Source organism: Miscanthus floridulus, chromosome 16 (assembly GCF_019320115.1).
Source record: "Miscanthus floridulus cultivar M001 chromosome 16, ASM1932011v1, whole genome shotgun sequence".
NCBI classification, from domain to species: Eukaryota; Viridiplantae; Streptophyta; class Magnoliopsida; order Poales; family Poaceae; genus Miscanthus; species Miscanthus floridulus.
In genome coordinates, this window is record NC_089595.1 from 102,600,180 (window position 1) to 102,672,268 (window position 72,089).

The 72,089-nt window shown below is 47.6% G+C and overlaps 3 protein-coding genes across 3 annotated transcripts; 1 reads left to right on the forward strand and 2 right to left on the reverse strand.

Annotated features, from left to right (window-relative positions):
* Positions 1-15,235: 15,235 nt before the first annotated feature.
* LOC136513375 (universal stress protein PHOS32-like) lies at positions 15,236-18,966 on the forward strand. Its single transcript, XM_066507380.1, has 2 exons — positions 15,236-16,193; positions 18,750-18,966. The coding sequence occupies exons 1-2, from the start codon at positions 15,419-15,421 to the stop codon at positions 18,755-18,757; spliced, it is 783 nt and encodes a 260-aa protein (XP_066363477.1). The 5' UTR covers positions 15,236-15,418; the 3' UTR covers positions 18,758-18,966.
* Positions 18,967-23,558: 4,592 nt separating this feature from the next.
* On the reverse strand, positions 23,559-24,143 carry LOC136511156 (secreted RxLR effector protein 161-like). The gene has a single exon (XM_066505340.1). The coding sequence runs from the start codon at positions 24,141-24,143 to the stop codon at positions 23,559-23,561; it is 585 nt and encodes a 194-aa protein (XP_066361437.1).
* Positions 24,144-31,324: 7,181 nt separating this feature from the next.
* Positions 31,325-32,709, reverse strand: LOC136511862 (uncharacterized). The gene is made up of 3 exons (XM_066505889.1): positions 31,916-32,709; positions 31,697-31,796; positions 31,325-31,564 (listed from the first exon to the last, which is right to left on the reverse strand). Exons 1-3 carry the CDS (start codon positions 32,707-32,709, stop codon positions 31,325-31,327), a joined length of 1,134 nt encoding a protein of 377 aa, XP_066361986.1.
* Positions 32,710-72,089: the final 39,380 nt, after the last annotated feature.

Consider the following 72,089-nt stretch of genomic DNA (forward strand, 5'->3'; position numbering starts at 1 on the left):
TCCTCGGCAATACCTATATTCCTAAGCGCGCACAGGAGCTAAGCTCTTAACGCCATGGGGTGTGGAATAGCTGGGGCAGATGACAAGATAAAGGACTAACAATGCATTGTTAATATTAAATATTAACATTTTGTACATCTTAAACATAATGTTTCATACATAGCAGTTTGGCATAACATAGATAAATTTGTTGCATGTCATCATGGTTGAGGATCAGTATCGCCGAACAGATTCAAGTCGTCCGCCAGCTTGATTGCCGAATCAGACACCTCCTCCTCCAGCGCGGTGATTTGCTCGTCGCTTAGATTTTGGGTAAAGACACCATCGATTCGTTCAAGCTTCACCGAGGGGTAGAATGACCGGACAACCACTAGTGCATGGCCCGCGGCAGAACAAGCGACGCCATGAGCGTAATGCTTAAAGTTCTCCAGCGCTGACCTGCACCTCTCCATGATGACATCTGACTGCGGTCGCCTGTCGGGCTCCGGCAACTCTGGGTCAATGAGGTCCAGCATGGGCTTTATCCCGTTGGTCATGGCCTTCATCGTCTCTTTACTGGCCTCCAGCCGGAGCGCGAAGTCGTAGAACTACGCCTGACTATTGGTTCAGATCACTGCAGACAAGGAGGGCAATCGTCTTAAAAAGCTTCTCATAGCAAGATGAGTATTAACATGAAGAATAACTCACGTTGCAGTTCGTCGGCGAGTCATTTTTCTACTGTCTGAGCTTCATCCCTTTGTTTCTCCACTAGCGTTGTGGCTTCTCGCGCTAGCAGAGCTTGGGTTTCTGCCTCCGCCTTGGCGTCACACGCCAAGCGCGTTTCGGTTTCTGCCTCCACCTTGGCAGCACGCGCCAAACCCGCTTTGGCCTCCGCTTGCCTCAGAGCTTCAACAAGCCCTACACCAATAAAAGATTTCGATTAGCATGGGCAAACTAAAGATATGAAAGCAATACATCGAAGGGCCTAAGGCCTTACTTTTTTCTCGACTTACGCCATCGCCTAGCTGATTCTTTAGCTCCCAATTCTCCGCTTCAAGTTGTGACTTTTCTGCTCGCAGCTTATCCTATTTGGTGTGTGCCCCAGCCAGCATCTTCTCTAGAGTCTTCACAGACTCACTTAACCTCTTGTTTTTGGCAACCAATGAAGCCACCCATTCTAGCTAGTGTCTATGGCTCTCGGAGATCTTTATTACCTCCTGCGGTGACCAGTAGTTAATAGGCATAATCTATAATCTCAATTGGTTGCGTAGACTGACTTACTTCAATTTGGCCAGACACCGACGCTAGTCTAGCCCTGAGCTTCTTCACCTGCTCGCTCGCCTTCTTGTCCTCCACCACCTCCATCGTATCTCCACGGCATATGAAGGTCCGCAAAAGCTGAGGAGGAGGATCCTAGGTATTTGGCGCTTCACGCTCAATTTCTTCAATCGCCTCGAGGGACTCCCTCGCCTACCTCAACGCTTGGCCGGCTCATGGTCAGACGGAGGGGATAAGTTCCATCCCTGGCGTCTGAGCCTAGGGACTAGCCCTTGGCTCTGGGTGACTGCTTGGCTCAGCAGCAACATCTTCGTTCATTCGCTCTGGGTGCTTGGGGACTCCGTCTTGGAGACCAGTCTAATCTATAGGTGCCTCTCGTGTTTCTTCTGGCTATCCTACCTCAGCACCCTGAGCAGCGGATGTCGTGGCACTTGGCTCAGCCACCCACTGAGCAGTGTTGATGTCGATTGAGTGAAGCTCCTCGGCCAATGTTTCCCTACAACATGATGTCTTATCATCGATACTTTCACACTAGTTTTGCTTGGACTAAGTCTAGAGCATAAACACTTACTCGTTGGACCGCCTGCATGTGGCTCTGAATGGCCAGGGCTTTTTGGAGCTCCCCTACCCTTCAGTTGCCTGTACAAATCTTGAGAACACCGGAGGCGGCTGGTTCACCTCCGGTGCTTCTGTCCTCGCCGTGGTGGCCCTCTCAGCCGAAGCCTCTCGTCTAGGCTTGGGGACTTCGCCCTGAGTAGATCTCTGGCCATCGGTGCCTTGGGCTATGTAAGGAAAATGGACCCTTGGCCTATTTACTTTGGATTTTGGTGTTTGATGACCAACACAACCAAATTGGACTAATGAATTTGTAAGTGTTTGTTTTGTAGTCCAATAGGGTGCAAGACGTGACTTGGACGAAGGCGACGTGATGATCCGATGATCAACACCTTAAGCAAGACCTTAGGAGCACAAGAAAAGACCCAAGAGATCAAGCAAAGTCCAAGCATGAAGATAGGAACCAAGCCGTACGCAAGATCATGAAGAAACGAGCTCGCAGACGCGACCGGACGCAAGGACCGGACGCTGGAAGCGCTACCGGACGCTGGACCGGTGGCTCGACAAACAGGCGACCGGATGCAAGGACCGGACATTGGCGGCAACCGATCAGACGCAGGGCATCAGCGTCCGATCGAGTACAGAGAGGTTCCAGGCGTGCAAAACTGCGACCGGACACGTCCGGTGGCAGGCGACCGGACGCTGGCAGCGTCCGATCGGTGGTTCGCGGTTGCAACGGTCGGGACGACCGGACGCGTCCGGTCAGGACGATTCAGCGTCCGGTCAGTAGCAGAATTGTGGGAGTTTGACCCCAACGGCTACTTTCTTAGTAGGGCTTATAAATACAACCCCCAACCGGCCATTTGAGATGTGTGGAGCTGAGGAAACATACCAAGGGTGTTGATACACCATTTTAGTGATCTCCACTTGCTAAGTGCTTAGTGTTTCATCAGGTGATTAGTGTAGGTGCTTTGCGAAGTGCTTAGGTTGATTAGACCACCGCTTATGCGCTCGCTCTAGGTGTATACCTAGTGTTTAGTGAGGTTTGCATACCTCTTGCCACCCCGTGCTTGCGAGCACAAGAGTTGTACATCAGAGGGGCTTGAAGTCTTGCGAGATCGCACCAACCGCGTTTGTGGTGCGGCCGCCACCGTGTACCGAAGGGAACAAGGCCCGTGGCGTTTCGGCCGAAAGCTTGATAGTGAAGACGGCGGGGAGCATCCAAGAGAGGCTTGCTGGAAGGCACGTCGGAGACCCACTTACGCGTGAGGAAGGCCCGAGGCTATCCACGGAGTTACCCGACTGGGAGCTTGGCCCTTGCGAGGGATTCCTTGCGAGGGACTCCAACGAGGACTAGGGGGAAGCTTGCGCGCTTCTCGATACCTCGGTAAAAATACCGGAGTCATCGACGGGAGTTTGCATATCTCTACCTTGCTCATTAAGCTTCCGCATTTACTTTGTTCATATTATTTCTTTTGCGGTAGAGATAGCAACACACTAGCAAAATCTTAGTTGCACATTTAGATAGTTTATTTTTTGCATAGGTTTTGCTAGAGTAAAAAGGAGAGGCCATAGTTTGGAGTTAGATTTTTAAGTTGGCTAATTCACCCCCTCTTAGGCGTCACGGTCCCTTCAATTGGTATCAGAGCCGGTTGGCTCATATTTGGACCTTTGGCTTAACCGCCGTTGAGCCGACGCTATTGTAGAGTGGTTGGGATGGATACCGCTAGGCCTCCACAATTTGATGGCACTAACTTCCTTTACTATAAAGCAAGAATGGCTTGCCACCTTGAGGCGGTTGATTTAGGTGTATGGAGAGTCATTCGTGACGGGATGAAACCCATAAAGAATCCCGAAAAGCCCACAAAGAGTGATGAAAAAGAAATGAATTTCAATGCTAGAGCTAAGAATTGCTTGTTTGAATCTTTTAGCATGGATGTGTTTAACCAAGTGTTCACCTTAAATACGGCACATGAAATTTGGTTAAAACTCCAAGAGCTCCATGATGGCACAAGTAATGTTCGTGAGCAAAAACATTGTCTAGCTAAGCAAAATTATGATTCCTTTGCTATGAATGATGATGAGCTTGTTCGTGATATGTATTCTTGATTGAATCTAATTATCAATGAGCTCCATTCAATAGGATTATTAAAGCTAGATGATGCGGACATCGTGAGGAAGATCATCTCCGTTCTACCACAAAAGAAATATGCAAGCATCATCACCATCCTTCACAACATGGAGAACTTGAGCACCATAACCCCAGGGATTGTCATTGGGAAGCTAGTGGCATTTGAAATGTCACGTAAGATGGGTCAAGGAGAAGCATCTTCATTAAGCAAAAACAAAGCTCTCGTTTGTAGCGAGAAGAAAAAGATGAAGGGCAAGAAAGTTGAGTCAAGCTCAAGCTCAAGCTCCTCAAGTGAAGAAGAAGAAGTTGAGGATGATGATGATGAACAAGAATCAAGTGATAATGATCAATCTTCCTCCTCCACCTCCGACCTTGATGAAGAATCAATTAAACTTATCAAAAAGGTGGAGAAGATGATCGTAAGGCTCAATGTCAAGGGTGTGCCCATCCAAATTCAAGACCTCATTTTCACTAATCAAAGAAACGAGCAAAGAAAGAAAGGATGCTATGGATGCGGCGAGTTGGGGCACTTTGTGGAAGTTTGTCCAAACAAGCCCACACCCAAGGCAAAGAAGAAGGCGTGCAAGAACAAAGCTCTCACATCAATAAGGTCATGGGATGATTCCTCAAGTGAAGAAGATCATCACAAGAGGCGAGGGCGTAAGCACTCATCATCAAGCTCTTCTTGTGTGTGCCTTATGGCACGAGGTAATGAAAGCTCATCCTCTAGTGAGAGCGATAGTGATGATGATTTGCCTTCTTACAATACAATTGTGCAACAAAATCTTAAATATGCTAAAGTTTGCACTAGTCAACAAAAGAAGCTCAAAAATTTAAAAGAAGAGCTAGGTAGTTCACAAGAAGCATACAAGAATTTGCTTGAACAATATGAAAACTTTGCAAATCTCAATGTTGAACTATCTACTAAAATTGAGCAACTTGAGGCTAGTGCAACAACAAGTGCATGCACAATTAATGATAAGCAACTTGAAAAGAAAAATGAAAAATTAAAAGAAAAGTTAGCTAGCTCACAAAATGATTATCAAAGTTTGCTTGCTAAAATGGAAATCATGTGCAAACATTGTGATGAGCTAACAACTAAAGTTGCTAATCTTGAGGCCGTTAAAAATACCCCCACCAAGGCATCTAAAAGAAATGACATAATTAAAAAGGATGCAACTACCTCTTGCAATGATTTATGTTTAGACTCACCTTTGTGCAACCAAGCTTGTGTTGAGAAAGTGATTGTAGATACATGCACACAAGAGGTTGCAAAAGAGAATGAGCAACTCAAGCAAGAAGTAGCTCGCCTCACCAAGGACTTGATTCAAGTGAAAGGCAAGGCGAAGCAAACCCAACTTCATCAAGATAACACCGTTAAGGAAGTGAAGAAGCTTGATGAAGGACAAACCGTGGTTTGCTACGTGTGCCACAAAGAAGGCCACAAGTCCTATGAGTGCAACGTGAAGAATGGGGGAGGAGCAAAGAAGAAGGAGAAAAAGCAAACAAGCAAGCTCTCCAACACCTACACCAACAAGGTGGACAAGAAGGCCTTCACACCTTATCTCTTAAAGAAGAAGAAAAATGACAAGGTGGTGGCCATCAAGGTGAACAAGCAAGCCAACAATGGGGTCAAACGCTTTTGGGTGCCAAAGGAAATCATTTCTAACATAAAGAGCACCAAGAAGGTTTGGATTCCGAAAGGGAAGTGAGAAGTCCGTCGGACAAACGGGGAATTTGGAGACTTGGCAAAGTATGGGTCCATTTCATGGGGTGCATCATGATGGACAAAGTCATTGCCAAGTAGGTTAGTGGATACTATGGACCCAAATTCCCCTTCCCATGTTAGGTAACTAGATGTCATTACTTCCAATTAGTATTCATTTCAATTGGCTTTATCTTTCAATTGGTATACTCTTAAAGCATCTAGTTATCTTTCATGCCTAATGTTTGCATTTACATGCTTACATCTTTTGTTATGCATTCAATAGGTATATTATATGGTAGGCTTGCTCGGTTTCATTATCAACCCTTGGAGCAAACCTACATGGTTTAAAATTGCTTAGAAGCACGGCACATAGCTTGGTTTACAATTATTTATCTAATATGTGTCAAAGTCCAAATTGTAGATAATCTCTCCCAAATATCATCTATCAAGTGGTATTTTGATACTTAAATCAATGTGCACAAATGTCACAAGTATTCAACACTTGTGTGCACAAATTTAGGGGAGCTTAATCTATAAGTGGGATGCCTTGAGACTAACACTTGTTCAAATGATATCAATTTTTTTTAAAACTATCATTTTTGTAGTAGTCTCATTGTAAGGAAATTGGAGTCCCCGGAGTTAAGCATCATTCTTCAATTGGCTTCATCATGTTGATTTCATTTCATATTTATATGCTTTCTCCATGCATTATATAGATTAAACTCTCTTGAACAATAAATTGCTAACTATGCATATGCTTTGTTTTCTATCATATGTATGCATATATTTAGGGGGAGCTTATTCTATATAATATGAGAGTCAAATTTTGTGATCCATTTCACTCTATATACAAAGGATCATGAAATTTGACCCTCCCTTGTGCTACTAATGTCTTCCTTTTCGGTGTTTGATGCCAAAGGGGGAGAATTTGAAGGACCAAAGGCAAGCATCAAGTTGATGTCTACAAGTGGTAATGGTCCGAGAAAGGGAGGAACGTAAATTATGGATTAGTCTAAGTAGTGGGAGAATTTTTTTTTAGAAAGCTAGGCTTTAAATCTATAATATCATATGGGGACATTTACAAGGGCAAGACAAGCTTTTAAGTAAAGTTTCAATTGGTATCTATCAATTAGTATCATATAACCTTGCCCTTTGCATTGTATCCTAGCAAGTAGGTAGTTTTTAACTTCCAAATTCTTATTATTTGCTTGCTTTGGTCGTGTTGGCATCAATCACCAAAAAGGGGGAGATTGTAAGGAAAATGGACCCTTGGCCCATTTACTTTGGATTTTGGTGTTTGATGACCAACACAACCAAATTGGACTAATGAATTTGCAAGTGTTTGTTTTGTAGTCCAACAGGGTGCAAGACGTGACTCGGACGAAGGCGACGTGATGATCCGATGATCAATACCTTAAGCAAGACCTTAGGAGCACAAGAAAAGACCCAAGAGATCAAGCAAAGTCCAAGCATGAAGATAGGAACCAAGCCATACGCAAGATCATGAAGAAACGAGCTCGCAGACGCGACCGGACGCAAGGACCGGACGCTGGAAGCGCGACCGGACGCTGGATCGGTGGCTCGACAAACAGGCGACCGGATGTAAGGACCGAACGCTGGCAGCAACCGACCGAACACAGGGCATCAGCGTCCGATCGAGTACAGAGAGGTTTTAGGCGCGTGAAACTGCAACCGGACGCTGGCAGCGTCCGATCGGTGGTTCGCGGCTGCAACGGTCGGGACGACCGGACGCGTCCGGTCAGGACGATTCAGCGTCCGGTCAGTAGCAGAATTGCGGGAGTTCGACCCCAACGGCTACTTTCTCAGTGGGGCTTATAAATACAACCCCCAACCGGCCATTTGAGATGTGTGGAGCTGAGGAAACATACCAAGGGTGTTGATACACCATTTTAGTGATCTCCACTTGCTAAGTGCTTAGTGTTTCATCAGGTGATTAGCGTAGGTGCTTTGCGAAGTGCTTAGGTTGATTAGACCACCGCTTATGCGCTCGCTCTAGGTGTATACCTAGTGTTTAGTGAGGTTTGCATACCTCTTGCCACCCCGTGCTTGAGAGCACAAGAGTTGTACATTGGAGGGGCTTGAAGTCTTGCGAGATCGCACCAACCGCGTTTGTGGTGCGGTCGCCACCGTGTACCGAAGGGAACAAGGCCTGCGGCGTTTCGGCTGAAAGCTTGATAGTGAAGATGGCGGGGAGCATCCGGGAGAGGCTTGCCGGAAGGCACGTCGGAGACCCACTTGCGTGTGGGGAAGGCCCGAGGCTATCCACAGAGTTACCCGACCGGGAGCTTGGCCCTTGCGAGGGATTCCTTGCGAGGAGCTCCAACGAGGACTAGGGGAAGCTTGCGCGCTTCTCGATACCTCGGTAAAAATACTAGAGTCATCGATGGGAGTTTGCATATCTCTACCTTGCTCATTAAGCTTCCGCATTTACTTTGTTCATATTATTTCTTTTGCGGTAGAGATAGCAACACACTAGCAAAATCTTAGTTGCACATTTAGATAGTTTATTTTTTTGCATAGGTTTTGCTAGAGTAAAAAGGAGAGGCCATAGTTTAGAGTTAGATTTTTAAGTTGCCTAATTCACCCCCCCCCCTCTTAGGCATCACGGTCCCTTCAGGCTAGCCGGTCAGAGGCTCTAGCGGTTGGTGCCAGAGCGGCCATCCGCGTAGCTTGCCGCTACAGCGTCTCGCATGCGTCTTCATCATCGTCCGACCAGTCCACGAAGACTCATCGGCTGGCCGGAGGCTCCCTTGGGTGCTAGCGGATTATTCATTTTCTTCTTCTTCTTCGCTGGCTCTTTTAGGGCTAGCTCTTTCCCACGTGGTGGCTGCCAATGCCTAGGAGGTTTCTCCACCATGTCCTCGGATGAGGACGATGAACTGCTCTCTGATGGAGGAACAGTAGGAGCCTAGGTCGAACGGTCATCTATGCCCTTCGGCCAGGTGCCATCCGGCACATCGGAGACATACACAGCACGATCCTACCCACAAGTTTTCAAGAAGACATTTTAACATCATCAAGATTTGACATTATAAGGACTTCAACTAGTACACTCTTACCCGTGGTGGTGGATTCATGTTGTATGCCCTCTGCTGCCCCCACATTGTTTAGTTGGGTGTTAGTTGAAAAAAGCTCCAGGAGCTGAGCATAGGCAACGTTCGAACTTATCCTCTCAGGGGCTTCCTATGCAGTATCTTCATCACCTGTGTATTCATATACAGGGTGGACTCTCTCCTTGCTCGACTAAATCCAACGGCGGACAAAGTTGATGGCTACACCAACTCTGTTAAGACTGTTTTGCATCTGACCCAGAATCTGCAGAAGCTCAGTGGCCTAGGTCATCTCCTCACCATTTGGTCTTATCGACTAGTTTGCGCTTAGCACTGCTAAGTGGTCTATGCCAGCAGACAGGCTCGGTTCAGCATTTCTAATATAAAACCACTTGGCATTCCATCCTTTCAATGATGTGTTGAGAGGCACTTATATGTATTATCTAACCATTCCATCCCTCAGCTGCAGATAAACACTGCCGACCACTTTGGGGGACCTAGATCTAGAAAAGGGTTTGAGGCAGAAGAAATAGCGAAAAAGATTGAAGTGCGGAGCGATTCTGATGAACGCTTTGCACAAATTAATGAAGAGGGAGATATGAAGGATACTGTTGGGATAGAGATGGCATAGGCTAATGCCGTAGTGACCAAGAAGTTTCCGTAGGAAAGGATGCACAGGAATCCCAAATCCGCAAACAAAATAAGCCATGAATACAACTTCACTGGTATCGAGGGTCGGGAACGGTTCACCTGCAGCAGGGCGCCATCCAGCGGTTGCTTGATCGTGCAAGACGCCTTTGAACACAATTCCTTCCAGGATCTTCTGGGTGGTCATAGATTTGACCCACTCCTAGTCATGGTGGACCTCATCGGTACTCTCCGCCACCTCCCTCCCTGGCTTCTTTGGGCTCAAGCGGCTACGTTTCTTCCCGCCCTTCACCATGGATCGGATTTGATTCAATTTGGCTGTGATTTCGATTGCGGAGATGCTGCGGTTGTGGCTATAGCAGTGTGCGAGAAGATGAAGCACCGAGTACTCTGCGGTTGTGAGAAACAAGGTGTGCTAATGCAGAATGAGGAGAGTGCGCCCCCGCGGGTGGATTGAAATAGTTCGACCCCAACCCTTTATCTTCAGGGTTTTTGGGAAACTGCGCTGACCCCACCATATTGTTCGCCCCCCTCTGCAATATTTGTGCCACCTCCTTCGCGCCCCTCCAACTTCTCCGTCAATTGTTATTTGGGTCGGTATAATGGGCCCCTGGGCATACTGAACGTTTGAGCCTGCTTCGTCGGTTTATGTCTCCAAATTTCACTACGGTCTCCATATTTCGCCACGGTCTCTAAATTTCTCCACGGTGTCCATATTTCGCTACGGTCTCCATATTTCTCCACGGTCTCCAAATTTCTCCACGGTCTCCATATTTCGCCATGGTCTCCATATTTCTCCACAGTCTCCATATTTCGCCACGGTCTCCAAATTTCTCCACGGTCTCTAATTTTTGCCATGAGTCTCCAATTTTCGCCAGATCTCCAATTCTCGCCGCGGTTCTCTATTTTGCCATGTTTTTCCAATGCTCTCTGTGCTCTCCAATTTTTCTCCATCTTTAAGTGCTCAGCACTCTCCAAATTTTACGAATTTTATTCTTTTAACAAATATGAACAAACTCCAAATAAACATAAACTGCTCTGCAGGATATAAAATTTACTGATACATTACTCCTGATAAACTCTGCTCTGTTTTCTTCATTACCGAGTTCATATATTTTATTTTTAAATCATGTACTATCCGCCCTACATATTTGTATTGTAGGATCATCGTCTGGGTGCTCGCACCATATAGCCTTCGATTTCTCCGACGATCAACTGGTTGGATCACTAGGTTCATGACTTCGTCACCGACCAGTTGGTCGGACTGTTCGACATTTACTTCTACTCGGTGCTCACTTCGCCTCCGACCAGTTGGTTGGGCTACTCGGTACTTGATTCTTCTCCAATCAACTGGTCGGATTGTCTGTCACTTCATCGTTAGTTATGCTGGAGGCTCGCCAACTAAGCTGGAGACTTCGTCTGCTGATTCCCCTATTGGCTTACTACGTTTTGCCAACACTGCATGTCATGTGTGATATCAAGGTTTTCCATGCTGTCTAGATCAGGGTGCCGATCTTAGGTGGCACGTCAGGGGCTTTGATAAGTATATCTATCATTGCAATCCAGTGCTAAGCACTTTCCATTTTCTTCATGTTTTATTGCTTGATATTATCAAGTTTTACTCAACATGTCCAGTGTTAAGCATGGGGACTTCGTCCTCTATACTTAATTCTTTGATCCTGCTACAAGATGCAACTTTATCTTACAGCAAGCTCAGAGGCTAAGTGTGTACACTTCACCTAGCGCTGAGTGTAATTTTCACAGCTAAGCTGAGAATATATTATTTGATCTCAATATTAATAATGTTCTTTGATCCTGCTACAAGATGTTTCTCTATCTTACAGCAGGCTCGGGGACTAAGTGTGTACACTTCACCTTGCAGTGAGTGTACTGTTTTTTCTCCTTACTGATTTTCAGCTAAGCTGGGGACTAGTTATGTGCTCAGCTAAGCTGAAAGTTGGTTATTCTAACTAAGTGATCATTGATATTCTTTGATCCTGACACCAGGTGTCTTCTTAACCTACTGTCAGGCTTGGGGAATACAATGTATACATTGTACCTAGCGGCGCATGTATCGATACTAACATCCTCTTTGACTAAGTCAAGAATGATGATCATCTAACTTCGCCAACGAAGCTTAAGAGTGTACACTTCACCTAAGGTAGAGAATTTTTAAATTTTAAACTTGAGCTCCTTATATCCTTCTGGCAATTTTACTTGGTTAGGTCCGAGATCAGGACACCTGATAAATTGGCTAGCTTCAATTTTCACCGGTTGAATTACTAGTTAAACTGGTTGGCACTTCATTTTGTTGATTGGATTACAAGTTAAACTGGTCAGATTGCCAGATTTGCTAGCTGACTCCAAGTTAAACTGCTCGAACTTGCTCAAGATGGTGTTGCTCAGCGGATACAAGGCGCTCGAGGACTAGCTGTGGGGGGTATAACCCCAGGTACCCATGGCAATGGACATGGGTCACACCACTAGGGGAGGTCCAGCCCATAAGATCAAGTCCTACGGTGTTTGGCTCTGGTTGGCGTGCATCGCAAGGCAATCAGAAGACATCTTGGCGATGAAGGAAGATCTTTTCGGATACGATAGATATCGTATTCCTTATAAATACTTACCATATAACCGAATAGATCTAGGCCTAGACCGACTGGTAACCCCATCCCCCAAACTATATAAGGCGGGTAGGGACCCCCCTCGAATTCATCTCATATTCAATACAATCCAACAAAGACACATGACGTAGGGTATTACGTCGATCAGATGGCCCAAACCTGTCTAAATCGCTGTCCCTGCGCCTTATGTCACCATCCAGTTCCTATTACGCGTACCTCCACCAATCATCTACTACTGTGGGTATACCTCTCGATAGACTGCCAACCAGATTTTATCGGCATAAGCTGGTCTAGAGCAGCTTATATAAGCCGAATGGACTGAAACTTTTAGATCTCTTTTGGAATGGAAGTTTTTTCCCTATCTTCTATATTTTTTGTGTGAAAATAAACTATAAAATACCTACATAATTCTGGTGAAATTTCTACGTTCTAAAGAGGCTCGTATAATTGTATAAATTGAATTATAAAGTTGGGCCACCGGTATACGTCTTGTTCGCTTGAACTTATTAGCCCAACTTATCAGTTATGGTACAGTGTTTTTCTCTCACAATAAAACAACATCAGTCGTCTTATCAGCCACCGAGCCGGCTAGACCGTAGTACTTGTATTGTATATCGGAAGCTGTTAAAATCCACTTCACTCTGCTGCAACGAGAGCATTTGTGATGATAAAAAATTGGATCGTTTGTTTCTACAATAGTATTTTTATTACAATATAGTATGGTAGAGATGCATCTCGTATTAATTAACTTTCAGAGTTTCCATTTATTTTGATAGGGTTAGTGTTAGCCATATTAGCTAAGTGTACTGATGATGCTCCTCCTAAACTTAATAGTCATCCACATAGTGGTAAATTTTACCATGGTTTCCAAGGTGCATTAATGGTTGACAATGAGTAGTATCTTATTGAAATGCAATACTCTGAAAGTATGAACTAATCTAAGCCTTACTCTTAAACCATTTACTTAATGCCTTCTTGCAGGTCTCAGTTATTGTCGTCTTGAGCCTGCAGTTATCTATTGTGAAAGCATTGTTATACTAAGATGTAAATTGACAAGGCATGAACAATTGGCTGCAGAGCTATATGAGTTAGATGGATTTGAGTTTCAGTTTTGACACAATTTTAGGAGCTGTGACCACTTTTGACTGATACATTGTATTTCATGAGGTAATCTTTCATCTAAAAAATGGTTTCATGTATCTTTAACTATTATCAGCATTCATCATTGTCATACATTGTCCAATATGGGAGGTGAGTGAAGAGTGCTGATGGCAAAAGGGAAACTAATATCTTGTCTTTGCAAAACCTCTAAGATGGATTGCTAGCGGACTGAGAGATTCAGAAGTTTAGTAACTCTGATGGCCATAAGTGTCTTGTTAAAAACAGGCAGGAAGCTTGAAAGAGGAAAGAAGATGGGCATGGTTTTAGATGAATATGATGTTGTCAATGTATGGTTGACAATGGGCCAGGGGATTGATATGTGTGAATTATGATTGCATATGGTATAAACTATTTGCATGCTGCATAGTAGACTATTGAGATGAAAATTCCATCCATGTAGAAAATATGTTACATGGTCTACAAAACCAATAGTTGATAACCAGTTTTCTACTATGTTGATTCTTCTAAACCAATATGCAACACTTTGATTTTAGTAGAAAATTATTACACATTAAAAAGGTTGCCTGGACTATTTGCATATCATAAAATGAAAACTATTTGCACTCGAGTTTCTTCAGTACAAGCTAAATGTTACAGCCGCATAATAGAAGTAGTGCACTTGGAAAGTACATTTAGAGAATGAGAATCTATCTGTTAATTTAGAGTAACCCTTAGAAAACTATATACAGACTCTTAGTTGTCCTAAAAGTCCAATATGGCACCCCGCGATTTGCCTATGCTTTGTTTCTGCAATTCTGCATGTGTTTTTTTAACTCCATGTTTTGCTTATGATACTTTCTATAGCCTTTCCAGATATTATAAATATCTATGCTAATCTATTTCCTAATTCTATATCAGGGCAAGGAGTATGTTGCAAACTCAGAAGACAACTTGTGTTCTATACACAATGTGATACTATGTGTAGTCCCCTTAACCATAACAAAAATCCTAAACCATCTGATCAACAACCAAAATGAGTACTTCATAGAGGTATGCAAGATTGGTTTGTTTGTGGAACCTGAGCTTTGCAAGGTTGGACTAGCAATGCCTCAGCTAGCAGCCAAACCTCATGGTCTGGATGGCATAGCATAGCTTCAGGTTATGGTTCGAGGAGGATGTTCATGGACTCTGATGTAACATGTTTCGTTGATTCGTCGCAACGCATGTGGTCGTGCTTGTTCGCTGTCCCATCGATGTAGTATGTTCTTGTGGCCACTGATGACTGATATCATCCTACTGCTATCACCCATGTTCTCACCTGCCGTTAGCGGAGCAATTTTGATAGCAAAAGGCAGCCCAAACGAATGGATGATGTAGATATTTTCTTCTTCATGGTAATAAGTAGAGATTTATGCTATGTACTTGTCGGTGTGATATGCTAATCTTAGGCGCAAACTCTATCACGGCAGTGACAATGACTATATATATATATATATATATATATATATATATATATATATATATATATATATATATATATATATATATATATATATATATATATATATAGAACTACTATCCTATAGCTAGCTGCAGAATAACTTATTCTGTAGCCACTTTGAGTTACGATAATTACTATGTTAATTTACGAGATTTACAGTAACTCCTTACTAAGTGGTTTACTATAACGTTATGGTAAATATTCCCATGTGTTATAGTAACCCAACTATCGTAAATATGTATTGACATTATGGTAAATTAGTATATAAAATTATGGTAAATAGAGGTGGCTACAGAATAACTTATTTTGTAGCAGGCTGCTGAATAGCCTCTCCCTATATATATATATATATATATATATATATATATATATATATATATATATATATATATATATATATATATATATATATATATATATATATATATATATATATATATATATATATATATATATATATATATATATATATATATCTTATTAGTTCTTAACATTATTGTCGGTAGCTATAAAGCAGGTCTATTACGCGTGGAACGCCCGAAGCCACCGTGAGGCGTCCATTCCCGGGGCCCAACCATCATTTTAATCGCTGACAAGTGACAAATCACGCTCATCAATGTCCACTCCACTGGTCGCTGTCTCCACAAATCCGCGTCATTTGCAGCCAAAACCCTCGCCGTCTCGTCTCCCCTCTCCCCCGTCCCCGTCGCCCTCCCCGTGATCAGATCGAGAGAGCAGGTCCGATTCGATTCGATTCGAGGCGCCGCGGGCGGAAGGAATTTCTCGAGCCGCCCGGAGGAGGAAGCACTTGGCAGATCGGCGATGGCGACGCACCCGGCCTCCCCGACGGCCGGCGCTGGTGGCGACAGGTCGCCGTCCGGCCCGCCGCCGGTGCGCTTGTCCGCGGCGCAGGCGGTGGCAGCGATCCAGCCCACCTCGCCGCGGTACTTCTTCTCCTCGCTGGCTGCCGCCTCCGCCGCGGCGTCCTCCCCGCACCGCCGCATCGGCATCGCCGTCGACCTCTCCGACGAGTCCGCCTTCGCCGTCAATTGGGCCGTCCAGAACTACCTCCGCCCCGGGGACGCCGTCGTGCTGCTCCACGTCCGCCCCACCTCCGTGCTCTATGGCGCCGACTGGGGCTCCATCCCGGTCTCCGTCGACGACGACCCCGACGCCGACATCGCCGAGGGCGCGGCGCGCGCTGCGGCCGCCGAGGAGGAGCCCGAGGAGGCCAAGAAGAAGCGGGAGGAGGAGTTCGACGCCTTCACGTCCACCAAGGCGCAGGACCTTGCGCAGCCGCTCGTCGGCGCGCAGATCCCCTTCAAGATCCACATCGTCAAAGACCACGACATGAAGGAGCGCCTATGCCTCGAGGCCGAGCGCCTCGGCCTGTCCGCCATGATCATGGGCAGCCGAGGATTCGGTGCCTCCCGCAGGGCCGGGAAAGGGAGGCTCGGGAGCGTCAGTGACTACTGCGTGCACCACTGCTTCTGCCCCGTTGTGGTTGTGCGCTACCCAGATGATGCTTTCGGGGATGAGCTGCGAACGGTGCCTGAAAATGAGCCTGTGTATCATGAGGCGCTGGAGGCGCAGAAAGGTTTGTCCTATTGCTTCATCTTCTACTTACTATTTCCATGGTGTTTGGTTCATCCTCAGGTAACGTATCCGGAAATGAAATCAGCTCACGTGGGTTTAGTCGGTGGGACTGTTGATCGTGGACTTTGATTGGTTCGGCGTTGTAACGGTAATACAGAGAGACGGCGGCAGCGCTATAAGATAAGGGTCGGAGGTGAGCGGTATCAATGATGAATAGGGCGGTATCTGATTACGTGGTACTGCATAACGGACAGAATCGAATCAAACATCTGCATCGTATCCAGTCCCCCAAGTAAACAGATTACATTACAGTCCATCGAACCAAACGCCATCTTCATTCATTGGGTCTGTCCTATTTCATTTGTTTGTTGACTAGTTGTCCATGTATTTCATTTGTTAGTCAATTTGTCAACATCCATGAAGTAGGGAATGAAATGCTTGAGTGTGTTGATGGTGAGGATAAATGAGAGAACATTGCACTGTAAGGTTTTAACTAGTCCAGAAAGAAATTTCCCCTTTATCTAAAGAAAGCAAGAAAGTTTAAAATACTAGACAGTTTTTGCGTTCATATGACAATGTGAATGCCCAGCTTGAATATCTGGCCGTCTGGCATAGTTTCAATAGAGGTCTAAGTTTCTCATTTTGACTTGACAAAAAATTCAAGCAAAATGAATTAACCCCAGCTGCCACATAGGCATTGGCAAATATATAGCCTAGTATAGTTTCCTCTTATGAAAATGATCACCTCATACTCCTGTGAACATAGTGTGTGAAATTATAATGCAAATTGCTTGATATTCCCATGTCAACAATGTTCTTTTTGTTGAGACATTTACTTCCATGTAGGATTGGTTCCTCATTTTGTTTAATCTATTAGGACAAAAAAGTGGCAACAGTTGCATGATTAAACATGGATTTTCTGTTTATATCCAAAGGTACAATAGTTGTGTTTATATACAATGATGCAAAAAAAATGGAGTTGACAGTTGGGCAATTGCCAGGGTGAGAAGAAGCTCCAACATAGACTCTCCATGAAGTGATTTTTTCCTGCTCAACATGATAGTTGAATAGCTATCAAAAGTGCTGGCTGCTTGACATTAGTAGTGTCACTGTTTTGGTTGTTCACCATTATCCCTTGGAAAATTATGATAAAAACTGATTTTTTTTTCTAGGGCATATGAAGGATAGAATGAAGTATTTGCTTTGGTCTATAAAATTTAGCTCGATGGGACAGAAAGCCCAGCTAGATGACTATATATTCTTATAAGTTTGCAAGAGCTTGTGTACTATCTGGAAGAAGTTTTAGGCTTATATATTTAAGTAGCTTATTTGCCTGATAAGTTGAGTCATGGTAGATCTAATCTAGGGCTTGCTAAGTTGCTAGTCCTGACTCCTGAGATATTGAGAATTGAGATATGCCTCTGCACTGCCAGCCCAAAAGTCACAAGCACACTTGGTGGATTAGTGGATTCATGCTGAACGTAGTGGATTGGAAGCGTTGTGTGTCTATGCATGTGCTCTCTTTTAACTTGGCAGATGAATAAGTTCAACCCTTGAAAATCCACGCTTCCCAGATAGTTCCTTAAGAGGCTTATTTTAGCTTTCAAAATTTTAGCTGCACTATGCATATCATTATCATTTGTTTGGCATTAGATAACTTACAGTTCAGATCATCTTGTGTCCTTTTGTATTTAACATTTTGCACTTGTATACACAAACTTTCCTCACAACTTCATTTCAGTGTAGGTTAAAAGTATACACATAAACTTGCCTCGTAACTTCATTTTAGTGTAGGTTGTATTATTTGACATCTGCGCTCGCTGAACAAATGATGGATTAATTGATGTAGCAACCAAGATGCATGAGCATGAAAATATCTGCATGCAGCATCCTATTCTCTAGTCTGCATGCGAAACTGAAAGTGATGACTTGATTATCCTGAGTGCTATTTTTCACATGTATAAATCAGACCTCAAAGTTCTCTCTCTCTCCCTCCCACTTAGTTCAAACTTGAAAACCCTATCCAAGCATTGGCTAGAGCATGCTTTGGCTATGTTCCAGAAGCCTAGATAGGAATAAAGAACCTGTATCTAGAAAACAACTTGCTCCAAGAATGCTATGCATATATATTCTATCCAGAAATTTGCCGAAAATTTGAATTCTATTCGCACCCCCTCTATTTTGCTCTAGCTTAGCTACTGTTCACAGCCATATAAACTTGTCGGGAAACAACACAATTCACAGTAAACTACTGGTCATGTGAATATTCTGTATTCGAATAACAACTGTCACAAAAGGCTAAAATAAGTAATGAAACAGGGTGTCTCGTTCTACACGCAACCAATGTCCGAAACAACTTACAGATTTTTGCTATATTTTCATCGGTTCAAAACTGCTCCTTAACATTTCCATGTGAAGTATTTTCAGCTCACGTTCTTTCTTTCCCAGCTTTTGTTTGTTAAGCTATTGGCAGCATTTTGCCTCTTTGATCAACAAGTTGTTTACTATCTTGCATATATGCTTAGACACGCCTTGATGTTTTCCTCATCTGTTGCAGAAAAATGAGGGAAGTGGAGAGGGGCTAGGCGACGAGAGGTCGAAAGCAGAGGCCTTCACGTTGTGTCAGCAAGCCCTAGTGTAACACGAGTGTCCTCTTCCGTGGCCACTCGGCTCTGCAACTCTGCGTTTGTACCAGAATCTGTAGATCATGGACGAGTCCCCGCTGTTTTGCTTCATGACGTGTGTTGGTAAATCGAAGACAATGTTTCTGCGTACATGGGCCGCCGTGTTCTTTTGCTTGTACTGGTGTTCCTGCTTATAGCTCGCTGCCCCACCAGTTCAGTTTTTGGTGACTACAGGCTAATGGATTGAGGGATACGAGAACTCGGTGACAGGCAAAACGAGTGGCACCGTGGCCAGCCACAAGGGTGAAACGCACATGCTGTTTGGGTTTGACGAATGAGTTACCTTATGGTTTGTTGTATCGGTTGATCCATCGTTTTCATTCCTCACAAACTAAATTATGAGCTAAATAATTAGTACTAGTATGAGAAATTGAGTCATTTCATTAAATTTGAAGAATGGATTTATGCTGCACCATTTTGTCTAGAGTGGATCATGATGCATCGTTCCATCTAGAGTGGACTGATTATTAACCCAAACCATTCACTCTATTTGTGTGTAACAGCGGTCGGCGAGCTCGCTATGTTGTATTCTCCAGCTTTCGTCTGCACTCTGCATGTACCAGGGTCCCGGGTCCGGGGACGGGGTGCCAGACGGGATCGAGACGCAGAGAGATGCTGGGCGCGAGGGCTCATCGTGGTACCCGGCCGGCCGAACGGGGGCTAAAAACACTACTGGTGTGCCGTGTGCTACTGGCAGTGGCTTGAGTGGCGGCCTGGCACTCTGGCAGTGCCAGGGCGAGGACCTGAGCGCTGGGGCTCTGGGACGGTCATCGATGCCCTGCCGCTTGGGGCCCACGTGCCACCTGCTGCTGGCATTGACACTCGAGATCGTATGGGCCCCACAGCTATCTCCTGACCTCACGCGTGGCGGTATCTCAAGTCCCAGCTCCCTGGTCTATTTTCCGGTTTTCTGAGACTTTTTTTTTTATCCACATTCTTAAAAACTCATGGTAACCAGATGGCTACGGGAAAAAAAAGTGCTGCAATGACACGGTCGTGGCATGGGGTCTACTACATTTGCAGCACTATGAGAAAACTGACTGTACAAAAGCACAAGGAGCCAAGGAGGGATCTTAGTTTAGGACATGTTTTGTAGAGCTCCAACTCTAATTAAAATAGCTTTAGTTATGGCTTTATCCGTGGAGCAGCTTTATTTGGGGAGCTGAAACCGTTTTTTATTTTGGACCGTTTAGCAAAACAGCTTCTTCGTGTAATCGAAAAAGGTAAAATGTCCATAATACCCTTTATTTTATTTTCTTTTTTTCTCTATTATTTTCTTTTCTTACGTTATATTATTCGTTCACTCTAGGAGTATAAGATCCGCTCGACCGCCGCCGCCCTTCCTTCCCAGCCGCGCTCGGACCTTCTTCGCTCGGCGGCCCCGCGCGCGCCGCTCCCGGTGGCCCGCACTCGTCGTGCTGCCCTGCGCCACCCCGCCCGTCCCATGCCGCCGTCGGTCATCCCCTCCCCAGCATGCGCCGCCGTTGCCCAGAGCCACGCCGTCCTCGCCCGCTGGGCAAATCCGACATCATCCGCGCGCCTGGCCCACGAGACTGACAAGGAGCGGGGCGAAGCTAGTCTATTCGGCTCCTCTTCTCTCTCCTCGCTGCTCTCAGTGCAAATCAAGGAGCTCCTATGGTGGAGCTGGTGCCTTTCGAGTCGTTTGGCAAACGGAGCCGCGAAACAGCTCCCGGAGCCGTAGTGGGAGCGTTACCAAACACCCCCTTAATTTTCCCCTAAAGAGACTAGAGAGTTCTATGAGAGAGAAAGACTGGCGAGGCGACGAGGCCCCGACCCGAGCGTGCATATTAATGCATGAACACCCGTGTGCTGCGCCGATTCGCCCGTCCGGCCGATCCACCGCCACCATCCTCTCCACTCTCCACTCGCCACTCGGCGAGCAAGCCTAGGCTGTAGATTTCCTTGCCGTGCACCGCCTGCGCCCTGCAGGGGCTAGCCGGTCGATGCGCGGATGCTTTCTCTGTAGCTGGTCCCCGGCACGGCGGCCAACCTGCAGTGCAGGCTGCAGCCCTGCCCTGCATGCAGCACGCCGCACGCAGCAGATGTAGCAGCGGCCGCAGCCTTGGCCTTCCCTGCACGGCCGCCGATAATAATCCATCTAATGTGTCGGTTATTTTGGAGTTTCCAATCCCAAAAGTCACTTAGGCCTTGTTTAGATCACCTCCAAATTCCAAGTTTTTTCGCTCTCTCTCCATCACATTAATTTTTAGCCGCTTGCATGGAGCATTAAATGTAGGTAAAAAAATAACTAATTGTACAGTTTAGTTGGAAATCACGAGATGAATCTTTTGAGCCTAGTTGGTCCACGATTGAACAATATTTATCAAATAAAACGAAAGTGTTACTATTCATCGGGTTGAAAATATTTGCAATCTAAACACTGGCTTACTACAAATTAACGGACGCATTTTTTTTTGCCTGTCACAAGACCACCCCGACTGCACACACTCACGGTCAATGCAAGTTTAAATGTTTTTGCCGTTGTAGAGCCATAACAGGCCAAGCTAAATGGCCTATTCACTGGTTGGTTTCTATGCTGGTTTGGGCTGGCTGGTGCTGGTTTGCTGTGAGAGAAAAACACTGTTGGCTGGCTGGTTTGGGCTGGCTGAAACCAACAAGCGAACAGGCTGAAAATGAGTAGAGCATGTTCACGTGCTAGTGTAGGTTTTACTCACAGTGCTAACGAAAAAATCAAAACAAATATTTAATCCTCTAAAAGATCTCAAATAAAAAAGATGCCAACTAAAAAGTTATAAAGAGCATCGAGCTCCGTAATTTTGATAGAAAGTTTGTATTCATCCAATTTTATATGAGAATGTTATGATTTTTTATAAGAGAAAGAGATACACCACCTAATTAACATATACCACTTTGAAATTGTAGGTCGTGGGAGGGGGTATTTTATCCTGTTTTGGAAAGTTAAAGTATGTATGTTGTCTGGCATTGGAGTTCCAGGAGTTTTTTCAAATTTAGAAACTACTTAGGGGGAGTAAATGGACTTTACTTTTTGTATGGAACCAAGAACAGAGGAGAAAAAAAATAAAATTATACTGTAACACCAAATGCAAAGGAAACATGATAAAAAATCCAGGAGGGGAACCTTCAACTAGAAACTTTCCTCTAACTTTCAATTTGAACTCAATTCTCTAAACCCAAAATTAAACCTTAGACACGTATTATACAAAAATATAAACTAGATAATCATGCGGTATTTGTATAAATCAATTCATATTAATTTATAGACAGTTAGAGGAAACAATATATTTCTTGTGTTTATAGTGGACACTTGGTCGCTAAAGACAAGGGTGCGTTGTTGCAACCGGCAACATGTAACTTTGGGTGATAAGTGGTTATGTTGTGGTGGCCATATGTAGATGCAGGGTGTGATTTGGTTCTTGCATTAGCCTTTTAGCCTTGGTACTGCTATATATGATTATCATTATGATCTACTATAGCCTAAAAACATAAATCAAAACGCTAAAAGGCATAGCTGAAGATTTTGTTTTGCTTCCTATCAAATTAGGGTAATGGTGTCGGATATTTCCCATGTTTCACATAATATAGTTCTAATGCTTCTGCCGTGAATTTATTTATATCAACACAAATGCAGGGTTTCGTGACAGGAGTAACAAGAACAATATATTGGGTTATACCTCCATGTTAGTACTTAAAATTTTACATGTAAAATGGCTTATCCAAAACCAGTTTCGTAATGCTTTATGTGGATATGTGTATCCATTAACTGTTATGGTGTGCACCAGGGTAGCCTCTTGAACCCAAAGCTTCTTGGGAAGATGTCATTGAGAGCGATCTCCTGCTTTTCATTTTTGTGTCATTTTTATCTCAAAGAAAAATTGCAGCCAGATTAAGCGAACACGTATTGTTCTAATGATTGTGTATATTAAGTCAGCATGGATCCTTTTGCAGTTCAATTCTTTCAGCATAGTCTACTTTCTCTTCTCTTGGTAATAAAGTCTGTCAGGAATTAAAAAGGAAGTGGAGAAAAAAACATTCAAACAACAAACATTACGTTTCATATGGGTTCTTGAAATACCTGATTATTTGAATAAAATGATGAACAGGCATTAAAGAATGCTCTATTTATTTTTTGGAGAAAACTATTATTCCTCCCAAAGCAGTGGCCACTTCATTTTGACTGGACACAAAAAGTGTAAGTGACATCTGAAACCCTATTATGTCTACAATTCTACATGCCATATAAATGCTAAATGCAAAATCACTGAACAGCCACTTATCTATGGTTGCCGATGCTTAAAAATCTAACTCCCCCTAGTCCTAGTAGACTACGCCAAATTAGGAGTGGCACGCTTGAAAACAAAATGAGAGCAAGGTAGTGTTTAGTTCCCAAAATTTTTCAAGATTCCCCGTCACATCGAATCTTTGGACGTATGCATAAAGCATTAAATATAAATAAAAAATAAAACTAATTACATAGTTTAGACGAAATTCACGAGACGAATCTTTTAAGCCTAATTAGACTATGATTAGACACTAATTGCTAAATAAGAACGAAAGTGCTACAGTACCATTTCCAAAAAAAATCGCGAACTAAACAAGGCCCAACTCAAACAAACAAGGCAAACGAATCCCCAGCTGATACATACAGAATCACAACATCATCGCACGCAGTTATTCTCCTCCTAAGCCTTGCCTACATGACGAACACCAAGTTTAGAGCGCAGCTCACAGAATCGTTCGCGCCCCCGAGCCTTGGTGCAGATGTCCGCCAGCTGCTCCAACGTCCCAATGGACTGAACCTGAACCTTGTTTTCCTCGACGCACTCGCGGATATAATGGTATTTGACATCAATATGCTTACTTCGATCGTGGAACACAGGATTCCGGCTGAGCGCGACGGCGGACTGGTTGTCGATCTTGAGTGCGAAAGCTCCTGCCTCCTTTCCCTTGATCTCTGCTAGGAGACGAGTGAGCCAGACACCTTGGCAGGCAGCTGTGGGGGCGGCTATGTACTCTGCTTCGCACGATGACAGAGCCACAACACGCTGCTTCTGCGCTTGCCAGGTGACCAGGTTGCCGCCGAGGAAGAAGACGACTCCGGTCGTGCTCTTGCGGGTGTCGACGTCGCCTGCCAGGTCGCTGTCGCTGTACCCGACAAGCTGAGCTCCTTTCTTCCTTCTGTAACAGCAACCGAATTGCAGAGTGCCTGCAACGTACCTGAGCACCCTTTTGACAGCAGCAAGATGCTCGGTGGTGGGATTCTCCATGAATCGGCTGACATACCGTTCCCGCAGAAGGCGCTCGGGCGCTCCACCGAGGTGCTCCAACTTCTCCACGGTGACATCTGTGGACCGATCTCGCCGCCAACACCAAGTGGTAATCGCTACATACTGCTCCTAGTCGATGATTATTCTCGGTACATGTGGTGCGCCCTGTTGCCGTCCAAGGATGAGGCAGCAGCTGCCATCAAGCGGATCCAGGCAGCCGCTGAGAGGAAGACGGGCAAGAAGGTGCTCGTGCTCCGCACCGATCGGGGCGGCGAGTTCACGTCGGCAAACTTCACCGACTACTGCGCTCAGCTCGGGCTGCGTCACGAGCTCACGACACCGCACACACCGCAACAGAATGGTGTCGTGGAGCGTCGCAACCAGTCCGTCGTGGGGACGGCGCGGTGCATGTTGAAGGCAAAGGGGCTCCCCCCTGTGTTCTGGGGCGAGGCGATCTCGACGGCCGTCTACCTTCTGAACCGATCTTCGTCGAAGAGCATCGGGGGCAAGACTCCCTATGAGCTCTGGATGGGGGGTGCGCCGGGCGTCCATCATCTCCGCACGTTCGGCAGCATCGCCCACGTCAAGGTAACTGCGCCTAATCCGAAGAAACTGGATGATCGAAGCAGGCGGATGATCTTCGTCGGATACGAGGCCAGGTCCAAGGCATACCGCGTCTACGACCCGTCCACCCGCCGAGTTCACATCAGTCGCGATGTCGTCCAGACCTTGCCTACTCGGTGGGGTATGTCAGCCGATTCATGGAGAATCCCACCACCGAGCATCTTGCTGCTGTCAAAAGGGTGCTCAGGTACGTTGCAGGCACTCTGCAATTCGGTTGCTGTTACAGAAGGAAGAAAGGAGCTCAGCTTGTCGGGTACAGCGACAGCGACCTGGCAGGCGACGTCGACACCCGCAAGAGCACGACCGGAGTCGTCTTCTTCCTCGGTGGCAACCTGGTCACCTGGCAAGCGCAGAAGCAGCGTGTTGTGGCTCTGACATCGTGCGAAGCAGAGTACATAGCCACCGCCACAGCTGCCTGCCAAGGTGTCTGGCTCACTCATCTCCTAGCAGAGATCAAGGGAAAGGAGGCAGGAGCTTTCGCACTCAAGATCGACAACCAGTCCGCCGTCGCGCTCAGCTGGAATCCTGTGTTCCACGATCGAAGTAAGCATATTGATGTCAAATACCATTATATCCGCGAGTGCGTCAAGGAAAACAAGGTTCAGGTTCAGTCCATTAGGACGTTGGAGCAGCTGGTGGACATCTGCACCAAGGCTCTGGGGCGCGAACGATTCTGTGAGCTGCGCTCTAAACTTGGTGTTCGTCATGTAGGCAAGGCTTAGGAGGAGAATTGTTAGATAAACCGATAAGCCTTTCCTATTTTTAGCTTTGCATGTTTATTTGGTGCATGTGCGCATGAACTCCGAGCTGTGGACGTCGTGCACGCGTAGATAGGCCGTGGCCGAGAATAGCTCACCACGAGCTCTGGCTCTCCGCCATTGGCATCGTAGTGGGCATAGGGATGGATGCGCATCACACGTCGTGTGAGAGGTGGCCGAGTGGTTTTTGTATTCTTCTATTAATCCTCAATCAATTGCATCAGAAAAGCTGTTGGTTTTGCAGCACCAAAATTCTTGTGTCCAACTGTGTTCGCGTAGTGTTCTTCCTCTGTTCGAGCTCACTGTCGTTTGACGCTCACCGCTGTTCAGCGACTAACAGGTGGTACCAGAGCAAGGTTCTAGAAGGACCTCGTTGTCACCATGGCATCTCCGGTGTGTGGGCGTTCACCATCCGACAGCAACAAGAAGCGTGAAGAGAAGAAGAAGGGCGCCACCAGCGGTTCCGGCAACAAGACTCCATCACGCTCGCCTACACCAAGCCGTTCTCCACCCTGACGATCATGAACGCGCGACCCACGTCGCTCGCGCACCCGGGATGCACGCCATCCCTGGGAAGTCGTCGTCGAGCGGATCATCAGGGAAGGCGGTTCTGGCAACTGGCCTCAACTGACCCGGAGCAACTACCACGAGTGGTCGCTCCGCATGAAACTCAAGCTACAAGCTTGTCATCTCTGGGACGCCATCGAGTACGACGACGCCGACTACGACGACGACCGCAGCGCACTCGACGCGATCTGCAGTGGCGTACCGGCGGAGCTCGTTCCCATCCTGGTGGACAAGGGGTCCGCGAAGGACGCCTAGGAAGCCATCAAGTCGCTACGCATCGGCGATGAACGCGTGCGCAAGGCGACGGCGTAGGGCCTCCGCGCGGAGTATGAGTAAATCTCTCTCCGTGACGGCGAGGCCATCGAAGACTTTGCTCTGCGCCTCTCCGGTATCGTCCAGCGACTCGCCACACTGGGAGACCCGGAGCCCGATCAGAAGGTCATGGCGAAGTACCTGCGTGTCGTCCGTCCTCGCTACAAGTAGCTGGTAATTTCGATTGAAACCCTTCTCGACGTCTCCAAACTATCATTAGAGGAGGTGACGGGAATGGTCAAGGCGGCTGACGATGTCGAGCCCGCGCCAGCGCACACGGCGAGCGGGAAACTGCTCCTCATGGAGGAGGAATGGGTCGAGAGGTACAAGAAGAAGGAGCAAGGCGGCTCCAGCTCCAGCGGCCGGGGTCGCGGCCGAGGCCGTGGCCACAGACACGGCGGCGGCGGCAGCGGCGACTCGCGGTTGGGCGGAAGCCGTCCGCCTCCTGCAGAGCCTTGCCCACGCTGCGGCAGAAAGGGCCATTGGGCCCAAGACTGCTGTCTCAAGAAGAAGGAGGAGCCATCCCAGCAGGCCCATGTGGCCCAGTAGGAGGAGGAGACGCTCATGGTCGCTATCGCCACGGCCCAGTCCGAGGACTCACCTCAGCCGGTCGTGACGACCTCCCCCAAATCGCCGCCGCATCCATCCTCTCCGAGCGGCGAAATTCACCTCACCGAGAAGAAGGTGCTCACTTCCCTGCACGGACCCGCTTCTTTCGACTCCACCGCCGATAGGGATCCGAGCCGATGGATCCTGGACACGGGTGCATCCAGCCACATGACGGGCGCCCACTCTGCCTTCGCCAGCCTCGACACCGGCGTCACCGGGTCCATGCGGTTCGGCGACGGCTCCACCGCCCGCATCGAAGGCAGAGGCACCATACTCCTCTCCTACAAGAATGGGGAGCACCGGTCGCTCTCCGATGTCTACTACCTACCCCGACTGACGGCGAACATCATCTCCGTCGGCCAGCTGGACAAGAGCAGCTACGAGGTGCTGGTGAAGGGCGGCGTCATGACCATCTGTGATGAGGAGATGCGCCTGCTCGCCAAGATCCCTCGTAGCCCAGGCCGCCTGTACGTGCTCGACGTCACCATCGCACGACCGGTGTGCCTGGCAGCGCGAGCCGACGAGGATGCGTGGACTTGGCACGCCCGATTCGGGCATGTCAACTTCACCGCGCTCCGCAAGATGGCGCGCGACAAGCTCATCCGAGGTCTGCCTCTGCTCAACCAGGTGGAGCAGCTCTGTGACGCTTGCCTGGTTGGGAAGCAGCGGCATGCACCGTTCCCGCAGAAGGCGCTCGGGCGCTCCACCGAGGTGCTCCAACTTCTCCACGGTGACCTCTGTGGACCGATCTCACCGCCAACACCAAGTGGTAATCGCTACATACTGCTCCTAGTCGATGATTATTCTTGGTACATGTGGTGCGCCCTGTTGCCGTCCAAGGATGAGGCAGCAGCTGCCATCAAGCGGATCCAGGCAGCCGCTGAGAGGAAGATGGGCAAGAAGGTGCTCGCGCTCCGCACCGATCGGGGCGGCGAGTTCACGTCGGCAAACTTCACCGACTACTGCGCTCAGCTCGGGCTACGTCACGAGCTCATGACACCGCACACACCGCAATAGAATGGTGTCGTGGAGCGTCGCAACTAGTCTGTCGTGGGGACAGCGCAGTGCATGTTGAAGGCAAAGGGGCTCCCCCCTGTGTTCTGGGGCGAGGCGATCTCGACGGCCGTCTACCTTCTGAACCGATCTTCGTCGAAGAGCATCGAGGGCAAGACTCCCTATGAGCTCTGGACGGGGGGTGCGCCGGGCGTCCATCATCTCCGCACGTTCGGCAGCATCGCCCACATCAAGGTAACTGCGCCTAATCCGAAGAAACTGGATGATCGAAGCAGGCGGATGATCTTCGTTGGATACGAGGCCAGATCCAAGGCATACCACGTCTACGACCCGTCCACCCGCTGAGTTCACATCAGTCGCGATGTTGTCTTTGACGAGAGCGCCCAGTGGGCATGGCCTGCTGATCATGACGGAGGCGACGCCGACTTCACCATCGATGAACCTGCGGTGGACGCACCCTCTGTGGTCACCACCGAGGTGACCCACACTCCCTCGGTGGGCGCTGCTGCGGGCTCTGCATCTCCTTCCACGTCTGCGGCATCTCCATCACCAGCAATGTTCCAGCGCACACCGACCCCGACACCAAGCTCGGCGCCACACCCGGAGATCGAGTTCGTGTCACTGCCCGGAGCAGATACCAGCGAGCTGCTGGACGCCGACCACGATGACGATGCGCCTCTTCGGTTTCGCTGCGTCGACAACATCCTTGGCGAGACCGAGTCGCCCAAGCTCGCTGTACGCGATCTGGAGGAGCGGCTGCTGCTGGCGAGCGATGCCGAGCCGATGTCCTTCGATGAAGCAGCTAAGCACGAGTGCTGGCGCAACGCAATGCTGGACGAGATGACGTCCATCGAGGCAAATGGCACCTGGGAGCTCGTCGACGCTCCCCCATGCACGAAGCCGATAGGCCTAAAGTGGGTCTTCAAGACCAAGAAGGACGCCACAGGCGTGATCACTAAGCACAAGGCCCGCCTCGTCGCAAAGGGCTACGTGCAACAGCAGGGCGTCGACTTCGACGAAGTCTTCGCACCGGTGGCCCGACTTGAGTCCGTGAGGTTGCTGCTCGCCCATGCCGCCTCCGAAGGCTGGGCAGTGCACCACATGGACGTAAAGTCCGTGTTCCTGAACGGCGAACTCCAAGAACAAGTCTACATCGAGCAGCCGCCGGGGTTCGTCCTGCGCGGCCACGAGAACAAGATTCTGCTCCTGGTGAAGGCGCTGTACGGTCTACGACAAGCACCTTGCGCCTAGTATGCCAAGCTTGACTCCTCCCTGATTGAGCTAGGCTTCCAGCGGAGCACCTCCGAGCACGCTGTGTACCTGCGCGGAGTGGGTGATCACCGGCTCGTTGTCGAAGTCTACGTAGATGACCTGGTGATCACCGGACTCAACAGCGATGACATCACCACGTTCAAGGAGGAGATGAAGGCAAAGTTCCAGATGAGTGACCTTGGCCTCCTTCACTACTATCTAGGGTTGGAAGTTACCCAGAGTGAGGCTGGGATCACCATCTGCCAAGGCGCGTATGCAGCGAAGATCTTGGAAACAGCCGGGCTCACTGGCTGCAATGCAAGCCACACTCCCATGGAGCCCCGCCTAAAGCTCAGCAAGCAGAGTTTGGCTCCAGCAGTTGATCCAACCAAGTACCGCAGCATTGTCGGCTCTCTGCGCTACTTGGTGAACTCCTGGCCAGACCTTGCCTACTCGGTGGGGTATGTCAGCCGATTCATGGAGGATCCCACCACCGAGCATCTTGCTGCTGTCAAAAGGGTGCTCAGGTACGTTGCAGGCACTCTGCAATTCGGTTGCTGTTACAGAAGGAAGAAAGGAGCTCAGCTTGTCGGGTACAGCGACAGCGACCTGGCAAGCGACGTCGACACCCGCAAGAGCACGACCGGAGTCGTCTTCTTCCTCGGCGGCAACCTGGTCACCTGGCAAGCGCAGAAGCAGCGTGTTGTGGCTCTGTCATCGTGCGAAGCAGAGTACATAGCCGCCGCCACAGCTGCCTGCCAAGGTGTCTGGCTCACTCGTCTCCTAGCAGAGATCAAGGGAAAGGAGGCAGGAGCTTTCGCACTCAAGATCGACAACCAGTCCGCCGTCGCGCTCAGCCGGAATCCTGTGTTCCACGATCGAAGTAAGCATATTGATGTCAAATACCATTATATCCGCGAGTGCGTCGAGGAAAACAAGGTTCAGGTTCAGTCCATTGGGACGTTGGAGCAGCTGGCGGACATCTGCACCAAGGCTCTGGGGCGCGAACGATTCTGTGAGCTGCGCTCTAAACTTGGTGTTCGTCATGTAGGCAAGGCTTAGGAGGAGAATTGTTAGATAAACCGATAAGCCTTTCCTATTTTTAGCTTTGCATGTTTATTTGGTGCATGCGCGCATGAACTCCGAGCTGTGGACGTCGTGCGCGCGTAGATAGGCCGTGGCTGAGAATAGCTCGCCACGAGCTCTGGCTCTCCGCCATTGGCGTCGTAGTGGGCGTAGGGATGGATGCGCATCACACGTCGTGTGAGAGGTGGCCGAGTGGTTTTTGTATTCTTCTATTAATACTCAATCAATTGCATCAGAAAAGCTGTTGGTTTTACAGCACCAAAATTCTTGTGTCCAACTGTGTTCGCGTAGTGTTCTTCCTCTGTTCGAGCTCACTGTCGTTTGACGCTCACCGCTGTTCAGCGATTACCACTTGGTGTTGACTCCGAGCTCTGATACCACCTGTTAGTCGCTGAACAGCGGTGAGCGTCAAATGACAGTGAGCTCGAACAGAGAAAGAACACTACGCGAACACAGTTGGACACAAGAATTTTGGTGTTGCAAAACCAATAGCTTTTCTGATGCAATTGATTGAGTATTAATAGAAGAATACAAAAACCACTCGGCCACCTCTCACACGACGTGTGATGCGCATCCATCCCTACGTCCACTACGACGCCAATGGCGGAGAGCCAGAGCTCGTGGCGAGCTATTCTCGGCCACGGCCTATCTACGCGCGCACGACGTCCACAGCTCGGAGTTCATGCGCGCATGCACCAAATAAACATGCAAAGCTAAAAATAGGAAAGGCTTATCGGTTTATTTAACAGTTATCTGATTCTGATCGATTTCCAGTTCACAAATAAGGTAGCATTTCATCAGCAAAGTAAAAAGAACAGCAACAGAACTACGAAGTGTCTAAAATTCTAAACTCCAAGATAAAACCCATTGATCTAGATAGCACACATGACGACCGATATAAAGCAACAACACAAGGCTAAAACCCTGCATTGCGGAGCAAGCGCAACGATCGATCGAACCCTACAGCCTCAGTGACAGATCAAGCTGCGGTGCGGTGTGGCTGGCGGCGGCGCCGTACGGGGAGGAGAAGGGCGCCGTGAGCTCCGACTCGTTGGGGTTGGGGACGGAGATTCGGCCACTCTCGCCAGTGTGGTACGCGCTTGCTGCCGGGAAGAACTCGATCTCCCTCACATCCTTCTTCGCCGGCGCCTCGGCCTCCGCCGGTCCTTGCTTCCTCTCCCGCGCCAAGAACGCGTCTCCCTGCGCAGTGCGTGCATCGCAGCATTTGTGACTTTAATTTGATCGAGTAAAGCTAGCTTCATAGACAAAGAGGATATTTTGAACGTGTGCACGAGCAGATGAGGGGACACGACGAGCACTCTTGACAAGCACCTGGCGAGCGGTGGCCATGGCTGTGGCAAGATTGTAGATGGAGTAGTCTGGAGGCGTCGGTGCCAGTGGTCCTCCATTCTCTGTCAAGGCTCGGATCCTCTTTGGAAGCGTCAAGAAATGCAGATGCAATAGCAACAAGGGAGACAAGATTAGTACGTACTACTTGTCAAGAACACGATCATGTAGATCAGTAGATGTAGTAGGGAATTGAGAAAGGTTGGTGGCTTTACCCTGGAGCAGATGTCGCAGCGGTGGCCGGTGTGGAGGCAGGAGGAGGAGGACACAGCAGGACGCCAGATAGTGCTTTGGCTTGAAGGGTGCTCTGGCGCCAGTGTCGCCGGCAGCAGCTGGGACTGGGACGGGGACTGGTGGTCAGCGCCACCGCCCGCCATGGAGAAGCCTCCCATGCGGCTCCACCGGTCCCTGAAGTACTGCTGCTCCGGCGCCACGGGCGGCGCCCTCTGGCAGCCGGCCGCCGCGGGCGGGTGGAGGACGCAGACTGGGCCCGGTGGCGGCGGCGCCGGGGCCAGCAGCTGCGAGCAGTAGCGCGCGCCTGCGGCGGCTCCGAACGCGGAGGCCGGCATCTGCAGGTCGTGGCGTTGGTGATGATAGTGGAGCAGCGGGTGGCCCTGCCCCTGCGCGCCGGCAGCAGCGTCCCCGACGACGGCGGAGGGCTCGAGCAGCGGGTCGCCCCCGCAACGGAGCCGCTCGAGTTCCGCCACGCCGAGCCCGCGCTGCGGCGGCTTCTTGGCCCCGACAACACCACCGCCCGCCTCCTGCTGCTGCTGCTTCTTCTTGCCGGACCCGGAGGAGTCCCGGCGCAGACGCGGCCGCGCCACCGCCGGGGCGCCGAGCTCCGGCGGGACCAGCGCCGAGTCCGTCGTGGCTGTCGCAGCGGCCGGCGCCGCCGCCGTCTCCAGAGCGCTCGACTTGAAGATGCCGACGCCGGAGTCGAAGGCCACGAGGGAGGTGGCGTGCGTGTCCCCCCAGAGGAGGTAGGGCTTGGTCGCCATGGGAGCTAGGAGGTAGTCCTGGGCATCGGGCCGGCCCGGCCCGGCACGGCACGGTCACGGGCCGGCACGGCACGATGGCTATCGGGCCAACGAGGCACGCCGTGCCCTGCGGGCCGTGCCTCATCGGCCTGCGGGCCTGGCCTTCGGCCCAGGCACGGGCCTGTGGGCCATTTTTCGTGCCGTGCTAGCCCGTGAGGCACGGCAAAAATAACAGGCCGTGCCAGCCCACAGCCCGTTTTGTGCAATATATCAAAAAGATGCAATGGAAGCAATATATCAAAAAGATTTTATCAACCAAGCCATACTCCTCAACAACAGATGCAATGGAAGCAGAAATGTCACGGGCCGGCACGGCACGATATCAAAAAGAGCTGTTTTGTGCAATGCTGCCTCATTAAAAACCTACCTAGGTAAAACTCACCCTTGTGAGAAACCCTAGGCAGGAAAAAAGAGTGCAGCCAGCTCCAAATGTCTTAATCTTACATAGTTATTACAGACCATTGTTCAAAGGTTTAAATGAAAACTAAACAAGTGACTAAGTGAGTGAGGGACACATCCACTCTCAACTCACACAAAAGTACTCCAACACTCCCAGCCAACCAATGCCACTGTCAGCCACCAGATCCATCATCTTCACCTTCTGGTTCATCCAGGAACAGATTCTCGAATGCATCTTCAATTTCCTTGGTATCAGCAGCTTCATGTTGTTCCCTCTTCTCTCCTAGCTCCCAGTCCTTCAACAAGGTCAGCATCTCAACATGTTCTGGTTTCAAGCTCCGGCGCCGTTCTTCTAGGATCCTCCCTGCTAAGCTGAAACAAGACTCTGAAGAACAAGTGGAAACAGGAACTGACATGATATCTCTGGCCATAATAGCCAGGATAGGATAGGTTAGTTTGTGGTCCTTCCACCACAGAAGAATGTCAAAACCATCCTCATAAGCAGTTATGCAGTCGCTGTCCAAATAGCTTGAAAGTTCAGAAGCAGTAGAGTGAGAAGAAGAACAGGCAGTGCCACTGGAAGGACCAGGCAGACCTGATCCTCCAAAAATTACCCCCCAAGCCTGTTTTCTCTTACCAGTGGGTGGGGTAGGACCAGCAACCCTTTGTGACCTGGTTGCACCAAACTTTCTCAAATATTTCTCAAACATTTTATGCAACTCAGTTTTCAAATCAGCATAGTAAGTAGTGTAATCAGTACCAGTATATTCAGTAAGTAAATGGAGGACCCTTTGCATACCTCTCAGCTTAGCTCTAGGGTCAAGAATGAATGCAAATGAGTATAAGAGAGGAATGTCCTTCCAATACTTGAGAAATTTATGCTGCATAGGGTACACAAAGGGTCTAAGATTAACATCTCTTTCACATGCATGCAAATGAGTTCCAATCTCCAGAACATGGTGCAGCACAAGAGGACTGGTAGGATAATAAACACCAGACAATGTAACAGTAGAGTCATAAAATACTTCCAGGAACTCCAATATTTTCCCAGCCACGTGCCAATGGGCTGGAGACAACAGTGCAGAACCATAATTTGAATTTATGAACACAGAAAATACTTCACTGTAAGGAACCAAGTGTTTTAGCATGAGATAAGTAGCATTCCATCTAACATCCATGTCTAAGCCAAATTTTCTAGGTCTCATACCTTTAGCTTCACAGTAGTTTCTAAACATAGCAATTCTTTGATTAGAGGAGTTCAAAAAATTAATTGCAGTTCTAAAATCCTCTATATAAGGTTTGATTCTTTTTAGTCCAGATTTGACTATCAGATTAATAATGTGACAAGCACAGCGTTGATGCACAAGACTGTAACCAGGTGCAGGATCATCAGGTGCAGGATCACAACCAAGATAACCAGCAAACATGGGTGTCAAAGTTTCCATAGCCTTAGCATTAGAAGATGCATTATCTAAAGTGATAGAAAAGATTTTATCAACCAAGCCATACTCCTCAACAACAGATGCAATGGAAGCAGAAATGTTTTCACCAGAATGCTTAACTTGAATCAACCTAAGACCAACAATCTTCTTTTGCAATTCCCAATCAGCATTCACATAGTGAGCAACAACAGATATGTAATCCTCTTTAGCATTACCAGACCATATGTCAGAAGTCAAAGCAACAGATGCAGAAGCATGCACACAGTTCCTAATCATAGCACGACGTTCAGCAAATAACTTATCCAGATCTCTAGTGGTGGTTCTTCTAGATGATCTAACAAATCTTGGGTTATGAGAATTTTTAATATATTCCTCAAATGCATCAGTGTCACCAAAACCAAGAGGAAGATCAAGCCTAGCAATCAATCTACACAGTTCAGTTCTAGCAACAGCAGGATCATAGTTCCAATTATGCAAAGACCCATCAGCATTAAAAGCTAGTCGAGACTGAACCCTAGAAGCATTATCAAGTTTCTGTTTGCAAGATTTTTGGTGCCTAAGAATGTGACCAGTACCAGCAGTAGATCTAGCACTCAACACAGTTCTACACATCTTACATATAGCTCTAACACGCACATCGACACCATTAATCTTCTCATAAACCTCCTCAAAGTCACCCCAGCACTGAGACTTGCGCTTACCAAGTCCAGAAACAGCACCAGAGGAAGGAGTACGAGTACCATTACCATCAGCATTACCATTAACACCAGTGTAGTTGGAGTGGGTGTTGGAGTCCACCGTCCCTGTCCCCGTTGCCCCTGCATCGACGGCATCGACGTCGATCGCCGGCTGTGTCCCGCGGGTGGCGTCATCAAACACCGCAAAGGGGTCACGGCCGTCGTCGTCGTGCTCCGGGGACAGCCCAGCCGCGACCAAGTCATCGTCGCCAGTCACAGGGAACATGGCACCGTCGCCCTGCGAGTCACACGCCATGGGGCCCTCGGCCGCGGACGGCTGAACTCCAGCACCGTTCCTCAACGGTGCGCGGCTACGGCTTGGCCGCGGTGCCATTGCCCGTCGTCCGTCTACGCCAAGGCTAGTTGACGACGAGGCATCGGCAGCAGACCTGCAAAGAAAAAGAACACGCAAAGAAAAAAAGGATGAGAAAATGATCCCAAAAACAGAATCAAAACACTGAGAAACGTATAGATCTAGGGGCTAGGGTTAGGGTTACGAATGGGGATGGACTTGCCTGCGCAACCGGAGCCGGATGAGAAAATGATCCCAAAAACAGAATCAAAACACTGAGAAACGTATAGATCTAGGGGCTAGGGTTAGGGTTACGAATGGGGATGGACTTGCCTGAGCAACCGGAGCCCGGCGCCGGAGAAGACGAGGGCCACACAAGGGCAAGACGGGATTAAGAAGGACGGCGAGCGACGGTGGAAGAGAGACGGGGAGGCGGACTCACATGTTCATCGACAAACAGAGGAGAAGGAGTAAAAAGGAAGACGGAGAGGGACTGAGGGAGCAGGGAACTCAGGGAGAGCCGGAGAGGTGATGGAGCGGCGGCGATATCACCGGATCCAAGGAAGACGGTCGCACCGGCGACGAAGATGGATCGACGAGAGGAGGCGAAGATGGACCGAGCGGGTGTCGAGTGCGGCTGCGGTTGGGAGGCGAATGGGATTAGGGTTAGGGTGTCGAGTGCGGCTGCGGCTTGCGGTTGGGAGGCGAGGCGAATGGGGTTAGGGTTAGGGTGATGGAGCGGCGGCCGGCGGCGATATCACCGGATCCAAGGACGACGGTCGCACCGGCGAGGCGGCGACGAAGATGGATCGACGAGGAGGCGAAGATGGACTGAGCGGGTGTCGAGTGCGGCTGCGGTTGGGAGGCGAATGGGATTAGGGTTAGGGTGTCGACTGTCGAGTGCGGGCGTGCGGCTGCGGGGAGGAGGCGAGGCGAATGGGGTTAGGGTTAGGGGCCGGCCGGGGGAGGGGGGGGGGGTCTCGGTTATATGGGGAGCCGGGGAGGAGGCGAGGAGCCGAGGAGGCCAGGAGGGGTGGGCCGGTGGGGAGGGGGCCGGCCTGCTTGCCTGCTTGCGGGCCGTGCCGTGCCGGCCTGTGGGCCGAAGGTTCGGCCCAAGCACGGCCTGCACCCCGTGCCGTGCCAGCCAGGGCCCATTGACCTTCGGGCCGGGCCAGGCTAGGGCCGGGCCTAAATAGCGGGCTCCGTGCCGGGCTCACGGGCTCGGGCTTTGTGCCCAGATATACTAGGAGGAAACCAAGGAGTGCTACTAGTTGTTTCTTGCGAGCGCGGCGGCTGTGGCAATGCCAGGACGCAGTTTGTGTCTCCTCTTGGGGGTGCTGCTGCTGCTTTATAGCGAGCGGAAGAAGGCGGAAGGCTGGTGATGATATTGCACTCGGCCGTGTAGCGTACTAGTCCAGCAGAGGAGTTCTAATAAGGCCCGTTTAGATGCCATCCAAAAACTAAAAATTTTTGTATAGTACTTGTCACATCAAATCTTGCGGCATATGCATAGGGTACTTAATGTAGATGAAAAAAAAATTAATTGCACAGTTGGGTGAGAAATCGCGAGACGAACCTTTCGAACCTAATTAGTCCATAATTAGACACTAATTGCTAAATAAAAACGAAAGTGCTACAGTAGCCAAAATCCAAAATTTTTTGGATCTAAACGGGGCCTAAATAAGGCAGTTTACTTTGCCGGGCAGCTAGCGTGGCCACGGTAGCAAAATAAATTTTGGTCGTTTGATCTTGTTTTCATGGCTGTGTTTTACTCCACCGGCAGTTTACTATACAGGACCACACGTCACATAGTAAATGGTTGTCCACGAAAATATCTCATCGCCTCCCATCGCTCCAGCTCCTGTCCGTGGCATTGCCTCATCTCCTCCGCTCTCTCCTCGTCACTATAGTTCCACCGTCTTCCTTCCTTTGTGCCGCCCCTTCGCCTCTCACAGCGCCGCCCCTCCCCATTGCCTACGCCAGCGGTGCACCCTCTCCAGCACCTGCTCGCCCCTCCTGTGGCGGGGAGACAACGCCCCCATGCGCGGCGCACCGGCGCGAGCACGCCCAGGCGGCCTCCTACCGATGTTGCGTGCCTGCTCCTGTGCAACAGGAAACCCTAGGTGCCTCTCCGTCTCCTAATCTGTCGCTACCTCTCCCTTCTCGTCCCGGATCGGGTGCCGTAACGGTGCAGGAAGCGCTCGATGCGGCCGGATCGAGCGGCGCACCAGCGCGGGGAGCCATCAATGCAGCCGTCTACCGCCGCGACGGCCCCGCCCCGGTCGCATCGGCTACGTGAGCGCCCTCCGCTGATGCGGCCGCACCCAACGCAGCCCGACCACGCCTGCGTCATGACCGGCCCCATTGACGCGACCGACGCCAGTCCAGCTGCATCCTCTGCTCTATTTCGTCCTCCCTGACCTTGCTTGGTCCTGCTACGGTAACCTAAAAAAATCCTATATCTCCTTTGCTACCTTATGTCTCTTATCCCTTGATTTTGTTTTCTATATGTATGGATGTAGTTTGCTTACACATACGATTTGTGTTCTAGAAAAAATGAAAATGTCTCCCCTCATAACTTATGTATGTATTGTTAATCTGGAAGGCACATTGTTTGCAGGTTTGGGACATTGATGCGAACAAACTATGTTATCTGCAACGTATTCAAAAGTCGGTCACTGCATTCTCTAAAAAGCTTCGGCATGTGTCGATGCGGGACCCACGGGATACACCGCAAGGAAGAGAGGAGATCTAGTTTGATTATGATTCCTTCCATGTAATCCTAGTAGTAATACTACCATGTAATCCTACTAGGACTCTATATTGTAAACCGACTAGGACTCTGACCTCCTGACTATATAAAGGAGAACGGAGTTCCTAGACAGATAGAAAAAACATAACGCAACAAAACACTTTACAATCAATCCAACGCAAAGGCTAACACCGACTGGACGTAGGGCTATTACTCGATCATGGTCGAGGGCCCGAACCGGGATAAATTGACTATCTCTTGCGTTTACCGTCGAGTTCTACATATGCTGAAGCCCGAACAAACTGCCCCGGGTACCCCCGTGGTAGGCTATCGGTGGTGAAACATCGACAGCTGGCGCGCCAGGTAGGGGCATTCGGCGCAATTGCGTTTGAGAGCTCGATGGACCTCAAGATCAACTTTCGCCGCAACTCTCGTCGGCCCTCGTCGACAACTCGCTGCGGCTTTCATCGGCTCTGGTAGACAACTCGCCGTGCTCACTGAGGCATCATTTGTCCAGAAGCAAACAAGGATCACCATCCGAACTACAATGACATGCAAGCCATGCAAAGCCGTCGTGATTTGCATATACTCGATCGCGCCGATCACGACCTGCATCAACATCCAGATTGACCAGCCTATCCAAGGGTCAGACGTATCTCACATGAAGCACGTCAGATCCGACTACGCCGGGGCCGACTCCGACTCTGTCCCACCGAGTCCTACTACGCTGGGGCCGAGTCTGTCCCCTTTCCACCGAGTCCTACTACAGTGCCGACTCCGACTTGGCTCCATATCAGAACTTCCAAGTGCAGCAGTCCCGCGTCATCAAGTCCACCACGTTGAGGAGAGCATTAAGACATGCAAACTACCAAAATTTGCATGCACTCACGAGGCGCACATGTACAAACAAGCTACAGCACCATGCGTGCTTCGTGATCTAGCGAGCAAGCAACAACCGACTACTCGACCGCGGCAACCGACTACTTGTCCACGATGACCGACTACTCGGCCACAAAGGTCAAGCTAATGCTCGGGGGCTCCTCAGCTCAAAACGCCAGGATCACGCCCTGATTCTACCACGCGGCCGTCAATCAAGCTAAGTCATGGTTTAATATTTTTTCAAATATTCTTTAATCATCATATATCTCCGGATATTATCCATATGCCTCCGCGGCTCTACTACAGTTGCATCCCCGACTACTAAAGTCTTCTCTTAACGGTTGTTAATTTACCTGGGTTGCTGAGGCCTTAATACGTGAAGCCTACTCGCCGGAAAGGTGCGAGAGGTGTTTAAACGTAACAGGCTACATAACTAGAGAAATTACATAGCCTAGTAAGAGCAAGACGCGAAAAAATTTAATATGCATTTTATAATGTCTTCTCTCAACGGTTGTTAATTTACCCGGGTTGCTGAGGCCTTAATCCGTGAAGCCTACTCGCCGAAAAGGTGCGAGAAGTGTTTAAACGTAACAGGCTACCTACCTAGGGAAATTACATAGCCTAATAAGAGCAAGACGTGAAAAAATTTAATATGTATTTTATAATACTGGGATATACTTCCAACTTGATATCTTGTATATCAATTATTACATACTTTCGTATGATTACTTTACAGGGAACCATTTTCTGGACCACGTCATCAAATAAGGAGCTCGCCCACCGCTGGCTTCCTTACTTGGCAAGATCCTACATATCCTCAGAAGAGGTTTTCAGTTCATTGAACAACTCAGATTCAAGACCCTCCAACTTTTTGTTCTAAATAGCAAGAGGCTCTGGGGCTACACTCAGTGAGTGCACTTTTTCTTCAAAAAAGCGCACATCACTCTAAAAAAAAGCACACACCACCTGAAGATCCCAAGAAGCGCTATATGGTTTCACTCAAGAAAGCACTCGGGCGACGCTTGTTCCTGCTCGACAAGATCTAGAGGAACAAGACAAGGCTTCCGGAGTTCAACCATGAAGTACTCGGGGGCTTGTCGATGCGGGACCCATGGGATACACCGTAAGGAAGAGAGGAGATCTAGTTTGATTAAGATTCTTCCCATGTAATCCTAGTAGTAATACTACCCTGTAATCCTACTAGGACTTTATATTGTAAACCGACTAGAACTCTGGCCTCCTGACTATATAAAGGAGGGCGGAGTTCCTAGACAGATAGAAAAAACATAACGCAACAGAACACTTTACAATCAATCCAACGCAAAGGCTAATGTCGACTGGACGTAGGGCTATTACTCGATCACGGTCGAGGGCCCGAACCGGGATAAATCGACTGTCTCTTGCGTTTACCGTAGAGTTCTGCATATGCTGAAGCCCGAACAAACTGCTCCGGGTACCCCCCGTGGCAGGCTATGGCCCTGTTCGGCTTACCCTATATTCGGCTTGTTCGACTTCTTTTTTCAGTCAGAATAGTGTTTTTCTCTCACAACAATTCAGCCGGAACAGTGTTTTCAGCCAGTTTCAGCCAAGTTTTAGACCAGCGAACGGGGCCTATGGGTGGTGAAACATCGACAGCATGTGACTATGTGAGTTAGCCCATAGGAGATAGGAACACCTGTTAAATTGGTTTCTACTAAAAAAAGTACCGCAACATTGTAGCATCTTAATTTCAGTACTACGGTCTAAGGGCTAGCGATGGTTCATGAGTTCTCGGCAAATGAGAATAGTAGATAGAAAATGCATACATACCTGTGAATGCTGAAAGCATTATAGTTGCTTAAAGTATTCATTTATATGAAATTGTAATTGCTTATACTAACCATTTATACTTCATAAATATATCAAGGCAGTTTACTTTGCCGGCCAGCTAGCGTGGCCATGGTAGCAAAATAAATTTTGGCCGTTTGATCCTGTTTTGATGGCTGAGTTTTATTCCACCGGCAGTTTACTATGCAGCACCACGCGTCACATAGTAAATGGTTGTCCACTAAAATATCTCATCGCCTCCCATCGCTCCAACTCCTGGTCCGCGCCACTATCGCTCCACCGTCTTCCTTCCTTTGTGCCGCCCCTCCGCCTCTCACAACGCCACACATCCCCATCGCCAACGCCGGCGGTGCGCCCTCTCCAGCACCTGCTCCGCCCCTCCTATGGCGCACCGACGCGAGCACGCCCAGGCGGCCTCCTACCGATGTTGCGCACCTGCTCCTGTGCAATAGGAAACCCTAGGTGCCTCTCTGTCTCTTGATCTATCGCTGCCTCTCCCTTCTCGTCCAGGATCAGGTGTCGTAACGGTGCGTGAAGCGCTCGATGCGGAAGGATCGAGCGGTGCACCAGCGCGGGGAGGCGTCAATGCAGCCATCGGCCGCCGCCACAGCCCCGCCCTGGCCGCATCGGTTGTGCGAGCGCCCTCCGCTGACGCGGCCGCACCCAGCGTAGCCCGACCCCACCTGCGTCATGATCGGCCCTGTTGACACGACCGACGCCAGTCCAGCTGCATCCTCTACTCTATTTCGTCGTCCCTGACCTTGCTTGGTCTTGCTACGGTAACCTAAAAAAACCTATATCTCCTTTGCCACCTTATGTCTCTGATCCCTTGATTTTGTTTTCTATATGTATGGATGTAGTTTGCTTACACATACGATTTGTGTTCTGGAAAAAAAAATGAAAATGTCTCCCCTCATAACTTATGCATGTATTATTAATCTGGAAGGCACATTGTTTGCAGGTTTGGGACATTGATGCGAACAAACTATGTTATATGCAACGTATTCAAAAGCCGGTCACTGCATTCTCTGAAAAGCTTCGGCATGTGACTATGTGAGTTAGCCCCATAGGAGATAGGAACACCTGTTAAATCGATTTCTACTAAAAAAAGTACCGCAACATTGTAGCATCTTAATTTCAGTACTACGGTCTCAGGCCTAGCGATGGTTCATGAGTTCTCGGCAAATGATAATAGTAGATAGAAAATGCATACATACCTAGTGAATGCTGAAAGCATTATAGTTGCTTAAAGTATTCATTTATATGAAATTATAATTGCTTACACTAACCATTTATACTTCATACTAGCATTCTGAAGAAAACCGTATTCACAGGCAGCAGCTCTCCTCCAGTCCTCGTTATCCTGAATCCCGGTGCCCGACGGGTGTCGGTCGCGTGGTGTCGTGGTGGCCACCGCCCGTGGGTTGCTGCTTATGCTGCGAGACTGCACCACAGAGCTGAGCTACTTTGGTCTCTTCCCTCATACCATCCAACTGATTTTGATCATTTGCTTGTTTGCTTGTTTCATTGGGTATATACAAACATGCAGGTCGATATAGTCCACATGATGGAGGACATGGTGGAGCAGAACAAGCTAACCCACGTAACAATGTAGTTATATCTTGGTTGTGCAAATATGCCTCTATGCTGGCACTAGGAAAAAAGTTTATGGGAGTTTGACTTAGTTCCTTAGGTTTACTAACATAAGATTACAGATAACAAAAAAACTACAGTTTGACATATCGGTTGTCATTCTCGGGATCGTTCCATTCGAAACACGCATGATCCCAACAAATTGAGTGCCTGTCTGCGTGAATCTATGAATGATCTGAACTGGTTTTTTATTCAGCTACTTAAAAAACCTAACCGGGTCTACTTTTTTTATCCAAAAAAACCTGCTTTGTGACCTACTAAATTGTCTTATTTCCTCATCAAGTATTTTATTTGCTTCAGTCCAGCCATGGATTCTGATGTAGACTTTATTTAGCCAAAAAATATTACGTATACTTCTAATTTCTGCATCCCTGTATCCTACCTTTTCCTCATTTGTATGATTTTGCTTTTTGTAAAAAAGGTGATGGATACCTTTACATATTCTGCGGGTAGACGAGAAAAAAGGGAAGCAGAAAAAAAGTATTGGAGGAACTTATGTGCAGTTGCAGAGTATGGAAGAAAGCCTAGCATCTGGGCCACATTCACACGTGAAGGTCAGTTTGGTAACTTTAATGGTGTGCAATTCTACATCTATGCACTATGGTGCTGTTCTGTAATTCCATTAATTGCAAGCGATAACTATGATTTATGAGTGTGACTTTGAAGTGTTCAGCTAAATTTTCAAACTGTATTGAGATGTTTCCTTCCTGTTGGTTCCCTTCTTGGCAAAGAAGTTAGTACTGGATGGTTTACAGTTTGGTGTCCTCTGCAGTTACTGTTGCAAGAGATAACTGTGATTTATGAAGTTAGTAGTGGATGGTTTACATTGTGGTGTCCTCTATATTGCCATGTTTCCTACCTCTTGGTTTCCTTCTCGGCAAAGATGCCAGTATTGGATGGTTTACAGTCTGGTTTGTGCTTCGCTAAAACTATTACATAAATATTTCCGAGGCTTCTTATGGATGTAGGTCCAAATTTTGGATTACCACTTATTGATACTTACTATGCCGTTTGCTTCTATATAAGTTGCAGTAGCTATGCAGTGCTGCATGGTGTATTTTGCTTTCACCTGGTAGCTATTGCTTCAGCCCTTATCTCCTTTATAGTTTGTTTTAATGATTGGTAGTTTTCATTGTGATTTATGAAAAGACAAGTGCTAGATCACCTCACCAGATTCCAATGTAGCAACATAAAAAATTATCTCAATATTTTTTGGAGTACCGCTAAGCTAATATTAGTTGCTATGTCGTTTCCCTGTATATAAGTTGCAGCAGTACAGTGCCTCATGGTGTCTTTTGCTTTGTAATAATAGCTTCTAAAAAGCGATCAGCTTATCGATATAGCCTTCTGCCTTACTCCCTAAGGTGTCTTTTAGCAAAGCGATCACCTTATCAATTCAGGCTTGCATCTTATTGTCTGTATATATAACTACATTGTTACGTGGGTTAGCTTGTTAGCCTGTAAAATATATGTACACACCATTCAATCTCATGCTATGACTCTGAGTATTTGTCATGTTAGTTGCTAAAGATTAGATGATTGTTCAATCCTGCGCTGCATATTTGGTTGGATAACCGACACGTGCAAGGGCGCGCGTGATGGACTAGTTATTTACATGTACTCTCGGTGTACTGATGATTCAGATAGTCACACGGGCTCCAGAGCATAATTTGACTTCTTATTTTTTATAAAAATATATATTAAAAATGTAATATGTATATTTTTATGAAAATACTTTTCAAGACAAATCTATTCATATGATTTTCACATTTTGAAACTCAATGACTTAAAAGTTATTCATATTTTATATTTCCAATGTTTGATCAAAACCTTGTCCAAAATGACTTAAATTACAGGTATAAAGGGAGTATATAATGAGATTTAATTTGACTGTATTGCAGGGTGTATACTCCAAAAAAAAAAGAAAATAAAATCATCTAGGTTTTCTGTAGGTCAAAACTTCTTAAGTATGATTAGATTTATAAAAATTATTAGTAACATTTGTATCTCTAAATAAGTTATTATAAAATATATTTAATGATTTGTCTAACAATATTTACTATGTACCTCAAATATTAATAATCTCTTATTGTCGGTGCGAAATGTGGCCAACAAGTAAATATTTGTAGTTTTGCCGTGCGCTGTGATCTGATATGGCCTACCACGCGATAACACAAGATTTATACTGGTTCAGGCAACGTGCTCTACATTCAGTTTCAATCGTCCGGTGACTTTATTTCTGAGCCCAGGTGCTCGAAGTTTGTCGTGGGGTTACAAACGAGTAAGGAATAGGAAGGGGGTGTCAGAGGTCCGGTCGGACTCTGAACCGAGTGGAAGAGAGTGACGGATGCTTAAACGTGTGCTAAGTATTGGAGCCATATGCTCTGTGTGTCTGAGTTTATCAGCTGTTGAGAACGTGTAGACTGTGTAGCTATCGAGCTCTAGAGCTGTTGAGCTGTTTTGTCATCGTCCTTTCAGGAGAGAGCGCATCCCCTTTTATAGATGAAGGGGATGGCCTTACAAGTCAAAGACGGAAAGGGAGAGAATGTGTACGTGTGCTACCTAGTCTTGTTGCCCACGCCGTCGGGTATAGCACGCCATCGCCCACCTTACTATTCATGACATGCTATATCTGACAGGCTACACAGTGTTCGCCCACCTTACTGTTCATGACCTGGAGGGCTGCACAGTGTTCGCCAGGGACGGCAAACGACGGCGCCCACAATACTATTTATGTTCTGACGCGTCTGGAAGGCTGTATAGTGTCCATCTGACATGGCCTGGCGGCACTGTCCTGCAGGTGCGCAGGGCATGGCAGGGTATGGTCCTCGGTATTGCGGTTGACTTGAGCGTCTTACCTTATCTGCTCTGCCTGCTCCTCGAGCCCACAATGAGCAGGCGTCCTGGTCGATCGTTCCTAGATGGACCCGACCATGTCGGTCGGGAAAGGAGGCGAGCAAAGGTTTGACATATCCTCGGTCGGAGGAACAAGGTCAGAGTTGGACTATGGTCCCACCACAGCCAAGCCTTCCGGTTGGAGCTCCGACCAAGTCTCCTGGCTAGGGGTGCCAGTCAAGGACCAGATCATGGTCTCGGCATGTCATTGTGTATCTAGGCTGGCCCAGACACGTGCTGTCGCTGCGCTACCTGTTGGGCCATGTATTACAGTGAAACGGGTCTATTGGGGACTTCAGGTTTATGAACCTAACATGAGCCCCTTAGCCCCTTTAGGGCTTCTGTGAAGCCATATAGGGGCTATTGAGAGCGCATGAGAGTACGATGCTAGAAGATCTCTCATAAGGAGAGAGCATCTTACGTCTCGAATGGGCCCCTATCCCTGATTCTGGATCAGATGATGGAAAGAGGGTGGAGAGCATTGTAGCGAGAGAATAAAGATCTTGGCTCCCTTATTCCGCTTTATGCCCCAAGGTGTGGAGCAGCCCTGGGGCTGTTCACACATGCTTTGTGTGTTATTGTAAAAGCCTAGGGCTTGTGTTTTTAGCTTAACGAAAGCTTGTATTTGCTTTGTGATTCCTGTGCCCATTGCGCCATGGAGGCAGGCTGTTTATTGGAACTTCGGTGTTTTCCCCCTTGGTTTGTTGTACCGCGTACGGTAACCAAGTGGGATTTAGGTGCCCAGCCTCCATGAGAAGGACTGGCGAAGGCCGCGGAGGCGCGCCAGGGGGATATTGCCACCCAGCCCCTGATGAGGGGACTAGCGAAGGCCGTGGAGGGGCACCGCGTAGACATAGGCACCCAGCCCCAAAGGGGGGGAACTCATCGGTAGTCCGTCTTCTGCCAGGTGCGCGCGAGCGCATCCGGTGGGTGTAGCCCCTGAGCCTGTGGTCGACTGGTGAGTCGGTCGGAGGCTGAGCACCTTAGTACTCTTCCTAGGGCCATGGACTCTTGTGTTCCTTCCGATCGGGGTGGTCACCCATGTTTGTCCTGCCGGCGACCTGCGTGGTTGGTTAGATTCCCGAGTCAGGGTCGGGTGGCCCGAGCCCCCGAGCCCTATTGGGCTCGATAGGGGTCGGTCGAGTTTCATGCGTCACCCTATCCGCGGTTTCCACAACCAGAGGGGTTGAGCTAACATTGCTTGCCATGATGGCTCGAGTGACACACTCGGTGAGCTCACTAACGGGCATGTCCGAGTGGAATCCGGGTCCGTCGTTTGTAACAGGGTCGGCATAGCCCTCATGTGGCATTCCACTGCTCCTTAACCCACCTTTCGGTAGATGCCCAAGCCATTCTAGAGACTAACTCAGGTGGCCCACTGGTCTCCCCTCAATGGATATTCTGTGGGCATGGCTCAAGGTCAGGATCGAACGAGAAGGTTGAGATGACCCTATCCGCTCTTGAGCAGGTTGGGTGAGGGCCACTGGGGCTCATCTATGTTTTCTCCCCTAGCTCTGTTTAACACAAGGCGGCCTCGAGCCCTTCGCTGGCTGGCCTTCGAACCCCGGTCGATCACAACTCATATCAAATGAGATGACTACCGCTTTGTGACGTGACGCGAAGCATTGTGATGCAACAATTGCATATGCAATGCTTAGATGTATGGGATGAATGTATGACTAAAGGTATGAATGTATGCATGAGAATGGATGAATGAATGCTCATGTACTAGAAAAGTAAAAGGGGGTTGGTAAAGTTGCCTCGATGGCTGGAGTGACGGGTTCAGGGAGCTCCTATTGGATATGTTCGAGTGAAATCCAGGTCCATTGTTCATGATGGAGTCGGCATAATCCATATAGGGCATCCCACTGCTCCTTACCTATCTCTCGATAGCCGCTCGAGCCGTCCAATCGACTCGAGTGACTCGCTGGGCTCTTCTCGATGGAGATTCTATCGGTGGGCCCCTCTAAACCCTGCCTAGGAAGGCGAAGGGTTGTTTGTGTGTGGTTGCACCTTGTTTCCTATACCTGGGTTGTGGTAGTGGTGGGCCTCACATAGGCAACGTCCTATTGGGCAGGCTACGTCCCGTCAGCCAAGGCCATGTCCCGCCGCACGCCTTTCCACATTAAATAGGGGGACAAGAGAGGGGTTTCCTCCCATTCTTTTGCCTTTCTTAAACCATTGCCGATTCTCCTTCCTTCCTTTTGCCAAGCCTATTCATGTGCTATGGTGGTTTCTAGGAGAGAGAAGGGCAGAGCGAGGGAGAGGAAAAACTCATAGATTCATTCGTAAATCCGATGTGCGATGTTGAACTGGAGGCCTTACAACGTGGATGAGGAGGTGCTAGCCGCCTTCGCTAAGAAGGGGCTGCTCCCATCGAAGGAAGTGGCATATTGGAGGGCTCCTATGGTGGGGAAGGTTGTTCTGCAACCCCATGCTGATGAGGTCGTCTCCTTCCTTGCCTTCCATGAGTGTGGCCTTGGGTACCCCATGCACTGGTTCCTACGCGGGCTCCTCAACGAGTGGGCCTAGAGTTGTAGCACCTCAACCAAACTAGGGTGCTACACATCGCTGGCTTCATCACCATCTACGAGGCCTTCCTCGGGATGGAGCCGCACATGGACCTCTTATGGCGGATCTTCAGCGGGCGGGCCCTGTCTGAGAGGAAACCACCCAGAATCACTCTGGTCAATGGGCTCGCCCTATAGATGCAGCCTAAGTCATCGGTACCCTACCTAGTGTACTCCCCCAGTGACTCCAACCAGGGATGGCACATCAAGTGGTTCTACATCAGGAACCCGACAGAGGCGCCATTCCCAATGTTCACCGTGGAGAGGCTGGAGAGGAGGGAAAGCTGGTCTTGGGGTCCTACCTGTCGGTAGAACAAGCTGGAGATCATCGAGACGGAGCTTTGGAGGCTCGTGCGGCATGGCCTCAATGGGTTGCCGGTGTTCCATACCTTTTTCCACCATTGGGTCACCCCGTTGGCGGAGAGAACGTGACCGATGTGGGAATACTCCAGCTCGATGGATCCTGACCGCGTGTCGCTGGAGGAGTTGTCAAGGGATGAAGTCTTGAGTTATCTCGATCAAGTGCTGTAGTTGGGGGATAATGAGTCCCTTGAAGGGATGCTGAAAGCTCTAGTTTGGTTTTGGTGAATTGATGAAACCCTAAGTGCTAACCTAGTTTATCAAGTGATCATGACATAGGTAGCACACTTCAAGTAGAAGAAGCTAATGAAGATCATAGCATGACAATGGTGATAGCATGGAGATGATCAAGGGCTTAAACTTGAAGAGAAGAAAGAGAAAAACAAAAAGCTCAAGGCAAAGGTATAAACCATAGGAGCTATTTTGTTTTGGTGATCAAGACACTTAGAGAGTGTGATCACATTTAGGTTTGATAGCCGTACTATTAAGAGGGGTGAAACTCGTATCGGAATGCGGTTATCAAAGTGCCACTAGATGCTCTAACTCATTGCATATGCATTTAGGGTCTAGTGGAGTGCTAACACCCTTGAAAATATTTGTGAATATATGCTAACACTTGTGCACAAGGTGTGCACAAGGTGTCTATTTTCTATTGCGCCGGATGCAAAATTCTTGGTGATTGGCTCATTGGAGCAAGGGTGAAGAAGTTAGAAGTGAAAACGAGTTGGTCGCAAAGATGCCAGCGTCGGTCAACTGACCGAACGCTAGATCTGAATACACCGGACGCTGGCAGGCTGCGTCCGGTCGCGCTGACGTATGGTGACACAGTAGCTGGAATGTGACCGAACGCTGGCTGCGTCCGATCGCATTCGACCGGACGCGTCCGGTCATGCTCGGGAGCTTACTGGAAACGACCGGACGCTGGGCCTTCAGCGTCCGGTCAGTTTATACCGGAGCGTCCGGTCAGGTCAAGTGACCGTTGGAATCAGGACACGTGGTCGTCTGCGAGCGACCGGACGCTAGGGTCCAGCGTCCGGTCAACACGACTGGAGCGTCCGGTCAGAACGCGTTTTGCCCAGTGAAGGGGTATAACGGCTCTATTTGATGGGGGCTCTATTTATAGCCCCATGGCCGGCTCAAGGGACAGCTCTTGCACATTTTCATTGACATAGCAACCTTGTGAGCCTAGCCAAAGGACTCCCACTCATCTACATCATTGATTCATCATCATAGTGAGATTGGGAGTGATCCAAGTGCATTGCTTGAGTGATTGCATCTAGAGGCACTTAGTGATCGTGGTTCGCTGCGGATTTCGCTTGTTACTCTTGGTGGTTGCCGCCACCTAGACGGCTTGGAGCAGCGAGGATCGTCGAGCGGAGGTGGTGATTGTCTCCGGCTCCGATCGTGGTGATTGTGAGGGGTTCTTGACCTTTCCCCGGCGGAGCGCCAAAAGGTACTCTAGTGGATTGCTCGTGGCTTGTGTGATCCTCATCTTGTGTTGGTTGTGCGGCACCCTATTGAGGGTTTGGCGTGTGAAGCCAATTAGCGCGTGAACCTCCAAGTGAGTGAATCGCCACAACGAGGACTAGCTTGCCGGCAAGCAAGTGAACCTCGGTAAAAAATCATTGTCTTCATCATTGATTCCGAGGTGATTGGTCATCATTGTTATTCATCTTCGTGATTGATTGGTTCATTCATCTACACGGCGGTATAACCCTCTTAATCACTCTCTTTACTTTACCGCAAACTAGTCGACAAGCTCTTTAGTGTAGCTAGTTGTGAGAGCTTGCATGCTTGGTTGGTGTGGCTCTTTAGTTAGCCTTTGAGAGCACACTAACATAGAGCAGTGTCATTGCTCTTGTGTGAATTGACACTATCTTAACTAGAATTGTGGTAGGTGGCTTGCATTTTGAGTAGGCTAGCGCAACACTCGCTTCGCCTCATAATTGTCTAACCATTTGGTTAAGTGGTGTTGTAGAAATTTTTATTAGGCTATTCACCCCCCCTCTAGCCATTAGGACCTTTCAGATGCCCAGACCTCTCCATGCCGCGAAGCTGTCCGATCTGGTATACTCCTTTCCCATGACCTTTTTTCCTTTCTGTTTTGATCTTTAGATTGATTTTAAGCCACCTTTTTCACAGGGGCTCGCGGGGTATAAATCCCGACTGCATCTTCCAAGAGGGGCGGAAGGCGTGGCTTTGCAAGCCGCCCAGAGCGAGGCCATGCTTGCCAAGAAGAAGAAGAAAAATGAGAAGGTCCGGAGGAGGTTTGATAAGGAGAAGGAGATCAACTAGTGGGTCTGTGGTGGCGAGACCTGGAGCAACATGGATGCAGAGCTCGAGTTAGAGGAGCCCACTAAGACAGGTGATGACGCAAGTTCCTCAGAGGACGAGGGAGACAGGGGCACTACTATGACCTTGGTGGAGCATCGTGATCCTCTCAGTGGTGGACGTGGTATGGAGACGCGTGGTGATGCTCCTGAGTCAAGGAAACACGCCAAGGGTGAGGATGCCGCCCGCGAATGGGAGGCGAAGCAGGCGCGGTCGCCATGCCCTTCGAAGGCATCGTCGGCTTCACGGCCTCCTGCTCTGAGTGTGGTGGAGCACACTGGTCGGTCGGGGGGACGTGATCGTTCCCCTACGTCTTCGAGGTCGACGTGTGTGCACAACTCCCAATGGGGAGATGCCCTACCAGTTGCTCCGATGGTTTTGCCATCAGCTGGTGGCCGTGGCCGTTCATGGGCCTAATGGGGACCGGCCGGGTTGCCCCCACCCTCGGTTGATCTGAGGGGACATGGGTCATGACCCTCGAGCGATCCTCGTCCGGTTGGCTCGTTGTCAATAGGTCGAGGCTTCAAGGTTCTGCCGCTTTCGTCTGGGTATGTATTCATGCTTCCCTTTATTCTCATAGTTGAGTTTTTGAGCGTGACTAACCTGCGCTTGTGTGGCAATGGCCAGGAGCCAGCAGGACTGGGGATCTCCCCACCTCCCATGTGAGAAGAGTCAAGACCCAGCCTATGATAGGTTGTGACAAGCTAAGGGAGGAGCAGGCTGGTGGTAGTGTGACCTTCCTTAATGGGGGTTGCACCTTCCCAACCGGTTGTGAGCACAGCAGCGGCCATGATGGCGGCGATCCCCATGGTGACAGTGGAGGCTGGGTCGGAGGTGACACTTGCGGTCCCTCCTCCACCGATTGTGGAGGAGAGGAGGGAAGCTAGGCTCCCTATCTCTCTCGGAGGAGGAGCGCACAGTTCGCTCGCCTGGTTAGAGCTGGAGGGGGCCGGAGGTAGAGCAGCCATCGGCAAGCCATGGAGTCCTAGTGGTGGACTTCCTCTTCGATGGTGAGGAAGACACCAAGGTGGAGCCACCAGCCATCCCGCCATCCTAGGAGTTGGTGATGATCCAATCGTCGCTTGATACTGTGATGGCTGGATCTTCCAGCAGGTTGGGGGTGACCCACGAGGTGGTGTGGCCTTGCCTCGATGAGCCAAGAAAGGCTCGGTTCGTCCTTCATGATGAGGAGGAGGTGAGGCTTTGGCACCTACTCGGGGAGAGAGGACTGTCGATGGAGTCTGATCTCACCCTTACCAAGGCAAATCTCAAGGAGGCTTTGGAGAGGGTTGAGCTCATCCATCAGGCCATGATTGTTGACCTACCACGCGTTGCAGAGGTAAATTTTCTATGTTCCTGGTGTTGTCTTTGATTCCTTGGCATTTAAACGGTTGTCTCAGCACGCTTGCTTCTTGTCTCATAGGACCTAGAGATGATGTCGATCCACAAGTCCCAGTTTCTTTGGGAAGAGCATGGTCGGATAGAGCAAGAAGTGGTGGCACTGTGGTGGGTTGATGAGCTCAGGCACAAACTAGAGTCCACCCACCGTGAGTCCCAAGACTAGACGGCCGAGGTGACGAGAGCATGGGTGGCGGAGCTACGTGCGATTGAGCGGGTGACTACTACCGAGCAGAAACTCTACACAGCGAAGGCCCACTTGGTAGAGACTGAGGCAGCTCTCAGGAAGTCCCTGGAGGCTCTAGAAGCAGAGCGGATAGCCCGGTCGAATGCCGAGCGGGAGGTCATCGCGCTTCAGGGGCAGATGCTCAGGGTAGAGGAGTTTAACACTTGGCTGCTCGAGAGGGTGACCCAACAAGAGGAAGGGCTTTCCATTCTCGAAAGTGCCCACCTTGGTACAAACCTATTCTGCCCTTGGTTGATGCCTTGAATTTTTCTTTTCCTTGCTCCTAAATTTGTTGTCTGTTTCTAGAACTGGGTGGGAAGATCGGCTCTCTGGAGCAAGAGTAGGAGATGGTCAAAGCGGTGGTCGGTTAGAGCACGGAGGCGCTAGCCTAGTCCCTTGAGGAGCGACACGCTCTTGAGGGAGAGCTCGACCAGCTTCACAACATTGCACGGGTGGTGGTCTCTGAGGTGTTCGGGTCAGGATTGAGCACAAATACGCCCGCCGTCCAGCTAGCGAAGGTCCCGAATGAAGTTTGGGCGCTCATCTCCGACGACATGTTCTACGGGATGTCAGGGGTGCTGACCTCGGTGGCTACCCACTACCTTGATCTAGACTTTGCAGCCATCTACAGAGGATATGTCAATGGGTGGAGCGCAGACGAGATCCATGCGCTGGGGGAAAGTTTGGTGCCGCACGCACAGGTGGTCACTGAGCAAGTCACTACGTAGTGGGTGATGGAGGCTCGTCGTTTGACCATGGCTGTGGATGTGTGTCGAGAAGACATTGTTTGGCCTACGAAGGTAGCGGAGGCCGGGTCGGAGGTGAGCGTCATCCCACCCCCAACCAAGCCAAATGTCATCCCAACTATAGCCGAGCCAAGTGTCGTCGCCCTGACCTCAACCGAGTTGCCTTCGTCCTCGCCAACCGCACCATCAACCGACGCCGTCGGGGGCCACAATAGAGTTAGAGTAGAAATAGTCAGTTTATATAAAAGATGAATTCATGGGGGAGCCCCTATGTGAACAATTTTACATTCATGAATATTTTAAGTTTATTTTGTGATGAAATCACTCGTAAGGGGAAGCTTGTTCCATCCGCCCTAGTTTTTATCCTTGCGTAGCTTTGTTTTTGTCCTTTCTTTTTTGCACCTCCCCGTTGACCCGAAGGATGCAACCTTAAGAACTCGGGCATGGCCCATGAGGCTCAGCTGCTCATAACCATTGGTCGTGGTAGGATGTGGTCGGTCGAGAGGCTAAAGCGCAAGTTATGTAGGGTAATCAAAGGAACAGGATGCCCTATCATTTGGACAATGCCCTTTTGTTTGGGCAAAAAGTGTTACTACATGATAATAAAGAATGATTGTAAAAAGGGGGTGGTATCGCACCCCCATGGAGCCCCCGAGCAACCTAGGCCGAGAGTGCTGGGGCTAGGGTGCTGTAGGAGCAACATTGAATGGAAATAAGCGGTAAGACCGAGGTTTAGGGAAAGAAACGATGTAACTATTCAATGTTCCATGTGTTGGTGAGAACGTTGGCATTGTCCTCCCTCAGTCGATAGGCGTCCAATCTGATCACCTCAGCCACCGCATATGGTACTTCCCATGGTGGAGAGAGCTTATGTTTTTCCTTGGTTGACTGGGTCCTTCAGAGTACGAGATCACTGGCCTCGAGGATCCTCCCCCTGATTTTTCTTTCATGGTACCTACAGAGAGTTTGCTGGTAATGAGCGGAGAGGATGACGGTCGTCTCATGAGCCTCCTCGACCTGGTCGACCGCGTCCTGCTGAGCCTCCGTGGCTCGGTCTTGGTTGAAGGCCTTTACTCTTGGGGCACCGTGATCAAGGTCGAATGGCAACACCGCTTTGGCTCCATATGCCAGGAAGAAAGGGGTGAACCCCGTGGACCGGTTTGGGGTCATTCTTAGGCTCCAAAGGATCGTTGGGACCTCTATAACCCATCACCCAACATACTTTTTAAGTTGGTCGAAGATGCGGGGCTTGAGTCCTTAGAGGACCAAGCCATTGGCCTGCTCGACCTGACCTTTAGTACGTGGGTGTCCAACCGAGGCCCAATCGATTCTAATGTTGTATCCATCACAGAAGTCCAAGAATTTCTTCCCGATGAAGTTTGTTCCATGGTCAGTGATGATATAATTAGGGACACCAAACTGATAGATGATGTCGAGGAAGAACTTGACTACCTCTTCCGAGCGGATATTGGTGACGGGCTTCGCCTCTATCCACTTGGTGAACTTATCCACCACCACGAGTAGGTGAGTGAAGCCACCTAGGGCCTTTTTGAGGGGTCTAACCATGTCGACGCCTAGACTACGAATGGCCAAGTATGGGAATGGTCCGAAGCTCCTACGCTTGTAGGTGAGTTTTGCCGAGCGTAGAACTGGCATCCTTCACGCCTGTGGACCACCTCCTCTGCATCTCGCAGCACAGTGGGCCAGTAAAAACCTTAGCAAAAGGCTTTCCCGATCAGCGACCATGGGGCCACGTGATGTCCATATATTCTAGCATGGACTTCAAGGAGAAGTTGTTTCCCCTGGTTGGTTAGGATGCACTTCATGAGCACTCCCGATGGACTTTGCTTGTAAAGTTCATTACTAATGGCGATGAATGTCTTGGCATGTCGAGCGATTCATCACGCTTTAGTCCTTTCTATTGGGATAACCTCCCAAGGAGGTAGGCAAGCAGTGGTGCTCTCTAGTCGATCGGATAAAGTGCCATCACGGTGATGTCACTGGGCGACGTTGCCATGGACGCGCCAAGGTCGGAGCCCCCGAGTGCCAGATTGGGGTTGGAGCGCATATGGGTCAGATCCTCTCGGATGCTGGTAGATGGCTCATGGAGGTCGTTCACAAAGACCCCATCAGCGAGCAATTACCGTCTGGCCACCAATTTTGTGAGGAAGTCAGCAGCGACGTTGTCCTTTTGAGGGACATGAAGCGGTTCAATCCCTTGGAACTTGTCCTCGAGCTTGTTCACCACCTAGCAGTACTCCGGCATGAGAGGGCTCTTGTAGGAGGACTCCTTCATAACTTGATCGATGACCAACTCTGAGTCACCGTGGACATACAACCGTGTGGCGCCGAGCTCGATGATGATGCGCAGTCCATTGATGAGGGCCTCATACTCCGCGGCATTGTTTGATGCTAAAAAATGGAGACGGATCGCATAGTGGAGCCTGCCCCCATCCGGGGAGATCAGAACCACTCCAACCCTTGAGCTGGGCACCATGACCAACCCATCAAAGTACATCGTCTAGTACTTGTGGGTGACATCTGGGGTCAGGAGCAGGACTTCCATCCATTCGGCGATGAAGTCGGCAGGAGCCTGAGACTTAATAGCAGTGCGAGAGACATACTTGATGTCATGGCCCATGAGCTCGAGACCCCACTTGAAGATTTGGTCAGCAGCATCACGGTTACAGACAACCTCCCCGAGAGGGTACGAGGTGATGACCATGACCTCGTGGTCGGTGAAGTAGTGTAGGAGCTTCTGAGATGCCATCAACACGGCATACATAAGCTTCTGAACCTAGGGGGTAGCGAATTTTGGCATCAGTGAGTACCTCACCGACGAAGTACACCGGTCATTGGACCTTCAAGGGGTGCCCCGGCTCCTCCATCTCGACGATGATGGTGGCGCTCACAACGCGGTTGCTTGTTGTGATGTAGAGGAGAAGGAATTCTCTCCATTCTGGAGTGACAAGGATTGGGGCCGACGTCAGTGATGCTTTGAGGCTTTCCAAAGCCTATTGTGCCTCCATTGTCTAGATGAATGCGTCTGTCTTCTTGAGAAGTTTATAGAGAGGCATCCCCTGTTCACCTAGTCGGGAGATGAACCGGCTTAGGGCAGCCAAACAGCCGATGAGCCTCTGTACACCCTTGACAATGCGTATAGGGCCCATGTTGGAGATGGCCATGATTTTTTCGGGGTTGGCTTCTATGCCATGCTTGAACATGATGTATCCGAGTAGCTTCCCCTTTGGAACCCCAAAAACACATTTTTCGGGATTCAATTTGATGTTGAACCTTCGGAGGTTCGCGAATGTGGCGGTCAAGTTTGCGATCAGGTCGCTAGCTTGAGCCGATTTCACCACAATGTCGTCTACATAGATGATGATTATTGGTTTTGGCCGCTTGACTTGGTCACATTGGTAGGGCGGGTCGATTTGGTTGGTGAAGCATCGCTGCATGCACCGTTGATAGGTGGCACCAGCGTTCTTCAAACCGAAAGGCGTGGTTACGTAACAGTACGAACCATATGGGGTGATGAATGAAGTCGCGACCTGGTTAGACTCTTTCATTATGATCTGGTGGTAGCCTGAGTAGGCATCTAGGAAAGAGAGGATTTCGCACCCTAAGGTGGAGTCGACTATCTGATCTATGCATGGTTAAGGGAAGTGGTCCTTTATGTAGCCTTGTTGAGACCAGTATAGTCAACACACATTCTCCATTTCCCATTCTTCTTTTTCACGAGAATAGGATTAGCTAGCGAGTCAGAGTGGTATACCTCTTTGATGAATCTGGCCATTAGAAGTTTGGCAATCTCCTCGCCTTTGGCCCTACACCTCTCGCCGTCAAAGCGACGTAGGCGTTGCTTGGCGGGCTTTGAGCCCGGGACGACACATAGTGCATGCTCGGCGACCTCCCTCGGTACGCCCGGCATGTCAGAAGGCTTCCACATGAAGACATCACGATTTGCACATAGGAAGTCAGCAAGCTCGCTTTCCTATTTGGCTGAGAGCTTAGTCCTAATTCGAACCATCTTGGTTGGGTCAGTGGGGTCGATCTCCACCGCCTTGGTTTCCTTGGTCGGATGGAAGGTACTCGAGGAGAGCGGCCCATTGTAGTAGGGGACTGCTGGAGTCACTGAATTCTTAAGCTCTGCGAGCTTAGTGGAGTTGATGACAGCAGTGGTGAGCTCGTAAAGCTCGTGGTCGCATGTGTAGGCATGCGAGAAGGTGCTTCCTACGATGATGATGTTGTTTGGCCCTAGCATCTTTAGCTTGAGGTAGGTGTAGTTGGGGATCGCCATGAACTTGGCGTAGCATGGCTGCCACAAGATGGCGTGGTAGGACCTCGAAAAGTCCACTACCTTGAAGGTTAGGACCTCTGAGCGGAAGTTAGTGTGGTCGCCAAATGTGACAGGTAGCTCAATCTACCCGAGTGGGTCTGCCTGCATCCCTGGGATCATGCCATGGAAGGGAGATCTCACTGGGTGGAGCTCCAACCAGGGGATGCGCATGGCATCGAGGGTGTCGACGTAGAGAATGTTGAGGCCGCTACCTCTATCCATTAGCACCTTAGTGAGGCGCTGCTTGCAGATGATGGGGTCGATGATGAGCGGGTAGCGACCTGGTTGGGCGACGTGGGAAGGATGGTCTCTCTAATCAAAAGTGATTACGGAGTCCGACCAGCTAAGGAAAGAGGGGATGGCTGACTCAGCGGTGCATGCCTCTCTGTAGCGTACCTTGTGCTAGCACTTGGAGTGGATGGTGTCAGATCCCCCAAAGATCATGAGGCATTCCTTGGGGTCGGGGAAGCCGTCTTCATCCTTGCTTGCCATGCCTCCTTTCTTGGCCGCCTCCTCCTTGTCTTTCCCTTCCTTTGGCATGGCGGCTTGCTGTAGGAAATGCTTGAGGAGCTCGCAGTCCTTGTAGAGGTATTTGATAGGATAGGCGTCATTGGTGCATGGACTCTCCATGAGCTTGTCAAAGTGGTTGGGCCAACCCTGCTAGGGCTACTTGCTTGCGTGGTCGATCGTGGCGACCAAAGCTGGGTTGGCCGGTCGGCTCCGATCCTTCTTATTCTTCTTGCCCTTTTGTGTGGAGGGGCACTCGCCTTGGTCCTCGTGGTTGGCCTTGCCCCTGTCCCGACCATCACTAAAGACTGCCTCGACCACCTCCTCACCGAAGGTGTGGTTTGTGGCAAGGTCGAGTAGGTCATGGGTGGTATAGGGCTTCACATAGCCGAGCTTGTGGATTAGGGACTTGTAGGTTGTCCTAGAGAGGAACGCGCTGACGATGTCCGCGTCGACGACAACAGGAAGGGAGTTGCACTGCTTAGAGAACCTACGGATGTAATCCCATAGGGAATCGTTGGGGTCCTGCTGGCAGCTCTTGAGGTCCCAAGAATTCCTAGGATGGACAAACGTCACCTATAAATTTCCAACGAATACCCTCTTGAGATCCGCCCAGTCGCGAATGTTGTTAGGCGAAAGGAATTTGAGCCATGCTCGAACATACTCCCCTACACAGATGGGAAGGTACAGGATGATGAAGTAGTCATCATCCACTCCACCTACTCGACAGGTGAGCTAGAAGACTTTGAGCCATATACCGGGGTTCATCTCCCTTGTTCATCTCCTCAATCACATCAAACCTCATGATCGGTATCCATTCCCGAAACATTTCCACCTTCCTCATCACTTTCGTTGACCATCACTACTTCTTCTGGATCTTCTTCTTCTTCCTCTTCCTATTCATCATCATCTGCTATGATAACACCTGGGTCCATTGCATCTGCCTGAGGCTCATGATTTGGATTCGGGAGATTGTTCAGCCTATGGACTTCTTCATGCAGATTGGTATAATATTCTTCTATGTCTTCTACATAGAACTCTAACTCATGAGCTCGGGCTCTAGCTAAATCTTCTCTATGCCAAGCTTCATTTCTTCCTTCCACCATACGAACTAACATACGCTCACAGTTCTTATGAGCGGTGGTGCGACACCTCAATTGATCCTTTAACTTGCCCACCTAGATGGCATCCAAGGTCCTATCTCTAGTAGTATGTGCTAATTCTACTGAAAGCCTCTGTATCTTAGCCTGGGGATCAGGCCTAAAGCTGCTACTGCTAGCAACATCACTCCTAGGGGCAAGCTAGTGATGAGGAACTCCTTTGGGTCCAACAGACTTACGGGGCATTATCTTGGTACGAGCCATACTGTAGAAAGCAAGATTTCAAAATAGTAAGACGATCTAATAAAAGTCTCAAGAGCAGCAAGGATGGATTACACTACTCAACCCAGACTCACTACTCAACCCAGACTCAGAGGGAAAGTAAATAACAAATGGATTAATCATGATGCATGAATCATCCTTACGAAACTTAAACATCAAAACTCATATTGTACATAAACAATAGTTCTTGTTATATAGGGCATAATAAGATTACTACTCCACCAAACAAAACCTTTTTAATCAAATAAGGAATGGCGAGAATGAATTAAGATAAGTCAGAAGCAATTTGGACTAAATTAACAGTTTAAATTTATTTGTCCCAAATCGTTTTGAAGTTTTTGTAAAACAATACTACAAAAACCTTATAATGATCGCTCTAATACCATTCTGTGGTAGAACCTCCTAAATTATAGGGCCCACATGCACCTGTCACTGTCTAATGACCTCTGACGACTATGCATATGTTCCCGGTAACTTAAGAAGACTATCGGGTGTCCTCAGAGAACCCCGAATCATCCACGATTTTTCGAGCAGGATCCCATTATAGAGTCATTGCAGTATTACAACAGTTTATTCATTAATATACATCAGAGTAAAATAGTGGAAGTCTTACAATAACTTAGTTTACAAAATAGTTATTTCAAACCTTACAAACTAAGTACGATTATTATTACAAACCATAGTAGTGGAGTGGCATTATTAACATAAACATAACACACAAAGAAAGTGCCCTGCCCAAGGACCCCACATTTACTCGGCATCATCGATTTGAACAACCATCATGCAGCACAGTCCAAGACAGACCTGCCCATGAGGCTCACCTATAACAAGGGTTTAACGAACCCTGAGTACAAAAGTACTCAACAAGACTTAACTGAAATAAAAACTGATAAGACTCAGGAATGCAGGCTCAGGGATTCAAGGTAAGGCTTTAGCAATAAACAAGTTCTTTTGCGTAAAAGCTCTATAACAAGATTCTTCTTTCAACATTTAATTCATCATAAATACCATATATGAATCTGCCATGATCCGTAATGAGATCATGAACTTCATATCAAACTCTTTCTCAAATCCACTCAAGTTTCATTTATTAACTACGATGATGAACAGTGAGTTGAGTCTCCATAACCGAGGAGCAACGACGATTCAAACCGATTATAACCCAGCTGGGGATTCCCAACCACACGACATATGTAGGTCCCTGACCTACATATACCAACCCTACCCTCAGATCCTCTAAAACAAGAATGGGTCCGCGCCACCCGAGAATACAGTACTCCACCATTCCAGCCCATTGCCACGTGGGTACACGCTACTCTCGCCATCTCTCCACTCCCAGTGCGCGAGTAGCCATTCTCGTAATAGAATAGCCAAGTTAAGGCTTACCGAGTATGTGATCAGTACTACAAAGTCTCACCTCATGCAATTCAACAACGGACGTGTCTTAATCGACACAGGCGGAAAGAACCCGCTCACAAGACCTCCATGTCTTGTGGCTCCCATACACCGAGTCCGCCCGGTCTAGATTTATTACTCCACATGCTCATATCTCATGATCACATAAATAACCAGTCGTATCCAAGAAACCATTTATATCTCGCAGGTGACCGGTAATCACCCGACTTTTATCGTTCTAAGCATGGCTAAGCATAAATAAGCATTCTCGGATTGAAATGGGTAACAAGGTTGATATTGAAAAACAAGGTTGGTAATGCACCAATTAGGTTTTCACTCAACTCCTAATCACTTAATGCAGTATTGAAAAGCAAAAGCGATATAAATTTGTAAAACACAAGGTAGGTTTAAATGCATCCGGGGCTTGCCTTGGTTGTCGGAATAATCAGGTTCCGGAGACGTTCCACAGGTATCAAATCCGACCTCAACAGACGGATTAACTTCCTCAACAACTTGATTGACTACCACGTTCTCGCTTTCAGTTCACTACACGTAGTAACAATGCCATGTTTAATATGATGCGAGATATAAAACATGATGCTTGACGATGGATGCAAAAATTAATAACTTGAATACAACTTTCCTTCGCGGTACAGTTGCAAACCAACAACTAACTAAACCTTTTCATAAACTCAAACACTTACTTTAAGTATCACGAATTATTTTATACTAATGACTCAAGGTCATCACTCAATCCAAAAATCAAACAAAACCTAAGTCATTAAGGTTCACTATTTGCTTTTATGAATTAAATATTTAATTCAAAATTATGAAATAAATCAACTTCTTCCAATTGAGCTCAAAATTTTTGTGAAGACTCATCATATGATAACTAAGTGGCAAAACAATTTTCATAATTTTTGGATAATTATATAAGCCTAGAAAAATCATGGAAACCCATTTATTAATTAATTTGAGCAATTTTTATCACATTCAAAATGTACTGAAAATTAACATTTAATATTTTTCCTAAATAGTTTACATCTCAGAGAGGTCACACAAACATTTTCATAATTTTTGGAGCTCTAATTAATTCTATACACAAATAACAAATCACAACACTATTCATTTAATTCTACAAAATAGAAAAATTCATTTTTTAAATACAAGTCACTGACAGGGGTGACCCCACCCGTCAGTCTTCGCTGACCACAGGCGGTGAGCCCTCTGACCGGCGATTTCTCGCCGACGGTGAGGTCTCCGGCCACAGCGAAGGTACTACCTTGATCCCCTACTCACGGCGGTTCGATTAGAGGTACAAGCTACACCAATTACAGCCTAGACCGAGCTCGACGCCGGCCATGGCGACCACGATGGCGTGGCTGTGGCACGCCGGTGAAAGGAGGCCGGTAGCGGTTAAACAAAATGCTTAGGAAGTCTCAGGAGCTTACCCCGAACATGCTCGAGCTGAAAGATGGACGGGAGGAGCAACGGAGAAGCGGGTCGACGATCACAGCAGACACGACGGCGAAGCTGACATCGATGGCGGTGCTCGGTGGCTGCGGTGACGAACGGATCAATCAAAGGGCCACATAGCACCAGAGCAACATGGTGAAGCTGAAGGTATGCTTAGCAAGGGCAGGGACAGACCGTAGAGCGCTGGCCACGGTGAATCCAGGTCGACGGCGATGCTACCGGCAGCGAGGAAGAACGACGACGCGCAGCGTGTCCTGGTGAAATCAAGTGAATAGGATTGGTCGGCTGGGTGCCAAGAATCAGGCAAAGCTATGACTAGCTTTGCTATGACTAGTATGCGCTACGGTGACGGCACGAGCTCGACGGAGCAACGGCGGCGGCGTCGAAAAAACAGGGAGAAGAAAGGGAGAAGAACGGCGACGGCGTAGGCCTTATAGCATGGTCAAGGCACACGAGACGATGCAGCAGCTTCTCCATGCCAGCTCGACACTGAAGAGGGCCACGCGCGACAGGAACGCCGAGGAAGCTCACCGACGGTGAGGTGTCGCCCGGGTTACTGTTCACCATATTTACAGAATTGCCACTTGCCTAATTTCCCAAATTACTCCCAAATTTATATGGTAACTCAAAAATCTCCAAAAATAAAAGTTGTTCCAAATTCAAAGTTCTACAACTTTGCTTTAATAACCATACTCAAATTATGTCTACATTTTGAAATGCAAGTTTAAAATCAAAAGGGGACACTTTAAGAACATATCGCCTTTTCAAATTACTTCAAAATTTATATAACAACTTTGAAAACTCCAAAAACCAACTTTGTACAAATGACAAGCTCTACACTTTTTCTTTTAGGCTCAACCCCAAAATGTGCTTAGATTTTGAATTAGGTTTTCAGGGTAGAATTTAAATACTGAAAATTAGGGTTTTCGGAAATTCCAAATCAATACAAAGATTTTGAACTTGATTCAAACCATACAAGTCAACACATATAACATAAAAGTAAACTTGTTTTAGTGGATGCATATCAAAGTTTCACTAACACAAAAATGATGTGAAATGCATATGATGACATGGCATATTTTAGTATTTAAAACACCCGAGGTGTTACAATCTTTCCCCCTAAAAGAAATCTCGTCCCTAGATTTAAAGTCCGAGGGTAAGTAATGGAAAAGGAAATGTGTCGAGCGAACACATTCAAAACCTATCCATAAAACAACTAAGGTCTCTTTACAAAACACGATTTGTAACGACAGAGCACAACTCACATTATTCTATATTGACGTAAGAAATTCTAGAAACTGTTCTAGCAAGAAATCTTCGGATTCCCAAGTAGCTTCTTCTTTAGAATGTTGATTCCATTGTATCTTGTAGAACTTGATTGTTCTCCTTCATGTGACATGGTCTTTCTGATCTAGAACTCGGATAGGATATTCAAATAGGTCAAATCAGGTTCAAGTTCCACTCCTTCAACCTCAACATTCTGATCAGGCACTCGAAGACATTTCTTTAATTGGGAAACATGGAACACATCGTGTACAGCTGAGAGATGTTCTGGTAACTTTAAACGATATGCCACCCTTTCCACACCTCTCCAAAATTTGAAATGGTCCAATATAACGAGGTGCCAACTTGCCTTTAACACCGAAACGGGTAACTCCCTTCATTGGTGATACCTTCAGATATACATAATCTCCCTTGTTAAACAACAATGGTCTACGTCGTTTATCCGCATAACTCTTTTGTCGGACTGAGCTATCTTCAAATTACTTTGTATCTGCCTAACCTTCTCTTCTAGTTTCTTTCACAAGGTCAACTCCAAAGAACCATCTTTCCCCGGGTTCAGACCAATTTAGTGATGTTCTGCATCTACGACCATAGAGTGCTTCAAACGGAGCCATCTTAATGCTCTCTTGATAACTATTGTTGTATGAGAACTCAGCCAAAGGCAAACATTCATCCCACTTATTGGAATAGTTAAGGACACAACACCTTAACATATCTTCAAGTACTTGATTTACTCTTTCAGTCTGACCATCAGTCTAGTGGATGATAAGCTGTACTATACAGAAGTTTGGTACCCAACGAAGCATGCAATTGTTTCCAAAAGTTGGAGACAAACTGTGTACCTCTATCCGACACAATGGTCTTTGGTATACCATGTAAGCTCACGATTCTTGCTAAATACATCTTGGCATATTGGATAGTAGGATATATACTCTTGACTGGAAGAAAATGTGCTGACTTAGTTAGTCGATCTACAATAACCCATATTGAGTCAAAACCTTTAGATGTCTTGGGTAGACCGACGATAAAGTCCATACTAATATCCTCCCACTTCCAAGCTAGAATAGGCAATGGCTGTAACTCTCCAGCAGATCCTCAAATGTATAGCTTTTACTTTTGACAAGTATCACACTTGGCTATATATCGAGCAATCTCTATCTTCATTTTGGTCCACCAAAATCTCTGTTTCAAGTCATGGTACATCTTATTACTTCCTAGATGAATAGATAACCTGGTTGTATGTGCCTCTTCAAGAATTGACTGTCGCAACTCAGGAACCTTTGGTACCACTAAACGATTCTTGAACCATAGCACACCTGCATCATCTATTCTGAAGCATGCTGCTTTTCCCTTCCTGACTCTTTCTTTGATATGGGCTATACCCTTGTTTTCTTTCTGAGCGGCAATTATCTGGTCTCGAATAGTTGATTCAACAATTATATTGGTCAAACTACCTTGTTGAATTATCTCTATATTCAACTTTTCCATCTCTTGACATAAAGTCAGATCCTATTGTTTTTACTGTCAGGCAATTGCAATGACTCTTACGACTGAGTGCATCTGCAACCACATTTGCCTTACTAGGATGGTAATGCACCTCCAAGTCATAATCTTTAATCAATTCCAACCATCTTCTTTGCCGCATGTTCAATTCTGATTGAGTAAAGATATACTTTAAACTCTTGTGATCTGTATAAATATGGCAAGTATTACCAAGCAGGTAATGCCACCAAATCTTCAAAGCATGGACAACTGCTGCTAACTCTAGATCATGAGTTGGATAATGTTCTTCATGTTGCTTAAGTTGTCTAGAAGCATAGGCAATGACTCGGCCTTCTTGCATCAATACACACCCAATACCAATACCCGAAGCATCACAATAAACGTCAAACGGCTTCTCGATATCTGGCTGTGCTAACACTGGTGCAGTGGTTAATAATCTCTTCAAAGTCTGGAAAGCTTCTTCACATTCAGGTGACCAGACAAACTTGGCTTGGTTCTTCAACAATCCATGATGGACTTGGATATTCTAGAGAAATCTAGAATGAAACGACAGGTAATAACCCGCCATTCCTAGAAAACTCCGAACCTGATGAACAGTGGTTGGTGGTTCCAATCTAGTATATCCTTAACTTTGCTTGGATCTACTGCAACTCCTTCAGCTGACAAGACATGTCCTAAAAACTATACTTCCTTTAGCCAAAAGTCACACTTACTGAACTTGGCATATAACTGATGTTCTCTTAGGTGGGTCAGAACAATTCTGAGATGTTCCGCATGTTCTTTCTTGTTCTTGGAATATACTAAGATGTCATCAATAAACACCACTACAAACTTGTCTAGCTTAGGCATGAATACTGAATTCATCAGATACATGAAATGAGCTAGGGCATTCGTCAAACCAAAAGACATTACCAGGTATTCATATAATCCATATCTGGTGGTAAATGTCATTTTGGGAATATCTTCAGGCTTAATTTTTATTTGATGGTAACCTGACCTCAAATCAATCTTGGAGAAAACCTTGGCTCCAGCCAGTTGATCAAAAAGTAAATCTATCCGAGGTAAGGGATATTTATTTTAATTGTCACTTCATTCAATGGACGATAGTCAACACATAATCTCAGGGTCTCATCTTTCTTTTTCACAAAAATTGTAGGACATCCCCAAGGTGATGAACTAGGTTGGATAAACCCTTTATCAATCAACTCTTGCAACTAAGTCTTCAACTCGGCTAATTCCTTGGGAGGCATCCTATAAGCTCTCCTAGAGATCGGAGCTAGTTCTAGGTTTTAGATCTATGTTAAACTAAACATCCCTATCAGGTGGTAGACCGGGTAAATCTTCAGGAAAAACATCTAGGAAATTCACAAACTACAGGGATATCTCTAATCTCCTTGACGGAAGTTGCACAAACTTTTTCCACTGATCTCTTTAAGATTGGAAGTTGGATAAGAAGCTGAGAATTACTATCTGGCAAACTCAACCTTATTGTCCTATTCAAAGTATCTACAACAGCTTTATGCTGATACATCCAATTCATTCCCAAGATCACATCTATATCCTGATCCTTTAGAATAATCATGGTGGTGGGAAAAATGTGCCCACCCAGGTTTATAGGGTACCTGGTACACCATTTCCTTAGTACACAGACGTCCCCTGGGTGACTGTATATAGAAACTTTCCTTTGTTTCCCCAATTGGAATTTCATGCTTTATGACAAAGGTTCTATTGATGAATGTATGAGATGCACCAGAATCAAAAAGCATAACTATAGGATGATCGGCGACAGGAAACATACCCAGCATCACGGGTTCCCCTTCTAGAATCTCCCCAGCTTGAATATAGAAAACCCGCCCTGTCTTCTTTTCATTTTTGCCCTTCTGAGCATTTTGGTTGTTGTTCTTGTCCTGAGCTTGACCCTGTTGTTGATTTCTAGGAGCCTTCTAGAAATTTGGATTATACTGCTTAGGATACTGGACATTCCCTCGAGAAATGACCTGACCTCCCACAATTGAAACATGGGTAATTGTGGCCTTGGGGTGTTGGAGCATGAACACCAGGAACATTTGACTGTTGTGAGTTTGGATAAGTCACTGGCAGGACGAACATTTGGTTGTTGACCGGCTTGGAACTAGCGGCGGACGATAAGGAGGACGATAGTGATTCACTAGGATGATAGATTATCTTCTGTCTCTTTTGATTGCCACTGAAAGACCCAGATGGCACACTCTTTTTCTTTTTAATTTCCTTATGCTGCTCGATATTTCTCCTCTGAAGCAATAGCAATGTTAACAGCCTCATGATATGTGACATTGGTGCAGGTAGTCATCATGGTCTGAAGTTTGGTATTAAGGCCACGCATGAACCACTTCTTCTTCTTGGCATCTGTGTTAACATGCTCATGTGCATACTATGAAAGGTGATTGAACTTGCCCACATACTGCATGACTGTTTGATCACCTTGCTTTAAAGCAAGAAACTCATCAAGCTTCATGGCCATAACTCCCTCTGGAATATAATGGGCACTGAAAAGCAGTGCGGAACTCGGCCCAAGTTAACTGAATACCTGCTGGTTGCATAGCCACAAGGTTTGCCCACCAAGCACCTGCTGCACCTCTAAGCTGTTGGGCAGCAAAAATAGGCTTTTGAAACTCAGTGCATGGAATGAGGTCAAACTTCTGCTCCATGGTACGAAGCCAATCATCAGCTTCAAGTGGTTCATTAGCCTTGGTAAATACTGGTGGTCGTGTATCCATGAAGTCAACATATGTAGCTTCTTGCCTATGATGATTACGACCACGGTTCCCTTGCATCATATTCTGATTGCTTTGAGCTAACTCCCGAAGCAACCGAGCATTATCTACTAGTCACATTAACTAGTGCTGCGATAGCATCAGCCAAATTTGGTGGAACTGGTGGTGGATCAGGAATACCATCCTCGTCTTGCGAAGAACCAGGAATAGTCGAACCCCGAGTACGACGCATCTGTTCATGACAAACCAAACTTTACTCACAAACATTTATTGAACTGTTAAAAGAGCTTGCTACAAACACATTACACTGGGCTCACTTATTTATACACAAGCCTTCACTTAAGCTAGACTACCCAACTAAGACTAGAACTCACTATATTACAACTCTACTCTTCTCCTCGATCACATCAAACCTCGTGATCGGTATCCATTCCCGAAACATTTCCACCTTCCTCATCACTTTCGTTGACCATCACTACTTCTTCTGGATCTTCTTCTTCTTCCTCTTCTAGGTTCATCATCATCTGCTATGATGACACCTAGGTCCATTGCATCTGCCTAGAGGCTCATGATTTGGATTCAGGAGATTGTTTAGCCTATGGACTTCTTCATGCAGATTGGTATAATATTCTTCTACATCTTCTACATAGAACTCTAACTCATGAGCTCGGGCTCTAGCTACATCTTCTCTATGCCAAGCTTCATTTCTTCCTTCCACCATACGAACTAACATATGCTCATAGTTCTTATGAGCGGTGGTGCGACACCTCAATTGATCCTTTAACTTGCCCACCTAGATGGCATCCAAGGTCCTATCTCTAGTAGCATGTGCTAATTCTGCTGAAAGCCTCTATATCTCAGCCTGGGGATCAGGCCTAAAGCTGCTACTGCTAGCAACATCACTCCTAGGGGCAAGCTGGTGATGAGGAACTCCTTTGGGTCCAACAGACTTATGGGGCATTATCTTGGTACGAGCCATACTGTAGAAAGCAAGATTTCAAAATAGTAAGACGATCTGATAAAAGTCTCAAGAGCAGCAAGGATGGATTGCACTACTCAACCCAGACTCAGAGGGAAAGTAAATAACAAATGGATTAATCATGATGCATGAATCGTCCTTACAAAACTTAAACATCAAAACTCATATTGTACATAAACAATAGTTCTTGTTATATAGGGCATAATAAGATTACTACTCCACCAAACAAAACCTTTTTAATCAAATAAGGAATGGCGAGAATGAATTAAGATAAGTCAGAAGCAATTTGGACCAAATTAACAGTTTAAATTTATTTGTCCCAAATCGTTTTGAAGTTTTTGTAAAACAATACTACTAAAAACCTTGTAATGATCGCTCTGATACCATTCTGTGGCTAGAACCTCCTAAATTATAGGGCCCACATGCACCTGTCACTGTCCAATGACCTCTGACGACTATGCATATGTTCCCAGTAACTTAAGAAGACTATCGGGTGTCCTCAGAGAACCCCGAATCATCCACGATTTTCCGAGCAGGATCCCATTATAGAGTCATTGCAGTATTACAATAGTTTATTCATTAATATACATCAGAGTGAAATAGCGGAAGTCTTACAATAACTTAGTTTACAAAATAGTTATTTCAAACCTTACAAACTAAGTACGATTATTATTACAAACCATAGTAGTGGAGTGGCATTATTAACATAAACATAACACACAAAGAAAGTGCCCTGCCCAAGGGACCCACATTTACTCGGCATCATCGATTTGAACAACCAGTCATGCAGCACGGTCCAAGACAGACCTACCCATGAGGCTCACCTGCAATAAGGGTTTAACGAACCCTAAGTACAAAAGTACTCAACAAGACTTAACCGAAATAAAAACTGATAAGACTCAGGAATGCAGGCTCAGGGATTCAAGGTAAGGACTTTAGCAATAACAAAGTTCTTTTGCGTAAAAGCTCTATAACAAGATTCTTTCAACATTTAATTCATCATAAATACCATATATGAATCTGTCCATGATCCGTAATGAGATCATGAACTTCATATCAAACTCTTTCTCAAATCCAACTCAAGTTTCATTTATTAACTACGATGATGAACAGTGAGTTGAGTCTCCATAATCCGAGGAGCAACGACGATTCAAACCGATTATAACCCTAGCTGGGGATTCCCAACCACACGACATATGCAGGTCCCTGACCTACATATACCAACCCACCCTCAGATCCTCTAAAACAAGAATGGGTCCGCGCCACCCGAGAATACTAGTACTCCACCATTCCAGCCCATTGCCACGTGGGTACACGCTACTCTCATCATCTCTCCACTCCCTAGTGCGCGAGTAGCCATTCTCGTAATAGAATAGCCAAGTTAAGGCTTACCAGAGTATGTGATCAGTACTACAAAGTCTCACCTCATGCAATTCAACAACGGACGTGTCTTAATCGACACAGGCGGAAAGAACCCGCTCACAAGACCTCCATGTCTTGTGGCTTCCCATACACCGAGTCCGCCCGGTCTAGATTTATTACTCCACATGCTCATATCTCATGATAACATAAATAACCAGTCGTATCCAAGAAACCATTTATATCTCGCAGGTGACCGGTAATCACCCGACTTTTATCGTTCTAAGCATGGCTAAGCATAATTAAGCATTCTCGGATTGAAATGGGTAACAAGGTTGATATGGAAAAACAAGGTTGGTAATGCACCAATTAGGTTTCCACTCAACTCCTAATCACTTAATGCAGTATGAAAAGCAAAAGCGATATAAATTTGTAAAACACAAGGTAGGTTTAAATGCATCCGGGGCTTGCCTTGATTGTCGGAATAATCAGGTTCCGGAGACGTTCCACAGGTATCAAATCCGACCTCAACTAGACGGATTAACTTCCTCAACAACTTGATTGACTACCACGTTCTCGCTTTCATTCACTACACATAGTAACAATGCCATGTTTAATATGATGCGAGATATAAAACATGATGCTTGACGATGGATGCAAAAATTAATAACTTGAATACAACTTTCCTTCGCGGTACAGTTGCAAACCAACAACTAACTAAACCTTTTCATAAACTCAAACACTTACTGTAAGTATCATGAATTATTTTATACTAATGACTCAAGGTCATCACTCAATCCAAAAATCAAACAAAACCTAAGTCATTAAGGTTCACTATTTGCTTTTATGAATTAAATATTTAATTCAAAATTATGAAATAAATCAACTTCTTCCAATTGAGCTCAAATTTTTTGTGAAGACTCATCATATGATAACTAAGTGGTCAAAACAATTTTCATAATTTTTGGATAATTATATAAGCCTAGAAAAATCATGGAAACCCATTTATTAATTAATTTGAGCAATTTTTATCACATTCAAAATGTACTGAAAAATAACATTTAATATTTTTCCTAAATAGTTTACATCTCAGAGAGGTCACACAAAAATTTTCATAATTTTTGGAGCTCTAATTAATTCTATACAAAAATAACAAATCATAGCACTATTCATTTAATTCTGCAAAATAGAAAAATTCATTTTTCAAATACAGAGTCACTGACAGGGTGACCCCACCCGTCAGTCTTCGCTGACCACGGCGGTGAGCCCTCTGACCGATGATTTCTCGCCGACGGTGAGGTCTCCGGCCACAGGCGAAGGTACTACCAGGATCCCCTACTCACAGCGGTTTGATTAGAGGTACAAGCTACACCAATTACGGCCTGGACCGAGCTCGACGCCGACCATGGTGGCCATGACGGCGCGGCTGCGCACACCAGCAAAAGGAGGCCGATAGCGGTTAAACAAAATGGTTGGCAAGTCTTAGGAGCTCACCTCGAACACGCTCGAGCTGAAAGATGGACGGGAGGAGCAACGGAGAAGCAGGTCGACGATCACAGCAGGCACAACGGCGAAGCTGACGTCGACGGCGGTGCTCTGGTGGCTGCGGTGGACGAACGGATCAATCAAAGGGCCACATAGCACCAGAGCAACATGGTGAAGCTGAAGGTATGCTTAGCAAGGGTAGGGACATACCGTAGAGCGCTGGCCACAGTGAATCGAGGTCGACGGCGATGATGCCGATCGCGAGGAAGAACGATGGCGTGCAGCGTGTCCCAGTGAAATCAGGCGACTAGGACTGGTCGGCTGGGTGTGCAAGAATTAGGCAAAGCTATGACTAGCTTTGCTGCGACTGGT

Coding starts and splice junctions, on each gene's coding strand:
- LOC136511156 (XM_066505340.1), bottom strand. CDS start 24,143: ATGGAGAATCCCACCACCGAGCATCTTGCTGCTGTCAAAAGGGTGCTC.
- LOC136511862 (XM_066505889.1), bottom strand. CDS start 32,709: ATGGCGACCAAGCCCTACCTCCTCTGGGGGGACACGCACGCCACCTCC. Junction 31,797..31,915: donor TGCTCCAGGGTAAAGCCACC/AACCTTTCTCAA, acceptor GACGCTTCCAAA/GAGGATCCGAGCCTTGACAG. Junction 31,565..31,696: donor CCATGGCCACCGCTCGCCAG/GTGCTTGTCAAG, acceptor CGCACTGCGCAG/GGAGACGCGTTCTTGGCGCG.
- LOC136513375 (XM_066507380.1), top strand. CDS start 15,419: ATGGCGACGCACCCGGCCTCCCCGACGGCCGGCGCTGGTGGCGACAGG.